The sequence below is a fragment of the Erythranthe guttata genome, chromosome 4 (genome assembly GCF_056151865.1).
Source record: "Erythranthe guttata isolate IM_541 chromosome 4, IM_541, whole genome shotgun sequence".
Taxonomy (NCBI): Eukaryota; Viridiplantae; Streptophyta; class Magnoliopsida; order Lamiales; family Phrymaceae; genus Erythranthe; species Erythranthe guttata.
In genome coordinates, this window is record NC_142536.1 from 10,767,406 (window position 1) to 10,839,494 (window position 72,089).

Genomic DNA, 72,089 nt, shown 5'->3' on the forward strand with positions numbered 1-72,089 from the left:
ACAGCGTCAACAGCTAAAGGGGCTAAGAGAGTGGAATACTGGGAGACTACCTTGGAGTTGAGCGATGTGGATGCAGATTTGACGAGTGAGTCGCGATCTGACAACTCAACGGGTACAGCCATAGCAGTTAGAACCTCAACGGCTTTAATCGAAGCCTTGTGGAGTGAATCTGAAACGATAGTTGGGTGAATGCCTGATGTTAACAGGCCAAGTGAAGCCTTGAGAAGTGATCCTGCAATGACGACAACAGTGGTGGTGCCATCTCCGGCGACCACGTCCTGAGATTTGGAAAGCTCGACGAGGAACTTGGCGGCGGGCTGTAGGACTTCCATTTTGTTGAGGATGGTGGCGCCGTCGTTGGTGATTATGACCTCTCCTGAAGAGGTGGAGATCATCTTGTCCATACCCTTAGGCCCAAGGCTCGTTCGCACGGTGTTCGCCACTGACTGCGCCGCCTCTATGTTCGCATTACGGATATCATCTTTCCGCTTGTTGTCCACAAACGTCTCTGTCGACCTCGTCTTCGCCGCGGCCGCCATTGATCGGAAATGAAGAAAGAGAGAGAGAGAGAGAGATTTGAAATGTAAAACCCTAGAGAGAGAAAAGAGGGTGGGAGTGCGAGCGAGAGAGGAGAAACAGTAATAGGGTTTTCTACATATGGTTGGAAATTAATAATTATTATACTTCACTTGCTTCTAATCACATTGCACTTTGTTAAATTTAGATGTAAATATAATTGCTCTTAATTAAAACCAAGGTTGTAAAAAGCGGTAATCGGGTCCGAGTCGGTCAGGCACCGACTCACGATTAATCGGTGCGCTGGTGATTAATCGGTGCGCTGGTGATTAATCGGAAATAAATCGGTTTTTAAAATTTAATATAATATATTTCTAAATATTATTTATAAATACTCCAAACATATATAAAAAGATATTTAAACATAGTTATATCTCCATCATGTATGTATCCTAATAACATAATAAAAGTTTAATAATTATAAGATCATAATACATAAATATCCTTATAAAATATAAATAAAAAAAACAATTTTTTTTGAATTTACATTTATTCTTGAACATTTTTGGCATACATCATTAGTTCTTTAACAATAACAATTAACATAAACAAAATAAGGCATAAACTCATATTTTCTTTTATTAAATTTTGCCACCGAGTTTGACCTGTCTTAAAGGTTTGACCGCCTCAGACCGCCTAAAACCGCGTCACAGGCAAAAAACCGATTTTTCAAATATTTACATTAAAATCGTAAAGGTTTCAGACCGCCTCCGCCTCGGAGACCGATTAATCGGCCGCCTCGGCCGATTTTTAGAACGCTGGTTAAAACTATTAAAATGTTATTAATTAAAACACGATCGAGTAAAAAAAATACTAACATAAAACTAATATAATTTGTGATATCGGAAGAAAAAAACATTGGACCAAAATTCACTTGACAATAGTGCAAATTAAAAAAACTAGGGATCTTAAATATAAGTTCCAGTTACTCATAAAAGAACAAAATGATTAAAAAAAAATAATATGAGTCTCTCGTGACAAACCTTATTAGAATTAAATGACAAGTCTAACTAAAATTTGCTTCACATCATTTTATTAAATTCATTCCAAAAATGTCAATTCACTCACAAATTCAAAATTACAGCAGATTGTAAATATACTATGATGAACTATGGTATTATTTAACATTTTTAAGTTTCAATCTAGCATTTTTTTTTTAATTTTTAAGTGGAACATGTTTAATTTTTTTTCTTTTTTTTTTTTCATTTTTTGTATTTTTTCATTATATAAAAATCTATTTTTTTTCCCTTCTTTTCTACATAAATTGAAATTATGATTTTTTTTTTTTTAAATTTGGTCGTAGACATCTACAGAAAACCGTCGGAACCGTAGTAATCCGTAGTCACCCACCGACATCGTGAAACCCTAACTCCTCCTTTGAACCCTAGCCGTCAGACACTCACAGCCATCTGTAGACATCCAAATCAAAAAATCTTATTTTTTTTCCACCAAACCCTAGATCCGCTCCACCACCACCACCATAGCGTCGCCGTCAGCCAACGTCATCATCCATGCACCGCCATCCTCCATGCCAGCACCACCCCTACACCGCCCCTACACAGCCCCTACACCGAGCGCCGTAGTCAGCCTACGCCATCCTCCATATATGGCCAGCACCGTTGCCGCGCATTCCACCATAGATCTGACATTTCACCACCATAGTCGTCGCCTCCTTGCCTCAATAACCATCCTCTTATTGTCGCCTTCTCCACCGCCATAACCACCGCCCCCCTTAATAATGGGTTGGATTGGTGGAGAACGAAAGAGATAGAGAGAGAGTGAGAGATAGAGATGGCGAGAGATAGAGATATCGAGAGAGAGAGAGAGAGAGAGAGAGAGAGAGAGAGAGAGAGAGAGAGAGAGAGAGAGAGAGAGAGAGAGAGAGAGATCGCGAGAGACAGAGAGAGCAAGAGACAAAAAAAAGATAAATCTGAGAGAAACGTGACTTTAGAATTTATGAATTTAAGTTAAGGGCAAATTAGGAATAAAATAAAATTTGAGGATGTCAATCATATTTATTTTTCTAAAAAGGATTTAGTTTATTAAAAAATATTATGGTTGTATTCCACATCTAATTATATTTCCAGCTAGGGACATCTAGCATATTACCCCAAAAAACTAATATAATGCGTTTGAGGTGTATTCCATATTAAAATGCTACAGATAACTAAAATTAACGGAATTGAATCCCGGGGCCATCCTATCCATCCAACTCGATATAGTAGATGATAACATTGCAGTAAAATCAAACATTATCGAATAGTTAACCTGTATTTTTTTAGTGTTCCGAGTCCAATCTGTGTAACTTATTAATCAAACAACAATCACATAAATGCGAGAAAAAAAAATTATATTAAAGTATCTTAAAATTCGATAATATCGAATACGCCAGAAAATAGAAACCCGTGCAAATATACTCCTGCATAGAAAGTATGTACACATATAAACAAGACAAAAAAGACACATCAAATAAATAAACAATATTATTTAAGATATATACCTTCATATTCGCTGAAACACTTCTTTGTACACGACATTGCTAGTAACACTTGACCATCCACCAGATTCAGACTTGATTAGGATTTTTATGTCAGATATACTCTTGACTCTTGAGAGTGCAACATACAATTGACCGTGGCTGAATTTAGGTCCGGCAAGATACAAACCAACTTTCGAAAGCATTTGACACAGATTCTTGTAATGGTCATTGCAAACAAAGCCATCAACGGAAACTGTCACCTTTGGAATGGGCGTAATCAGTTTAAATTGGAGGGATGTTATGTGACATACTTAAGGTGGATAAAGATGAAAAAACATGTAGTTGCAGGAGATGGAAACTAAGTGGCATCCTTTGTGCATGCCATATCATCAATGTATTACATGACCTACACACCTGAAGATTTTGTTGAAAATTGGTATAAGAAAGATACCTACTTGAAGTTGTATAGTCATCTGATAGATGCGATTGAGGGCAGCGGTGCTTGATCAAGATCTCAGGGGCAAAATTACTTCCTCCTAACATTGAAATATGCTAGGTAGACTAAAGTTGCACAAAAGAAGGTTACGGTCTGGTGAAGTTAATGGACCAATAGAGAGGCAGACTCAATATGAAAAACCATTACATAAATTGGAAAATTGGGAAGGCAAGGATTGATAATGACTTGTATCCTCTGTCATCAACAAAGACATTATGGTAAAGACTATTATTTGAAGAAGACTAGTGGGCAACAACACAATACAAGAAAGGTAAATTGATTTTGTCTCGTTTAGTCTTTTCAATTATATATGTTATTTTTTTTTATTGATCTGAAATATCTCCACTATGTTAATGCAGAGAAAGAGATCATAAACACATGGAGTTGTTCCAGTGGAAGCTCCAGTGCAAGTTCGAAATCCTACTTCTGCAGCAAGGCAAGAAAGCCAAAGTTCGAGACCCTGCTTTGACTTGAAATTCATTGAGTAAGTATTTGCTATACAAATCTCACAATAAATTAATTCACTATATTAACTTATTTTTTGTGGTATATTCAGCCAAGTCAAGGTACAGACGGTCCAAGTCAAGATACAGTTCAGACAAATTTCAGTAGAGTTAAAGCACCAATAAGAATTAAATTACAAGTCAAAAAAAGTAAGTGTTGTTTTATAATCAGTATTGCTTCACATATCTTAATCATAGTATCTCTTATAATTACATTGTTGCTTTTTATATCTTAGACTGCAACAACAACAACAATGAAAAACAAGGTTGTAGAGAAGCCAATGGAGAAGAAGAAACCAATGGTGAAGAATAAATAATTGTAGAAGTTAATCACTATAGGCAAACTTTTGTTCGTTTGAATTTTAATATCTTTTGTTGTTTTCGAAGTTTTAATTGCCATCTTTTGAAAACTTGGATCACTGTGTATTAAAAATTTGCTATTTTTGTTAGACTTGGATCAATTTGTAATCTGAAAATTGTTATCTTTTGTTAGACTTTGATCAATTTATATATGAACTTTCTATCTTTTTGTTAGATTTGGATCAATTTGTAATCTGAAAATTGCATCTTTTGTAACAATTTATTCAACAATCTATGAGAAATGCAAATCTATGAAGATGCACAGTTTTTGTAACATTTTTTTTCGTTAAATTACATGAAATGATTTCAATAACAAGGTCAATACACAATGTATGAAATATATTCGAAGTACAACAATTCAGAGTATATAGGATTTTACATCATTTTCCACTACAACAAAAATGATAAAACCACTACAACATTTTTCACGACAACAGAGTTCAGAGTGTGTGGCATTTTCCACTACAACAAAATTGACAAAACCACACACCAAAACTAGCAACATTAAGTTCATCGTTTTACCATCTCTATATGACGAGATATAACTTAAACCATGAGAAAAACAGTGTCATCCACAAGAACATCTGTTTTTTCTTCATCTCTTCTTCTTGTCTAGTAATCTTGCGAAGTAACTCATGTATAATTTGTCGGGATCTTTCGCACATTGGAGGATTAGTCCAAACAAAATAGTTACAACCTCCAAGTTTATGAAGATTTTTTTATAAGGAAATAAGGATCAGTTTACACAATAAACGTGCTTGAATAACAATCGCAACAAATAAAAGATACAAGATTGATTTTTTTACCCGATACTTGTCGCAAGTAGTGTATCTTCTTCCTAGATTCAGATCAGTTCATGAAGCTTTCATGACTAGTTTTCTCGAACAAAAACACGTTGCGTCCATGCGATTTTGAAAGCAAATCAAGATCACAATGGGAAGAAGAAACAGTGGCAAATCAAGAATGAAAATAGCGATAATAGAGAAGGGACATAAAAAGGGCTTATAACAATTATAAAGGGAGGAAAATTGGAGATCCTAACAGTAACATAGGGATAACGTGGAACCATGGTTAAAGTTAGGGGTGGCAATTTTTCAACTTGGACCGGATCTGATCCGAATCCATGTGGATTGGATACAAAAGGAACCGGATCCAAAATCAACCTATATGAATGGATTTAATGTGGATTGAATTTAGACCGTTCCGGATTGGATCCACATAGATTCATTGCATCTTTAATTCAACTTATGAGGTTGAATATCTCAACTTTTAGGGTTTAATATCTCAACCTATGTAGTAATATCTCAACTTTCAAATTATTTAAAAGTTCGATATTTAAAAAGTATATATAAAAAAAAAAAAAAAAAAAAAAAAAAAAAAAACCAAATTTTTTTGAAGCTCTCGTTCTGCGGATCACGAAAACTTGAAGATCTTCAAGGAATCCTGCTCCGCAGAACGGGGGCTTCAAAAAAATTTGAACTCCCCATTATGTAGATAACGAAACCCCAACAATTTAAAAAAATAAAATAAAATTGAACTTCCCTGTTCTCTAGGGCACGAACACTTGAAGTTCTTCAAGCAACCGTTCTGCAGAGCACGATTGCTACGATTGCTTGAAGAATCTTCAAGTTTTCGTGCCCTAGAGAACGGGAAGTTCAAAATATATATTTTTTTCGAAATTTACCTAGATCTAATCCTAAACATACGCTTTTATCGGAATCGAGCCTCGTTTGCTACGGACTGAAAGTCGAAATGTTTTCCAAAATTCGAATGTCTTGAGAGAGTTTGAGATTAGGAGAGAGAATTTCAAAAAAAAAATTAAATGAAAAAGACTCCGCTGTATTTAGTAAAAGTCCCTCTGCAAATATCAACACCCTTCTTCATAAGGATTGCTCCATTCTACTTATAATTTATTTTTTATTTTTAAATTACAAGTAATCATACAAGCAGAGATTAAACCCACCTTATTTATGGACAAAAACTTTCCAGAATTGTTAGTTTGTACAACATAACCACTAAAACAACCACCAAAATGAGGAATAAAAAAACTAGTCCAAAATCTACTTCAAAATCAAGATGACAACAAACACGTGTTCTATTCTAATCTAAAAATAAAAGATATTGTGTAAGTCATGAAATGAAACATGAAAGTGATGGAAAATTAGACAGCCAAAGAGAGATCGAGACCACTCAGTTGATCAAGTTTAAGAAAAAAAAGAAAACCAACAAAAAATAGTATAAAAACATAGGCATCATTCAAACACAAAATGAGGTAAAATCACCTAAATCAGATCACAAACTCCTCGATTTTGAACCTTTGATAAGAGAAAATGTGGAGATGGGGATCGAAAATTGAACAAGGGTGAGAGATGCAGAGAATGTGTGAGAAAGTATAATGGGAGTAGTGAGTAGGGAGTAGGGAGGGGAGGGTAAAATTTATAAGTGGGAAACTTCGCCAGTAAATCTGGTATAAGGTTAGCATTGATTATATCGATCTCTAATAAATTGCTTCATATCCAATGACAATGCCAACTAATTTTACATATTAACAGTTGCACCAATCGTAGCTGGCAGCAAAATGACATTTGGCGAGATATAAAATGTACACCATAAATTCTATTGTGAACTTCCTTGAGCCATTAATTTAGTATACCTAGGTATGAAAAAAGAAAAAAATCAAGGACTGACCAACCCAAGACCATCGCTAAAAAGCTCTTTCGCGATTACTTTATCTTCTAAATGATCCGACCTGGTTTCATTTTATCAAAATTAGTACTGTGTTAAAATAGTAAAAAAAATAAAAAAATCCGGACTAGAAAGTAAGACAAATATTATTGAATAGCGGCTTCTAAAGATGATGGTGCACTCACACGCTTTCGAATTGTTTGTACTTCTTTAAAAAAAATTAGAAGCGTTTTCTTCATTTCCTTGATCTATACAAACACTGGGATATAGTTGTGAGGTAGGGCAATGCCCAGAAAAAAAACCTGTAAGCAAAACATATTCATAGATAACGGGATGACTAAAATCTGTTTTTCCATACTTGTAATGAAGTTACTCATTCAACCAACTACGTACATAGATAACTTGTAATGGCATTTAGAATTATTTTTCGAATTTTAGCACCAATTTATGCAAGATCTACAGATTCTCTGATATTGGTAAATATGATCAAACAACTTTATCACCTGCCTTTATGTAAGATGTAATATTTACTGATATTTTCTTTAGCATGCAAATGAAAGAGTTTAGTAGTCAGCATCGTTCATGTGAAGGACCAACACCGAATTATTCGAAGACATTTCGAACCAATCGAAATCATTTCAGTTCCCGATTAAATTCGACCAAAGTACTCGAAATTTTGTTAAACATAAATGAAGTATATAAAACTAGTGAAACTACTAACGATTCTTCATGGTTTCCAAGTGCGATTAACATACATCAATAAAAAAATGCATAAAGAAAGGCAATTGCATTCTCATATAATTCATCAAAACAGTAAATTTCATGGCTTACAATCTGGAAATAGCCATCCTATAAAGAATTTCCACATTCAATTTACTCCATATTTCACATCCATTTTGGGCGTGGATATACAAAAAACGGATTGTTTAAGCCTAAAAATTAAAACCGCATTCGTAAAAATGGAACCGCATTTATCATGTCCCATTTATAAATCATGGTTACTTAAGTTAAAATATATGCTAGTTGAGAATAATACATAATTATCTAATTTGCAAGTTTATATTTGCTACAATTAACACAACATATTGCTACTAGCCGAAATTAAAGATATATTTAAGAAAAGAAAAAAAAAACAGTTCATGTCAAGCTGATTCGCCAAACTCACTAAAACTCACAAAATACGAAAAGAAAAAATATTGCTCAAAATTACAGTATGAAAAATGTGAACGCATCGGTAGATATGTTGTCGCTCGGACGTAGAAGAATCGGCGGCAGTGTTTATATTGTTAAGGAGGAGCAAAATCTCTTGTAAAAGATAGGCTTTCATATGAGGGTCAATAAGGTGGTCTTTTGTTTCGAGAATCAATTTCATCCTCTCAAACTCCCTCTTCATTTCTGCAAGACTAGGTATACGTATCTCCTCTAGAGTAAGAAATGATACGTAGCGGATAAAAAGGGTAGAACCGACATATATATTCATGAATTAAAATTGCAATAAAACCTTAAGAGAGCAGAAAAAGGGTAGAACCGGCATCTCAAAAATCATGAACGAAAAAACACTTTGAGCCAAATAGAGTGTCGACATTTTGAAGATTTTGGCCGGCCCACAAACAAATTTACAGGCTAACATTCTGAGTTAATCGAATGTGAAGCATGAATCGTGATCTAGAAACGATTACAAGAAATAAGACCATGATTGAGGAAAGAAGCTATACGAAGAACATTGTTATTTTTAGAAAATTAATTTGTAAATAATCCAACAAACAGAAGAATGTAAAACGAGCAAAGGTGTCATATCCAATCACATATTTCACATTTCAATTTTTTCGATTGACGGGACAAATCATAGTAGAGAAGTGCCATAATTGTAATTACGAAATTTACCTTCAAATTAGGCCCCTTCGTCAGAATTTTTCTTTATTGGTAACTTCACAATCCAAAAAAAAAAATATGATCAGAAAGATGAGCAAAATAGCCGGGACACAAAAGTTAGTCCTAGAAAACTTAAAGTGTACTGGAAAAGACGAACTAACCCTTGAATTCGCATGCTCAAACCGCATGTGTGACAATAGGGTCATTGTTTTGCCGAAACGTTGATAAGGGGCGCCACGCCCAACAACCGACTAAGTTCAGGTATAAATGTGGAAGTTTTGTAAGTTTTGCAAAATACCCCAAAGTCCAGGGGGCAAAAATGGTTTTTTACCCATAGAAGTTAGAAGTATTAAAAGAGGAAAAGACGAAGTTAGAGTGAGAGGAGAAAGAAACCGAACCACCACCTGTTTCCGTCGTCGTTAAACCCTAACCACAATTCTAAAACCAGCAAACAGTATTCATGAATTATTATTAACCATGACATTCTCTTCCATTTTTATTCAAGATTATTTGAAGCTGAAGCTCAGAGCCATGTCTCTGGCTCATCTCGCACACCCACCTAAATCTTTGTCATCTATAGCAACTACATACCGCAGGCTCCACAGTTTGTACCCTCAAACCCATGGCAACACACTTCTAAGGGGGTTTGCTTTTACTTGCTCTGCTTCCTTTTCTCCATCTTCTTCTTCTTCTTCCGTTGTTCAGAGGCGCAATAGAAATAATTCTTCCAAGTTTTCTTCGCCGCATTTTTATCAGCAGAATTTGGGGTATTATGCTTACAACGATTATGTATCCGACGATGAATCTGATACTGAGTCCCACTCTTCTTCTAAGCAATTGGTAACCATTTTTCCTTCTCGATTGTTGTCAATTGTCGCCTCGTGTTGGGGAATTCATATTTCAATTGTCGGGTTCGGGGATTCAGAAGTGTAAAAATATTGTATTTTTCTTTGGTTATATTTCCATTTTCTCTTTCTTGTTTTGTTATTTTTCATTAAGTTTACTTTGTCAATATCGATATATAGAACACATTAAACATAGTTTTGGAACCCAAAAATGCTTCCTAAAGTAGGACCTAGTAAATATGATTTGGTAAGATTGAATTATGCATATTTCGACTTATTTATAATTCTGACTTTATTATTAGTAAGGTTAAGGTTGCATTTGGATGGTGATATTTTGTTTTGAGGGGTGAGTTCGAGCTTAAGTACTTGAAATAACTGAGATATTTGGTGGATTTGAAGTCCACACAAAAATGATTGATGAAGAAAATGAGTTAAAGCGGTTCTAAAGGATTTCAAATGTATGGTATCTTGTACTTCTCCAAATGAGCTTAGTTTTTTGTCAGATTTCAAATCCTTCACTCTGAAATCCTTACATGGGAATTTCATTTAGCCTTCATAACGGAGCTCTTTCTTGGTAGAATTTTGATAATCTTGATTGTGCTTTGTACCCAGTAGTTTGAAAACTATTTATTTCTGATTTTCAGGGTTCTTCAACCCTTGATAATGTTGAAGACTGGAGGTCAAAGTTGACCACACTTGTGCGCTGCAAAAATGAGGAAGAAATTGTATCGAGGGAGAAAAAAGACCGACGTGATTTTGAGCAGCTTTCAGCACTTGCTGCAAGAATGGGATTGCACAGGTAGTTGAAGGGTATTTAGTGTATATCTCTTACTTATTTGGAATTATACCTAAAGGTTTCTTTCTATTGCAGTCGTCAGTATGATAAAGTAGTTGTGTTCAGTAAAGCCCCTCTCCCAAATTATAGATCAGATTTGGATACCAAGCGTCCTCAGAGGGAGGTATTTACCAAATTCTATTTTACTGAATTTTTTAATTTTATTTTGCCTTTTATGTTAGTAATTAAAAAAAAAAGTTATCCAAAGCATTTCTTTGTAACCGTTCGAGAACATTTTGTGGCAAGGAAAGAATAATGTGATTTTGAAATGCTTCCCTTTTGATACTTTACTAAGTGTTTTTTTTTTCCTTTCAGGTTAGAAACATAATTTTTTTTACTTTTTCAAAAGCACTTGTTTTGTAAACAAGATGTGGCCATAAAATACTTCCACTTCATCCCACTCAATTTCTTAGCTTGGGTTTTAATTTGAATATATTATTGATAACATGGACCATTTTTATTGTATTTGCAGGTGGTGTTACCATTCGGGTTGCATAGGATGGTAAATTCTCATCTCAGAGCGCATCTTTCTAGGAAGGCTGTGAACAAGGAAGATTTTGTGAATGGTTCGTTCCCAAAGTCCAATACGGGTCAGAGTCCATTAAATGGTGAAGGATTTGATGAGCAAGAGGAGCCCTCAACCCAAAGTGTCATAGCTGAGAGAATTATTAAGCGGAGGAGCTTGCATATGCGCAATAAACAACAAGATTGGAAAGTTAGTACTATCCATATTCTATTGACTCGTAATATTACGTGCTCTATTTTGTCATTATTTCGTACTTGTTCTGCGGATTGATTTTGTGATAGTTGGAACGAAACACAATTTTGTTTAAAGATAATTTTTTGCCTTTTTCAATGTTGAGATTGCTAGAAGTATTCAAGAATACTTTTGATCAATTGTGACATGAATTCACTGCTGAAAACAATAGGACGCTGGTCTGTTGCATTATGTTTCGTTGGAGCATTTAAGTAATAAATGATTTTTATTTCGACCGCTTCTTATTTACAGGAATCTCCAGAAGGCCAGAAGATGCTAGAATTTCGAAAAAGTCTTCCCTCATATAAAGAGAGAGACGCATTATTGCATGCCGTTTCCCAAAATCAGGTTCCTCATTTTTCAATTAATTGTTCTCAAAGAGGTTCATTTGTGCTTGATTGTTTGATTTTTTTAATTATTTTGTGCACTGTGTCTTTTAGCCAAAAGGAATTTAGCGTGTTGATCATAATTTTTTTTACCATTTGCATCATATGGACACCCACACCCTGTTAATCTTATTATTTGACTAACTTTTATATAGGTAATTTTGTCTAAAACTGAATGTCGTGAAATGACATGGATATATTTGCAGGATAGAGTGAATGGCAGTATGATTTTCTAGTATTTTCATGCAAGAAAATAAAATATTCCTATAATCACAAAAGTTGGTTGACGACTGAAATAATGAAAAATGACAAAAAATTAGTCCTTTGTGCTACTTTTCATCCCTCCACCCTTGAAACCAAAGCAATATTGCCGGGTCGTCACCTGCGATATTACATTAGTAACCACAGCTGCTAGGACAAATCTCTCATCATTAACAAAATTGCGGTCATCACTTGCAATATTGACTAGAGGAAGTTACAATATTTGGTGGTTTGCTCCCTTTTAACCTACTGTTGTTGGCTCCCATATCGAGAGTGTGTTATAGGTGGTTTTGGTCTCTGACTGGGCGATAGGCAGAAGGAATTGGGTGTAATTATGAATTCTATACACATATGGACTGAAGTAACAGAAAACTCTTATACCTCGTTCTTTTTCATATTTCAGTTTTCGATGTTCGTTATTTTCCCTGTTTTCTGTTACTATTTCAGCAAGATTTTAAAATAAAATGTCATCCAAGGTATTGTAATCTGCATGAGTGACAACTGATGTTTTACAGGGGTATCTGTAAAATGATGTTCTGTATACATGACAATATATGTTCTTTCACATGATTCTGTTAGTTTTCTCTAAATTCAAGTCGAAAAGCTAGAAGATAATTCTCCATAGTGCTTCATATCATCTATGTAAATAATGTAATTGTCGCTGATAAGTTAGGTATGTTGTTTGCCGATTATCCCCAAACATAGATTCAAATTATCATAAATTCACACCACTTAACCAAGATAAATTGCGAGCCTTTTGAATTTCAATTGTTCTTCCATATCCTTTTTCCCCACTAATTGATAACTTGCTGTCTTATATTGTAACTTTATGGCACACCCCCAAATTTATAAAACATCGTGCATCAAAACTTATCGAGCATATGTGCAATGCTGGCTGTGAGGCAAGTGGACTTGTGGAATGCTTCTCTCAGTGATTTTGCCTCTAAAACACTGATTTGAGCTGTTTTGGAAACTGTACCCAACCATTGCGGGATAGCTATATCTCTGAAATGAAAGGAAATATAAGTGATGGTACATTATCTGATGCATGTAATCAGATAAACCTTCAGTCAATGAAGTGTTTCAAGTATGTTTAGCCTCTATTGGAACAACACAGTGATTTTTTTTTTTTAACCTGGGTCTACATATTCGTAGGTTAATTGGTTTTCCAAGGGGAATGAAGTCCAATTGGGTCTGGGACTTTGAAGACCTTACTCCTCTGTTATAGTGCTTTGTATTATTGTTTTTGCCCTAGATTCCAATTAATTCGGAATATTCTTTTCCCCTCTTTTGTTATTGCTCTTACTGGAGTCTTGAAGGACTGAAGCTCTTTTAAAGGGTGATGAATTCCATAGTGGAGTCCTGTGGCCTCTAACCTAAACAGAGGGAAGACGAGCAAATCCCGTTTAATCTTATCACTGGGATATAACTAAACCCAGCCTTTTCTGTATCAAATAGTGTGGGTCTTGAAACGAATAAACTCACTAATGTGGATTGAAAACAGTACAAAAGAACCTAGGTTTGGTGGTACTGACAGGATGTTTACATGGACTCTAAAGTCTTGACCCCCCTATACGGCCTTCACTTTACTGTACCTGCATTGAAAACAGTTCATAATGAAGTTTTTTATATCATTTTGATATTATTTAATCAGCTTTAAGGAAAATTATACAGAGGATTCTAAGGCAAGTCTCGAGTTATCTGCTATCTAATGTGTTAAATTTGTTTTATAGGTGGTGGTTGTCTCTGGTGAAACTGGTTGTGGAAAAACTACACAACTGCCACAATATATCTTAGAGTCAGAAATTGAAGCCGCACAAGGAGCTGAATGTAGTATTATCTGTACCCAACCGAGACGAATATCTGCTATATCAGTTGCTGAGAGAGTTGCTGCTGAGCGTGGTGAAAAAATAGGAGAATCAGTAAGCCTCTTTTCTCTCTCTGATTCAAACCAATAAATTCATTCTCTGATGCTTATATGATTAGTAAATCACTTTCTCTGAAGGTCGGTTATAAAGTTCGCCTTGAGGGAATGAGAGGGAGAGATACTCGTCTCCTTTTTTGTACTACTGGTATCCTTTTAAGGAGATTATTGGTTGACAGAGAATTAAAAGGCACAACTCATGTTATTGTAGATGAGATTCACGAGCGTGGAATGAATGAAGGTACTTTTAAATTTATATGGTCTTCTTTCTTTACATATTTTCTCTGTTCTTAGTGTAATCTGAATTTTATGGCAGACTTTCTTCTGATTGTACTGAAGGATCTTCTTCGTCGCCGACCAGAACTGAGATTGATTTTGATGAGTGCAACTTTAAATGCCGACCTTTTTTCTTCCTATTTTGGTGGTGCTCCAACAATCCACATTCCTGTAAGTTAGAAATGTAAATTTTCGACATCGCGTGATTGTGTTCTGCATACTTGTTTTTAATCCCTCCCCACCCCACCCCCTGTTTTTTTTTTAGAAAAAAAAAAAAAAATCTGATCCAATTGCTAATTCTATGATATTGTTATCATCAGGGTTTTACATACCCTGTCCGGAGTCACTATCTAGAAAATATATTGGAAATAACTGGGTATAGGTTGACACCATATAATCAAATTGATAATTATGGGCAAGACAAGCAGTGGAAAATGCAGAAGCAGGGTCTCAAAAGAAGGAAGACTCAGATAGCTTCAGCTGTTGAGGTATTTGTTCTTTGTATGATCAAATCATGTTCTCTCGACTCTCTTCTTTCAGAAATTTATACTTTTTTCTCGATTTGAAACAACAGGAAGCTCTTATGGCTGCTGATTTTAGGGAGTATAATCCTAGAGCTAGGGAGTCACTTTCGTGTTGGAATCCAGACTCAATTGGGTTTAATCTTATTGAGCATGTCCTCTGTCATATTTATCACAAAGAAAGGCCGGGCGCTGTGTTAGTATTTATGACTGGTTGGGATGACATCAATTCTTTGAAAGATCAACTTCAAGCTCATCCACTATTGGGTGATCCAACCAGAGTTCTTTTGCTTGCATGCCATGGTTCCATGCCCAGTGCAGAGCAGGTAATTTAGATGCCTTCTGATTGCCCAATTGCTTTTTGTTAGCTAGTAATTGTTAAATGATTTGAAACGACCATTGCCTATGTAAGTGGAGGCATTTTACCAGAGTGTAAACTAGGAATGAGTAACTCAGGTTTTATGTGTGTCTGTGTTTGGGGGGGGGGGGGGGGGGGGGTGGTTGTGTTTGGAAGAGGGTGGGTGGTAAGGATTAGGACACATAGACAATGTTAAACTGGTTTGGGTAATGTAAACGGGTTTGGGTTACTAGGACTGAGAAACTCGGGTCGGCGGGATTCGAACACAGTACCTCTCATTCAGCCTGGCTCTCTGCTCCATGTTCAACGGTTTTGGGTAGAACTCATCCACAAAAGCTAACTCAAGGATAAAGGGTGCCAATTCCACATATATAACTTTCAAATTTCCTTGTTTGGTAGACATGTTCTATCATTTTATATATTTTAACGATGAATATATAGACGTGTTCTATTTTTTCATATTTTTTAAAAATGAATATATTGATGCTTTTGTTTGATTGGCACTATATCAATTAGGGCACACAATGTTAAACAGGAAGATGCTGAAATTCTTAATATAAATATATTTATCTTCTTATGATACGAGACATACAATGTGACAGCATGCATAGTAAATTAAACTTATTATGCATTTACCTACTTCATTTCTCTATCTTTGCTTCAGCCTTCTTCCTGTTCCACCTAATTTTATCTAATTTTGTGTCTATCTTTACCATTATGTTTTTGGGAATGCAGAAACTTATTTTTGATAAACCAGAAGATGGAGTGCGGAAGATTGTTCTGGCAACAAATATGGCTGAAACAAGTATCACCATAAATGATGTAGTTTTTGTGGTTGATTGTGGGAAAGCAAAAGAGACTTCTTATGATGCTCTAAATAACACTCCTTGTTTGCTTCCTTCCTGGATCTCCAAGGCTTCGGCTCGCCAAGTAAATTTTTCTTAGTTTCTTACTTGGCAATTTTTCAAGAAACTATTTGTGGGGTGTATATATATATATATATATATATATATATATATATATATATATATATATATATATATATATATATATATATATATATATATATATTAGTAAATGCCGTACTTGACGGATGCTATTTTGTTTATCAGAGGAAAGGCAGAGCAGGCCGTGTTCAATCAGGCGAATGTTATCATCTCTACCCGAGGTGTGTGCATGATGCCTTTGCAGATTATCAATTGCCGGAGCTTTTGAGAACACCTTTACAGTCTTTATGTTTGCAAATCAAGAGTCTACAACTTGGGAGCATTTCAGACTTCTTGTCGAAAGCACTACAACCACCCGAACCTCTATCTGTAAGTTAAATGGAGTCCCCAGTATATATGTACAACTTACCCATTTTCCTTTTCCTTGCATTTACCAGCATCATTGCTGTGTTTGGAAGTTTTATCTTCATATCTATTCATTTATCTGCTTCCCAGGTTCAAAATGCGATCGAGTATTTAAAGATGATTGGGGCTTTAGATGAGAGTGAAAATCTTACAGTGCTGGGTAGCTACAGAATCCTTAACTTTTCTTATTTACAGTATATTCGTATTTTTGTGTGTGTGTGTGTGTGTGTGTGTGTGTGTGTGTGTGTGTGTGTGTGTGGCCTTGGTAAGTTCCACAACCATAGTTATTGCAAAATCCGAGGTGTACTAATGATATGTTCGTTTGCTGACAGGGCGCAACTTATCCACGCTTCCAGTTGAGCCAAAGCTTGGTAAAATGCTTATATATGGTGCTATGTTTAACTGCTTAGATCCGATGTTGACTATTGTTGCTGGCCTAAGTGTCAGAGATCCATTCTTGATGCCATTTGATAAGAAGGATGTAAGTAGTATCAGACCTTGAGATGTATATTTATATTTTTTTTTCATTTCGATTTCTGTTTATTTAGTACATAATGAAAACTAAACATAATTGGAGCAAAAGAAAGAAAATGAAACAAGTGAACTTCTATTGCTTTTCCATGAAAATGTGCAGTTATATTACAATCTCCCGAGCACCCCTTTACAGTTTCATGAATAGCTTCTGGATATTTCTTCGTGTCTTCGCTATTGGAATATGGATTTCATCATCTGAAGTTCCTTGATGGCTATAATTATGTCTGATTTCACATGTTCGTAATATCTCATTGCCATTGTTATTAACTTGACTTGGATTTTTTTTGGGTAATGTTATAAATTGGATGCTTTGATCTGTTTGATTTGTCTACCCCTAGACATAAAGTTTATCATTTAAAAAAGTTCCTCCCTTTTGCTGATTAATTGAGTTGTTCACAAATGCTTAGACTGTGCATAGTGTATATCACTTGATTATGAGGAGGTTATAGGTTCCTGGTATGGAACTCGTCTCTTTCTGGAGAATGTTCCAAGTTTTTTTGACATTGCAAAATGCTGTGTCCATTTTTTATTTTTATTGTTTACTAATTGAGCATACACTTTTAAGTAACGAGTTAGATATAGTCTCATGCATTAACGCGCAAGCCTCCAACACTAGCGGTGAATGTGCACACGTATCCATAATTTCAGCTTGTAAGCATCCTGTAATAATAGAACTTGTGGGTGCATGCTTTGGCTTCTAAAATATAGACATGTTGTATTATTGTTCTAGTTCATTAGGTTTCTCTTTTTCACGTGTTGCAGCTAGCTGAGTCTGCAAAGGCCCAATTTTCAGGACGTGAGTTCAGCGACCATGTTGCTCTTTATCGGGCTTTTGAGGGCTGGAGAGAAGCTGAAAGGAAGCAGTCTGGTTATGAATACTGTTGGAGAAATTTCCTTTCTACACAAACTCTGAGAGCCATTGATTCCTTAAAGAAGCAGTTCCTTTATCTGCTCAAAGACATTGGTTTGGTTGAAACTGTTGATAATTGCAACAAATGGAGTCATGATGAACATCTCATCCGTGCTCTTATATGCGCTGGTCTCTTCCCTGGGATATGCTCTGTTGTGGTCAGTTCATATTCGTGCTCATATTCCCTCAATCAGTCCAATATTATTTGTTGATAATGTTTGGCCGGCATTTCTATCAGCATATTAAGTACTAATAGTTGTATATTTATACAGAACAAGGAGAGGTCAATATCATTAAAAACCATGGAGGACGGACCAGTGCTTTTGCATTCGGTACGATTATTCAGTTAACGCACCTTTTGATACTTATATATCTCTATGTCGAGCTTGGATTAATATCCCTTAATTGTTTTTGTGTCAGAATTCTGTGAATGCTCAGGAAGCCAAGATTCGATTTCCTTGGCTTGTTTTCAATGAAAAAGTGAAAGTCAATTCAGTATTTCTCCGCGATTCAACTGGTGTATCTGATTCCGTGGTACTTTTATTTGGAGGACATATTTCTAGAGGCGGAATCGTAAGTCTTATGTTTGGAGGACATTACATTGCGAATTCCTTTAGTTTAAAGTCCACTTGCTTGTAGTTAATGCAGTTTTGTTTTTCTTTTCTTTTCTTTATAGGATGGCCACATGAAAATGTTGGGGGGATATTTGGAATTTTTTATGAAGCCCGAGTTGGCTGCTACATACCTGAGTTTAAAGAGTGAGCTTGATGAACTCCTTCAGAAGAAGGTATATATATGAAATGAAATGTTTGTTATGTAGTCATTTTCCATTAAATTGTTCAACAATTCAAATCTTAGATGTCTCATATTTTGTTGCACTGCAGCTTTTAAATCCAAAGATGAACATAGAGGAATGTCATGATGAACTTCTAACAGCAGTGAGATTGTTGGTATCAGAGGACCAATGCGAAGGCAGATTTGTGTACGGGCGTCAGATTCCAACACCTTCTAGAAAACCCGAAAAAGATATTCAATCAGGTATACGAAAAGGCGGCAATGACAATGCAAAATCTCTTCTACAGACCTTACTTGGAAGGGCAGGTCACGAACCACCTTCATACAAGACAAAACCACTAAAAAACAACAAGTTCAGATCAACGGTTACATTCAACGGTCTAGATTTTGCTGGAGGACCTTGGGGAAGTAAGAAAGATGCTGAAAAGGATGCAGCTGCAGAGGCTCTCAGGTGGTTGACTGGTGATAACCAGTCATCCGAAGAAACTGTCGACTACATGTCTACCCTTCTCAAGAAAAGCAAGAAAAAACAGTCTAATTCTCCTGCTAGGTGGAGGTAATACTTTCTATTACTTAATTTGTTGGTAAATGATTGAAAAAGTCAACCCGAAAAGATAAATGGTTCGAGGCAACAGAACGATATTTTTTGGGGGCAGAAGCTTTGTGAAGCTTTGTTCGGTAATATGGTATAACTATAGCAGAGGCTCGCTCATCATCATCTGTATATATATTATCTGCTAATTGGTGTTAAGAGTTATGTAAAAGTTTTGATTTGGAATGTCGTAAGCAGATTCGTCCTGATTTGAATTTGCTGTAAATTGAAACAGCATCTGTATGATCTTTAAATACATTAAGCCTAGTAAAAGCATTTTTTCGACCTTTTGTAAGGTGGATTTAGGCCGATACAATTTTTTTCTCTGTAGGAAAACGAGTAAAGTGAAATATTGCAAAACTGATGATATTTTTTGTCGATTTATCAGTATGCACCTTCAAAGCAGCTGCAGTTATGCTGTTATACTGAAATTATTCTAGATTCTTTGATATCAGAGTATGATTTCTGGTGATTTTGTCAAACTTGACCTTCGACTGGTTATATATATATATATATATATATATATATATATATATATATATATATATATATATATATATATATATGAAATGCCTTTTTAGGAAATTATTTGGTTAAGACTGTTGTCTGAATCTGACACCGAGTAGCTGTATGTATTTTAGGTGTGTATGCATGTATTGCAGTTAATTGCTCACCCCCTTATAATGTCTGACTATATAAAAAAGTACTCATGTTAAAAATATTAGTAAGGATCCTCTATGTTGTGTTTCATATAGCTTGCTGCCCCTTACATGAAATTAGGATCGGCAATTGAGCCGGGTCTAACCGAAGCCCGATGGCTCGGCCCGATTATATTTGTGCCGAACCTACTTTTTAGTGAGTCGGGCCGAGTTTGAGCAATTTTACTAAACCCGATTTATTTATGAGTCGAGTTTGAGTCTACAATGGCTCAATCCGAATAAGGTCTGACTTATTAGGTTAATAATAAAATATATATTATATTTATGATTTTAATGTTATGACTCAACATACAAGTTACGATCGTATAATATAATTTTATTTGCAAAATAAAATGAATTAAGTGGTGGTGGTGACATTAAGTAAAATAGGAATCAAATGCAAAATACCCATTGAAATCCAGCTGCTGAAATTTATCACCGATATTTGAGAATATAAAATGTTTCCAATAATAAGAGTTACTAGTCTTATTTTTACTTCTTTCAGTCTTATTTTTAAGTTTTTCCAATAACTTGCGAAGATCGTTTAGTGTTTTTTTGGATTGGCTTCAAATGGAGGTAAATCTTGTTTATCACTTGTTTTTATAATTTTTTTTTACTCATCACAATTGTATAATAATGAGGCCCGATATAAACTCGAAACCCGAAAAATACATGAGTCGAGCTTGAGCCTATACTAATGAGGCCCGATGATATGTGAGCTTGAGCCTATAGTAACGAGGCGACCCAAGCTCGGCTCACATGACCCGATTGCCAGCCGTACATGAAATTAGCATGTAAACTTAGTTAAATGACAAAACTACCCTTATTAGTTAAAAATTTGTGAAAAATATTTGGTATTGCGTAAAATAAAGAGAATAATTTCATTTAGATTAAAGTCCTTTACTTAAATTTTAGTATCGTTTATATTTCATGGAACATTTCTCATTCTATTTTAGGGTCTGTTTGAATCATGGATTTGAAAATAAAGAAACGAGAAATGTAAATGGAAATGAAATATGTTTGGTTTCGAAGAAAAATAAAAATGGAAATCTTGGTTTAATGACGTTCGACCGCGACCGATGTCCGATTGTGCGAGGAAGATGTAAAATCGCAACATTCGATGTTCAATGGCGATGTTTTCCTTCACTTTACTCAAAATATTTGAGGAAATAAATTTTTCTTTGTTTTAGTCTAATTGTTTTCCATGTTTTCCTCTAAATTACTTTGCAGCGTGTTTTACATTCTAACCAAACAACAAAATTATTCACCTACTTTTTTCATTTTTTAAACACTATTTTTTATAAACTAAACAAAGCCTTAAAGTCCTCTAATTAGGTTATGTGGACACTGAAAATTCAATTTTGCGCCTCATGCAACAATACATAAACATATTCACTCAACAACATATAGAGAGTTTAGCCACTAAGGACTTAATACATGAACATATTACCCAATAACACATAGAGAGCTGTGACTTTAGACTGATCTACATGAAACAGATGCATTCAACAACTTAGAGAGTTGAGGAAGAGGACTATTCAATACATGAATATATACAACACACTACATGAATATATGTATTCAACAACACATAGAGAGCTTATACAAAGAACTTAGATTGAGTTTTATTACTACATGAATAGATGTATTCCACAACACATAGAGAACTAAGGAAGAGAGCTGAGTAAGAGAATTTAGGACCCGTTTAACAAAAACATCCTACATCTAATAAGATGTTTTAGGAACGGTAAGTTATTAGATCTTATTTTAAAGATCAAATTTTGAAGTGTTTGAACATGGAACATATAAGTTACTAGAGTGCAATTTTGTATTTTAAGTGTTTTAATTAGTACAAAAATGTGGGGTATAACTATTATTTTAAAAATAATTTATAAGCTCCTAATAGCTTACTTTTAAAACTTTGAGATCTTTCTAAAAAAAAAAAATACTAAAACATTTTATAAGTTTGCCAAACATGCTCTTAGAAATTTACGAAAAAAATGAAAAGTACATAAAGAATCAACTGGAAACAATACATACACTGAGCGTAAACATAATGCTTAGATCGATGACTTAGTACTATATGAACAAATGCTTACGGGTGGGGGCACACGTCCACCAAGCTCCTTAATTTGCCATTTCACTATCAATATATCTATCTGTTGTCTATTCATATCTATATCGTCTATAATTACTTTTTTTATTATATATATATGTATATATATATATATATATATATATATTATAGAAGTACTTGTGTGGCTGGGGTTTCTTTCACTTCTGTATGTACCAAAATGCCCCTAAATAATTAGGTTAGTAAAATAATTTTATACACACAGATTAGTTCAATCTGTAGAGGTGCATCTAAAATTAATAGTACATGCAAATTAATTAGTTCATGCATATGATGAGGTTCATCCAACTGATACGATTCGCCGTAGCTCTCGCAAGCCAAAACCCAATCCATGCTATTTAACAGATGGCTAGAATGATATGCACGAGAAAAGTTTAATTAAATATTATTATTTATTTACTTATATTTTGTTTAAAAGTTATTATTAGATTATGGGTAGTTATTGTAGAGAAGTTAATGTATTAATGGGGAACTATTGTAGGAGTTGTTTTTCTTTATATGCAAAAACGGAATTTGAAGTTTCATCTATAGCAATATATTGCTTCTTTTACCAGGAGATTGTATCAATTGGTATACAGAGCCACATTGAGATAACATCAATACCGGCTTGAACGATGGCAACTAACAGAGAAAGATTGGAATTGTTGGAGAATTCCATCCAAGAAATAAAGACATCGATGCAACAGTTAATGGAGAAATGGCGAGAACAATGCAATCTGCGTAATCCTTGGGGCAGACGGAACAGTCGTTCGCAAACGAACACGTTGACCGAAGGGGAAGATAGCGAGGGGACTCACGCTTCCAACGGCTCAGTGAGAAGACGAGCGTCGGGACAGAGGGGTCACGAATTTAGGGACAGACGGAGGAATCAAATACGAATGGATTTTCCAAGGTTTGTTGGGGAGGAATCGAGGGTTTGGCTTAGTCGGGCAAAACAATTTTTTTTTGGCTAACGAAATCCACGGTACACGAAAGGTTACATTAGCGTCATTTAATCAAGAAGGGGATGCCAATCAATGGTTGCAGTGGTTCGAGCGAGCAAATCGAGATCGCCGAATTTCGTGGAAACACTTCGAAAAGGGACTTCTTCTCCGTTTTGGACACGGAGACTATGAAGATCCAAATGAGTCAATATGTCATCTTCGTCAAAGAGGACGATTTTGTGAATTCTTAGGAGAATTCGAACGCCTCATGAATTGTTTGCCGGAGTGGGGAGAAGAGGCACTCATGGGAGCCTTTATGGCTGGCCTCCGAGAAGAAATAGCAAGTGATGTTCGGCTATTTAAACCAAAGGATTTGCAAAATGCTATCAAATTAGCCAAGAGAAAGGATGAACAATTACATTCAACACGAAAATGGAATTTGGATAATCGCCTAACAGGGAGAGGGGCGCCAACGACAAGTAATTGTAGTCGACCACTGCTGACCGGGGAGACACGACGAATATCGTGGGATGAGTTGCAACAACGGAGAGAAAAAAATTAATGCTACAACTGCGACGAGAAATATGTTCCGAGGCATCGATGTAAACGCGCACAAGCATTATTGATTGAAATGGAGAAAAATGAAGAAGAGGACTTTGAAGATGAACCCCATATTTCATTAAACGCATTGGGGAAGAAACCGGGGCCCCTAAGATGCGCCTCGCGGGTTTGTTAAGGAAGGCAAGGGTAGAGATGTTGATCGATAGTGGGTCCAGTTTGAATTTCATTAATCCACGACTTGCTGAGGAACTACGAATTCCGGTGACTCGAATTCGACCGTTTCTTGTCAAGGTTGCCAATGGGGAGAAGTTAGAATGGTGTGAGAAGTTTGTAAAGGTACCTATGGAGCTGCAAGGATATGCGTTTGAAACGACTATCTTTTCTTTTCCGATTATTGGCTTGGATGTCGTACTCGGCTTGCCTTGGCTAGAATCCCTCGGGCCTGTTCTAACAGATTATCATGCTAGGTCGATGTGGGTCTACAAAGGGGATCGAGAACACCACATTAAGGGACGTCGAGGAAAGAAATTGAGCAGAGTGACGTGAATTCAATTTTGGCAGATTGGGAAGAAGGTGGAGAACTATTTGGGCTTACATCGATTCACCAATATGAACCAAAATCAATTAAACCTGCAGAAAACAAAGCCATACAACAAATTCTGGAGGAATTTGCTGATGTACATGAGGAACCAAAAACATTACCACCACCGAGAGAGTTCGACCACCGTATCCCTCTTACCGACGAATCAAAAGTGGGGAACGTTCCACCGTATAGATACGCTCACTTTCAAAAAAATGAAATAGAGAAGCAGGTAGCGGAATTACTCGAGTCGGGGCTGATTCGGCATAGTAATAGTGCGTTCTTGTCGCCAGTTTTATTAATTAGTACGAAAGAAGGATGGATCTTGGCGTTTTTGTACAGATTACAGAAAATTAAATGAAGTCACTGTCAAAGACAAATTTCCAATTCCAACGGTTGACGATATGTTGATGAACTTCATGGTGCGGATTTTTTTAGCAAATTAGATCTTCGTGCTGGATATCATCAAATACGCGTTCACCCAGACGATATCCACGAGACCGCATTTCGGGCACACGATGGGCACTATGAATATTGGGTGATGCCATTCGGATTGTGTAATGCACCATCTACATTCCAAGCCGCCATGAATGAAATCTTTCGACCATACTTGCAGCGATTTATACTCGTTTTTTTTGACGATATATTGATCTACAGTAGCAATTGGGACGACCACTTGAAACATTTGCATACGACCTTTGGATCATTGAGGAAGGGACAATTTTACATCAAACCGAGTAAGTGTTGCTTTGGGCAGCGACAAGTTGAGTATCTGGGCCAATGGATATCTCGAGATGGAGTTCGTGTGGACCAACAAAAAGTGCAAGCCATGGTGGAGTGGCCGAAACCAGCTACAGTAAGAGAGTTGCGTGGATTTTTGGGGTTAACGGGTTATTACTGTAAATTAGTGCAGAACTATGGAACCATAGCGCGACCGCTGACTAATCTCCTTAAAAAAGGGCAATTCATGTGGAATGAGGAAGCAGAGAAGGCTTTCGATGTGCTGAAACTTGCAATGACGACCACACCTGTATTGGCTTTATCGAATTTCGCCGAAAAATTCGTTATAGAGACAGATGCATCGGGGAATGGTATTGGTGCAATCTTGAGTTAGAATGGACGTCCAATAGCATTCCTTAGCAAGGGAATCAACGAGAGAAAACGAGCATGGTCGACTTATGAGAAAGAAATGTTAGCAATCCTAGAAGTGGTCCGGAGCTGGCGACTTTATTTACTTGGGCGATGGTTTCAAATATGCACCGACCATAAAAGCTTACTTTGTTTGCTCGAGCAAAGAATCACAACCCCGGAACAACAGAAATGCATAGCCAAGCTTTTGGGATTTTATTTCGAGATAGTATACAAGCCCGGAAAAGAGAACGGGGCAGCCGATGCTCTATCTCGCCGTGAACAACTAGACAAGGAGAACCTCAACATGTCCGAGGTTGATCAAGAGACGGAGGGTAAATTGCGGGCAATCACACTACCAAATTGGGATATTTGGAACGAAATCGCTCGATCAACTCGTTGAGATCTGCAACTTAAAGAGTTGAAACAAAAATTGAAGGCAGATCCACTCAGTTCCAAGGGGCATGAGTGGCGCAATGGATGTGTGTGGTTCAAAGGGCGAGTAGTGGTGCTTGAAGTGTTGCCCCTTCGCGAGAAATTATTGCGGAAGTTCCATTGTTCTCCCTCAGCAGGCCACGCGGGTGCTCTTAAAACCATTAAGCGGATTTCACAAATATTTTATTGGCAAGGGTTGCACAGCGATGTCAAGAGGTTTATTCGAGAGTGTGACATGTGCCAACGGAACAAGGCGGATTTGCGTAAACCAGCTGGGTTACTGGAACCTTTACCCATTCCCGAGTTAATTTGGTCAGATATTAGCATATGGATTTCATCGAGGGTTTGCCGAGATCGGGTGGAAAATATACAATTTTGGTCGTTGTGGATCGATTGTCAAAATATGCTTATTTCTTATCCTTGGCTCACCCTTTCACGGCTAAAGATGTGGCCAACATATTTATTTGTGGGGTGGTAAAGTTACGTGGCTTGACAATGTCCATTGTTTCCGACTGGGACAAGGTTTTTTTGAGCCAATTTTGGAAGGAATTGTTTCTCTTGCAAGGCAGGGAGCTGAAGATAAGCTCGCGTATCACCCCGAGACAGACGGGAAAACAGAAGTGGTGAATCGATGTCTCGAGCGATACTTACGATGCTTCGTGTGTCTTAAACCGCGACTTTGGGAAGACTTCTTAGCATGGAATGCATTCTGGTATAATTCTTCATTTCACCAATCTACTGGGATGTCGCCTTTTGAAGCCGTTTATGGGAGACCTCCGCCGCCGTTAATCCAATATATACCAGGGATGGCGGTGGTGCAGGAGGTAGATTATGCACTTCGTTCGAGAGATGAGTTGTTGAAAGAGCTTAAGGAGAACTTGGCAGCTGCAAGGAATAGAATGAAACAGGTTGCTGATAAACATCGCCGCGAGGAAAACTTTGAAGTGGGAGACTGGGTGTATTTGCGACTCCAGCCTTATCGGCAACACTCTGTATTTAAACGAATTTATCAAAAGCTTGCTAGTCGTTTCTATGGTCCGTTCAAAGTGATCAAGCGGGTGGGATGTCTGGCGTATCGACTAGAGTTACCGGTCGATTCTCGAATACATCCGGTGTTCCATGTGTCATTATTGCGGCGTAAGATTGGAAACCAAGCTGCAGCAGTACCCACATTGCCGCCATACAGCCCAGATGGTTCTCCACATGTCGAACCGGATAAAATCTTAGACACTCGAACAGTGGTGGGCAAGGGTGGTCGGGAGCGGCAGGTGTTGGTACATTGGAAATTCTTGCCTAGTGAAGAAGCTACTTGGGAGCCATTCGTAGTTCTAGCCAAGCAATTTCCCAATCTCAACCTTGGGGACAAGTTTCGTTTCGAAGAGGAGGAGAATGATACGATTCGGCGTAGCTCTCGCAAGCCAAAACCCAATCCACGCTATTTAACAGATGGCTAGAATGATATGCACGAGAAAAGTTTAATTAAATATTATTATTTATTTACTTATATTTTGTTTAGTAGTTATTATTAGATTATGGGTAGTTATTGTAGGGAAGTTAATGTATTAATGGAGAACTATTGTAGGAGTTGTTTTTCTTTTAATGCAAAAAACGGAACTTGAAGTTTCATCTACATCAGTATATTGCTTCTTTTACCAGGAGATTGTATCACCAACTTTAATTGGTACACAATGTATTGGATAGCCAACGTTATTCACCTGATTTTAGAATTGATAATAAAATTTTGAGAGTGAGCGATAGTAAAGGAAAGATGATAAGCCCACGACTCTTTGAATACATCTCCTTTACTACCGCAACTTATTAACAAAAACATATTATATATACTCCTAAGGGCCCTTTTGCTTTAATTGATCCAGTGAGATAGATTAAATACTCCCAATGTATCGATTGTTTGGTTGTATTTTATAGTGTGTGGATTATTTGTGGGTCCCACAAGAAAATCCCACAAGTCTTTGATTCCATAATCTCACCTCGAAGGTGAGATTGCCCAATCCCTTGCCTTTCTGCCATGGCCCACCCAATTACCATAGTATTTGCGTTGATATCTTTTATGAAAAACTCCAAAAAGCCCCGAGTAGTGGCCAAAATTTCACATGAACCACATATAAATACATAATTTTTCCCATTCCAACTTTGGCAACCCTAGTTGGTGATTTTTCGGTGAAGCATCTCGCGTCAATTGAATTTCTTCTTCACTCTTTTGTATTGTATTTATTTTTTTTCTATCAATACATTTAACACAAAAATCCAATTTTAATTTGTGCGGTGTTTTTTTTTCCGTATTTGTTCAGTGGTGGCCGAAGATCGACTAAAGTGAAGGTGGAATTCTGGTTTTCCCAATTTAGAATCAGCCCAGGTTCGTGTTTTTGCAATTTTGCTACAATAATGTTCGTGGATGTCTGTTAATGAATTTTTTTGGTATTTTGGCTTTGCCTCTTAAGGATCTTGAAACTGACAGTGTGAGAAATTGATTGTAGTATGGTCAGTGTTAATTATTTGTTAGTGGTTTTTCCGAAAATTATGTTCTTGTATTTTCCCACAATTTTAAACGAATGAATATCAACAATTTTCCATTTGTGAGTCATTATTCTTGCTGAATCCCTCTTGTTTCTAAATGAATTTTTTGAAAACAGCCTTGTCATTGGGATCGATGGATATTTACCAACAAAGAAGAGGTTACGGTTGTACTCAATCAAGTAATAGATGACATTATGCTTGATATAGTAACTTTTGTTCAGTTCTATTTGTCTCTGAGGCGTCGTCGTATTACCAGTTCAGCCCATGTTCCGAGATTATATAGTTTGATTGCTAAAGCACCATCTCAAATGAATAATTTGAATGACCTTCTGAGTTTTAATAATGTGAAATGTCATGATAATCTTAGAATGAACTTGGACACCTTTAAACGTTTTTGTTACCTCCTTGAACATCTTGGTTGTCTTCTTCCCACAAGATATTTCCAAATACCCGAACAAGTAGCTATGTTCTTACAAATCTTGGGTCATCACACGAAAAATGTTGTTGTTCGATCTTCTTTCAAAAGATATGGGTTCACCGTTAGCAAACATTTCTATGGGGTGTTAGAAGCTGTTCTTAAATTACACTCTGTCCTCCTGGTTAACCCTCAACCTATAGATCAAAATTGTGATAATGAGAGGTGGCACTTCTTTACGGTACACTGATATTATTGGTGACTATTTTGCTTCAAATTATCATTTGTTTCATAATATAAGTTTTATAACATCCATGGCAATATTTTTCCCACGTGATTAGGGTTGTCTCGGTGCTCTAGATGGCACTTATGTTGATGTCAGAGTTTCCTTACTTGACAAACCAAGGTATAGGAATCGGAAGGGTGACATATCTGTTAATGTACTTGCTGTTTGTGATGTTAACCTCAATTTCGTATATGTGTTGACGAGGTGGGAATGATCTGCCGCGGATAGTAGAGTCCTTCATGATGCTGTCACCAGGGCTAACGGGCTAAGGGTGCCTAAGGGTAAGAACCTTAAAAATTCTTCTTTTAGAATCTCAAATAAAATACTACGTAATAACAGTGTCATGTCAACCTATAGGTCACTACTATCTCGTTGATAACGGCTACACTAATGGGGAAGGTTTTCTGTCACCTTACCGACATGTTAGGTACCATCTTAAAGACTACGCTGTAGGCACACTTGCACCTCAAGACTACCAAGAATATTTCAACGAGAAACATGCTAAAGCCCGTAACGTGATAGAGCGTGCATTTGGAATTTTAAAGTCCAGATTTGGTATTCTTCGGAGTGCCGCATATTACCCAATCAAAGTTCAAAACCGCATTATAATGGCTTGTATTACTTTAATTCACAACTTTATAAGGACTACGAATGACTACGACCCCGTGGAGGCCCTTGTTCCTCAATTTATTACAACCAACGGAAATACTCCAAACTGTGTCGAAGTCATACGAAATGTCGAGTCATCCCAACAATGGACAGATTGGAGAGACAATCTCGCGCATAACATGTGTAACGAGTGGCGTAGCAGTAATTAGTAAAACCATCTTCTATTTTGAACAGTTAATTGTTATGGTTTGGACTATTTTATGAATTGTAATTTTATTTAAATTTATTTTCCCATGACTTTGTAATGTTCAACTGTTTGTGTGTTATTTATTTTATTAAATGGTACTTTTATTTTTATGTGCATTAAAAATGTGTGATTTTTTCATTCGCATTAGTTATGGAGGGAACTAGCATGTCCCAAAGAAACTCCAATTTGAAAGGGAAATCGGGAATCACACGAAGGACTTGGACTTTAATAGAAGAACAAATGTTGATTTCTGCTTTGAAAGACATTGTTGCACGTGGGTGGAAATGTGATAACGGGTTCAAAACAGGTTATCTTGCTACACTAGAGGGTGCGATGTCTGTTTCGTTTCCTGGGACAGACTTGAAGGCTGAGCCCCACATCCATTCCAAAATTCATGTTTGGAAGAAGACTTATGTAACACCCCACATTTTCATAAGCATATTATAGGGATTTATTGAATAAATTATCGTTTATGCACATTTCTATACATACATTACCTTTCATGAATTAATTAGTAAATGCTATGCACCTTAATTTCTTACATGCATTATATGAGATCATGATGAATATACATTCATGGATTAATTTGTAATTTCAATGCATTCTAAGTGCACGTTTAAGTGATTTTTATAAATTATGATATTTATGAATTAGGTGTACTTGTTTGATTAAATGATTTAATAACTTCGATTTCGTGATTAATTTATTCTTATGATTTTGTGACTCTACTCCTACGAATTTTGTGAATTAGAATTTATTATGCAACTTAATTGAATTAGTTAATTCATGAATTTTCATAGTTTAATTAATGGATTTATGATTAGTAATTAGTTAATCCCATTTATCTAAGTGTTTATATGACTTATAATATATTTTATAATTTGGTTAATAGTTCCACTCAATTTCTCTTTTATTCTGTAGTTAAATATTTATATGTGCTTAAGTGTGTGCATGAGCCGTGTAATTTCTTATGCATATGTGTGAATTATATGAATGTGTCATGTGTATGTGTATGGTGTGTTTATATGACATATTATATGAATATGTATACTATCATATGTTATATATTCTTGATTATATATGTGAGGATTTAATTATGTGTATACATGTATGTATGTTCTAAGTGCATGTTTATTTTATGTACATGTATGTGACATACATGCACATAACTCTCTCTCTCACTCTCGGTAAATACATGGGGAATTTCTTCCCAAATTCTTCTTTCTATTATTTTAATATTATATATAGATACATATATATATAGATGTTTTGTGTGTGCATGTGCTTTGTGATTTATGAAATTGCCGTGTGTATGGGTTGTGTGTGTTGGGTTTGTGGTGTCTTTACAAGTGTCCTAATTCCCCTAATTGCAATCTACACCCACTTGCCTTCTTTATTACAAGTAAGTCCCTTCACTCCCCTATAAATTGGCCCTTCCTCTTCACTATTTTCAGCATAAACACATCAGCCAAAAATCACTCCTTTTCTCCTCTATTTCTCGTCCAAATACAGCCCCAAAAGGAAGAATTCATCTTCCACTTCCAAACCTTCAAGATTCTTCATAAAAGTCTCTATTTTCCTCTTCTAAAATCCTCTCAAAATGACTCTCTCTCCTTAAATTCGAGATTCCCCAAATACACTCAAAGAAATAACCATATAATCTCTCAAAACTCAGCCCTAAAGCTCTCCAATACCACCAATGTCAAGCCCAAAGACTTCCAAGCCAAAACTCCATGGATCCTTGGTTTCTTCTCCTTCTTAGCCTTTGATTTTCATGGGTAAGGACCTCTTGGTCTTTACTGAAATAATAACCTAATTAATATGAATTATATGTGTCTTAATGAATTATATGTTTGTGGTTTTAATTTTGGGCTTTAGAAGATAAAGGTCTTGATGAACACTAATTGAATTTCAGTTTCCTAGCCTCTGTTTGTATTGCATGTCTCATCGGGTAATACTTAAGATAAAATTATGAAATTTTACAGTATTGTAGATATTTGTGTTAGCTTAATTTTGATATAAATTATGCATAAATCGGATTTATATTGAGTAAGTTATGAACCGTTTTCTGAAACTGCACAGTTTCTGAGTCATTTATGAATTATTTGTTAAACATGACTTTGTACTAATTTTATTTGGTGATTTACTTGGATATGATTATAGACTTGTTAAACGTATTCTCTGCAAAATTTCACAGTGTTTGGTTAAAGGTATGAATTATGTGGTAATTTTAAAGTTGATTGCTCTGTTCTGGAAATTTGACTATGTGACTGCACTAAATTAAATATTTATCTTAAACGGTTAAGTCTATTGCTAAACTGTTTTAACTAGATAGAATATACTTATAGATGAACATTGTGTGAAATTTTCAGGTGTTTTGGATATAGTATCTAAGAGATATGAATTTTCAAAGTTGAAATACCAAAACTGTCCGATTTTCTAAAATAAACTATTTTGAACTAGAAAGTATGTTTAGAAGTATGGTTTTAAATTCTTGATCCTTAGTCAATAAAAGAATAAAAATTATATTGAGATAATAAGATATAATAAGTTGAATTTAATTATAGTTATGAATTATTCATTTAAGTCATTATGTGTGTTTCGATTGATTCGGTATGTTGGTTTGAGATTCATTATGTGTGTGCCGTATGTGTGTAAGTATTGAAGATTGTTGAGATTACTTGTGAGATTATTGGTCAATTAAACTCGTTAATGTTATATAGTATATCCTATATTTCATACTTTATATATATGTTAAATAAACGACTATATATTTATATATCCTAGCCTGCGTGGTCGTAGGAATAATTCCCGATCCATGGCTTATATATGTATACTATCTCTATAGCAACCTACGTGGTCGTCGAGTGAAACTCCGATCCATGGTTTATGTAAATATCAAAATATACTATTATAAATATATGTGGGGGTTGTGTACAACTATATGTGTATGTGTGTGGATGAACTATTCTTTATGTGATTTGTGTTTATTGTGCTACACTTGATTGGATATCATTGCCGTGTGTGTGTGTACGGTCGTGTAACACCCCACGTGTTCAAAACACGATAATAAAAACTCTAGTCACGTAAATACTAAATTTTACCAAAAATAGGGCTATACGTGAATTATTGATATCCGAATTATTAGATATCAAATTTATTACGTGACCTTATGTGCCTATGTGTTTCGGTAATTATGCATGCATATTAGGAATTATCATAATATATAATATATGAATATATGTATGTGTGTGCCGTGTATGTGTGTGTAATTAGGGGTGGATTATTAATTAATTAGAAAATAAATAAATGATTATCCTAAAGCCTAGCCTAACCCCTATTAACCCAATCCTACACTCCATCTCTAGCATGCTTAACTAGAAGGTCAAGAGTCCCTCTCTCCCCCTCATTTCGGCTGCACCCAAACCCCCTCCTTCTTCATTGTTCTTTCCTCTTTCAAACCACCGAAACCACCATTGATAGCAGCTCCACCAAAGCTCGAACCACCCCAAAAATCAGCAAGATACTTCTCAAACCAACCATGAGAATTCCCTATCTCACCCTTGCCCTTGAATTCTCCAAGAACACTATAAATACATGGTGCCCCTTCACGAATGAGAACACTTCTCACCTTGAAATCTACACCGTGTCATTCCACATTAAGGTAGCTTGGCTAAATCTGCAAGCTTGAAGAAGGTAAGAAGCTGCCATCCCAAGTTCTTCCACCTCTTCTTTCTTCTTCGTTCTTCCCTTCTAACTTTCGGTTTTTCTTTGAAGGTTCCCAAGAACCTTTCCCCTCTTCATCTAGCTTTCTTTCCCTTTGTTTTTTCAAGGTAAGGAATCGAAATCCTTGCTGCAAATGGAGGTATCAAGTACAAAAGATAAAAATTTCGAAATTAATTAAAAGACACCCCTAATTCTTGTTTTGTGTTAATTCTTGTATTTACTTGTTCCTTTTCGTTAGTTCATATGATTTATTTTATTGCATGTATGATCAGAGGTCTTAAATGGTAGATTTGAGTCGATTACCTTCATAGATGTTTCGGTTCTTTCGAAAAATTGTGAAAAAAATTGAATTTGGAAAAGTTTTGGGGTTGCATGTGTAAATCGGCATATTTTCGGGTCAGATCTGCAAGTTGTGAGAAGTCAGATTCATATAAGTTTCAAAAATGATTTTTAGCATTTATTGAACTGAAATTTCAGATTTAGGGAAATTTTTAAGAAAAGAGTAATTTTTGAACTTCTAGTGGCCTTGCATGTATGGATCTAAAAGTTTTGGGGTGGAAAATGGAATTTTCAAAGTTGTTGCATAAACTAAAATCTTAATTTCGTTTTCTGCATATTTTTGAATAATGATTTCGGATTTTTGGGGAATTTTCTTGAAAAAGTGGATTTTGAAATCATAGTATTGTTGCATGTGTTATTTGAAAGAGTTTTGGGGTAAATCTGTAATTTTTGGAGAATTGGTTCCAATTAGAATTCCAGGTTTGTTTTCCAGCATTTGGTAAAGGGTAATATTCAGTTTAAAAGGGGTTTACTAAAAAAAAAAAAAAAAAAAAGGGAGTTTGTGCATTTTAGAGGTCTTGCATGTCTAGATCTAGAGAAGCTAGGGTGAATTATGTAATTTCCGGAAATTTTGCATCAAATCAATTTTAACTGAGTTTTCTGCATTAATCTGAATTTAAGTTAAGTTAAGGGTCGATTTTCATGAAAGTATGAATTTTTGAACTTTAGGGTATATTGCATGTATGAGTCTTGAACTTTGGGGGCATAACTGTAATTTTCAGAAGTTCAGGGGTGTTGTGCTGAAAACCCGAAACCTCCAAAACTAATATGGTTCCTTGATCTTGGAATTTAATTGAAATTAGGTAGCTTAAGGAAAGATAGAAGATAGGTTGATCCTTAATAAGTGGGTGTTATATTCTTGGATGAATATGTGTGAATACACAATTTGATCATGGTTAGTCTTTTGTGAAATATGTGTTTAATTGTCACTTGATTGATATTTGTGATGTTTTGTGACTTTTATATTTCTTATGGGCTATTGTGGAATATTGATAACCTTATGTACTCAACCGAAATTCTTAATACTTCTGCCGTGCCATTTTGTAATTAAATGAAATAAATTGGGGAATTAATGAAATACTTAGAAAAGATGAGAAAGGATACGGGGGGCCGGTATTCCAACCATAGATACTATAGTTGGGTGGTTTGATTCCACCAAAACGGGCTCAGAATAATCTTCTCGTGTTCTAAGTAAAGAAGTTGATTTCTCATCGGATCCGATAAAAATGAAGATTTCTTATGTTTCTATAGTTAATGAACTATATGTACTAGAAATGTAAATTGTGTTAATTGTTGTTGCGCTTGTGCTATTATTATATAGTATATGTAGTACGACTATATTTTTAAATTCTTGGTATCTTTCGATAACCTTACTGAGCTTTGTTAGCTCATATAGATATTCTCCGTTTGCAGGTACTAGTACTACTCACTCCACCGGATTGGACTAGTCGACGCTTCGAGAGGACGATTCCGGGTTTTTGGTTCGTATGGAGGATCTACTTATAATGCTTGTAGTGTTATCTTTTGTGTACATTGTCCTTAGGACAATTACGATTTCTATAGTAGCTCATGTGTATTATTATCCGTGGTAAAGGAGACTAAGTTCTCCGAATGTGGGCCCCTTTTTGTTAAACTATGGTCCACCTATTAATATGTAGTTTTAATGATGGACTTTAACTCTTTTCCTATGTTTTATCAAGGTGACACCACATAGAAGTCTATATTACGAAATTATTGGGTAATTAGACGTATACTCTACCATCCCACTAAATCACTTCGCCGAAACGCTTTTCCGAAGCCGTCTCCATCTCCAAATTCCAAACCTCAAAGGAAATAATAATAGTATGAAATCGGTCTCCTAAACCCCGTACCCACATACCCATATACTTAAATAATACCTTAAAAGCTTCCGTGCATGGCAAACTCTCTCGGTTTGCTATACGTATACTAGGGGGTGTCACAGACATGGTATCAGAGCAAAATTTGTAGAAACTTTATACGAGCATCGAACCGGAATTCGGAAGCCTCGAAGCGAGAAGACTCAGTCAGTCCGGTAATTATGTGCATACTTGTGTTATATATTATTTTCTGTTGTTCTAAAAATATTTTGCAACACACATACTAAGATATGGCAGGAAGACCATCTCGGAACACCGCCGCCACAAATAATCTCCCAGACACCGCTAACGTTATTCTCGGTCTTTCCAACCTTATCCGCGAGAAAGCGCAGAATCATCACGATCAGATTCAACAACTCCTTCAAAGCCGACAAACCCCACCTACACCTCAACCAAATCCCCAAAGTCTATACGAACGTTTCCTCCGTATGAAGCCCTCTGAGTTCCACGGTGATCCCGACCCGGTCATAGCCGAGGAGTGGATCAAATCCTTGGAGGTGATCTTTGATTACATGCAAATGGATGACCGTGAACGAGTGCACTGTGCCCTCTTTCTACTTCGCAACGAAGCCCGGAACTGGTGGGAAGGAGCTAAGGAAGGTGTTGAACTCGAGAACTTGTCATGGGAAGCATTCAAAGTCCAGTTCTTCGAGAAATACTTTTCCAAGGACGTCCGGGCCAACAAACTCAAGGAATTCTTGGAACTCCGCCAAGGGAATCTTACCATGACCGAATACGTTCGGTTATTCGAGCGAGGGTGCTTGTACGCCCCATTCATCGCCAAGGACGCCGAAGAAAAGAAAAATCACTTCACAAGGGGGCTACAACCTGAAATCCGAAGGGATATCCGCATGTCCGACGCCACTACCTTTCGCCAAATGGTGGACAAGGCACTAACCGCCGCTCAAGACGAAAGTGAAATTCAACAAGGGAAGCGACCCCAACCACCCACGCCACGACCTTGGAAGAAGGCCAACTTTGGAAATCACAAATTCAAGGGAAAGAAGGTCCAGGATTCGAGCCTTAAACCAGTAGCATCAACAACCAAGCCAACCTGCTCGAACTGCGGAAAGGCTCACTTTGGGATCTGCGTAAGGGATACCGAGCTGTGCTTTCGATGCAAAAAGCCCGGCCATAAGGCGAGAGACTGCCCCAACGCCCAAACTCGAGTCCCAGGCCGCACATTTGCCATGACCCGAGAGCAAGCGCGTCAAGATCCGACGATGATCGCAGGTACCGTTCTTATTCTTGGAAGACCCGTGTATGCTTTGATTGATTCTGGCTCTACACATTCCTTTATTTCCTCCGATGCGTGCGTACGTCTCGGCCTACTACCGACTCAAGTAAGCCATGAATATCGCATCTCTATGCCCTCGGGCGGAGAAATGATCACTAACGGAGTAGTGAAGAATTGCCCCATTCAAATTAAATCTCAACCCATGAGGTTCGATCTCATCGTACTAACAATCGAAAACTTCGACCTCATAATGGGAATGGATTGGTTGACCAAATTCAAGGCCCAAATCAACTGCGCCCTAAAGACCGTAAGCTTTTCTCTTCCAAATCACACCCTATTAGAATTTCAAAGCGACGCCGAGACTCTAATTCCCATAATATCCGCAATCAAAGCCACCAAACTCATCAACAAGGGACATATCGGCTACCTAGTCGACCTTCTGGAGACTAGCTCAGACCCTCAACCAGTGATGTCCGAACTTCCCATTGTCCAAGAATTTTCCGACGTCTTCCCCGATGACCTACCCGGGCTACCGCCTGATCGCGAAATCGAATTCGAAATTCATCTTATTCCGGGAACAGAACCAATCTCAAAGGCTCCGTACCGCATGGCTCCTGTGGAACTCAAAGAATTGAAGAATCAAGTTCAAGAGTTACTCGATAAGGGTTACATCCGCCCCAGTCACTCTCCATGGGGAGCCCCGGTACTATTCGTTAAGAAGAAAGACGGATCTTTCCGCCTTTGCATCGACTATCGAGAGCTGAATAAGGTGACCATAAAGAATAAATATCCGCTACCCCGCATCGACGATCTATTTGACCAACTTCAAGGGTCGTCCGTCTTCTCCAAGATCGACCTCCGGTCAGGTTACCACCAGCTGAAAGTCAAAGAAACAGACATTCCGAAGACTGCTTTCCGAACTCGGTACGGCCATTATGAATTCGTAGTAATGCCGTTCGGGTTAACCAACGCACCCGCCGCTTTCATGGACCTTATGAATCGAGTTTTTCATCAGTACCTCGACAAGTTTGTCATCGTCTTTATCGATGATATTCTTATATACTCCAAGACCCAAGAAGAACATGCCTCCCATTTACGAATAGTACTTCAAACACTCCGAGATCATCAACTCTACGCCAAGTTCAGTAAATGTGAATTTTGGCTATCCTGAGTCACTTTTCTTGGCCACATCATCTCCGCCGAAGGACTTTCCGTCGACCCCAGCAAAATAGAAGCAATCTCAACCTGGCCAACTCCAAAGAATGTAAGGGAGATACGAAGTTTCCTTGGCTTAGCCGGATACTATCGCAAATTCGTTCAAGATTTTTCAAAAATCGCATCACCCCTCACTCAACTCACGAAGAAAGGAGTCACTTACCAATGGACCCCAGACCGAGAGGCTAGTTTCCAAGAACTAAAGAAGCGTTTGACCACCGCTCCAATTCTGTCACTACCAACGGGATCTGGAGGATTTGTGATTTACAGCGACGCATCCAAACTCGGACTAGGTGCCGTACTCATGCAAAACGGAAAAGTGATAGCTTACGCGTCCCGCCAGCTGAAGGAATACGAGAAAAATTACCCAACTCACGATCTGGAGCTCGCAGCAGTAGTCTTTGCACTTAAAATCTGGCGTCACTACCTATACGGCGATAAGTGCACCGTTTACACCGACCACAAAAGCCTGAAGTATTTCTTCACACAGAAGGAATTAAACATGAGGCCGCGAAGATGGCTCGATCTGGTTAAAGACTATGACTGCGAATTCCTATATCACCCCGGGAAGGCGAATGTCGTAGCAGATGCTCTTAGCCGGAAATCAATGAACGCCCTAGTAGTTGAATCAGATTTCCGAGACCGCGTGAGGACAGCTCAAGATCAGGACCCCCAATTTCAGAAAATTCGCACAAATCTCGAAGCAAACCCTAATTTCCGAATTTCCAAAGACGGATTCCTCCTATTCCAAAACCGCACTTGCATTCCCGACGATGCCGAAATGAAACGACTCATATTAGCCGAGGCACATCAGACCACATATACATGTCACCCCGGGTCAACCAAAATGTACCAAGACCTGAAGAAACTATATTGGTGGCCGAGAATGAAGAATGATATAGCTCGATTCGTTGCTCAATGCCTCACCTGCCAACAAATCAAGACTGAACACCAACGACCCGGAGGATTACTTCAACCGAACCAAATTCCCGAATGGAAATGGGAAGTGATAACGATGGACTTTGTTCAAGGATTCCCAAAGACCCAGCGCGGATCCGACTCGATCTGGGTAATCATCGATCGGCTAACCAAATCAGCCCATTTTCTTCCAATCCGCAAGACGTTTAGCCTAGATAAACTCGCAGAACTCTATATGCGAGAAATCGTCCGACTCCATGGAATTCCGACGGCTATTATTTCGGATCGAGACCCACGGTTCACTTCAAGGTTCTGGAAAAGTTTACACGGAACTCTTGGAACCAAGTTATCATTCAGCACAGCCTTTCATCCCCAAACTGATGGCCAGTCGGAACGCACGATTAAAACCCTTGAGGACCTACTTCGAGCCTGTATACTCGACTTTGGAGGCAACTGGGAATCTCGACTACCGTTGATCGAATTTGCATATAATAATAGCTTCCAATCATCAATCGGAATGGCGCCCTACGAAGCACTTTATGGACGCAAGTGCCGATCTCCCCTTTACTGGGATGAAGTTGGGGAGAGAAAACTTCTCGGACCCGACTTAGTTCAACAAACGGTGAATCTAGTTCGAGACATCCGAGAAAATATGCGAGTTGCCCAAAACCGACAACAAAGCTACGCTAATAATAGGAGGCGAGATTTGGAATTCGAAGTCGGAAGTTTAGTATTCCTAAAAGTAGCCCCTTTTAAAGGAATTTTGCGATTCGAAAACCGAGGCAAACTATCTCCGCGATATATCGGACCGTTCGAAATACTCGAAAGAATAGGCAGTCGCGCTTACCGTCTAGCACTTCCACCTAACCTATCCCGAATCCACAACGTATTCCACGTCTCCATGCTTCGCAAATACATTCCCAGCCCCGAACACGTTCTCAAGGCCGAACCTATTGAGCTAAATCCGAACCTTTCCTACGAAGAAAAACCCCTCCGAATTCTCGACTCCAAAACCAAGACACTCCGAAACCGCGAGATTCACCTAGTCAAAGTGCAGTGGCACAACCACACACCCGAAGAAGCCACATGGGAACGCGAATCAGAAATGAGAAGTCTCTATCCCGAATTATTCGGGACAGGTAACAAATTTTGGGGACAAAATTTTTAAGGGGGGAAGATTGTAACACCCCACGTGTTCAAAACACGATAATAAAAACTCTAGTCACGTAAATACTAAATTTTACCAAAAATAGGGCTATACGTGAATTATTGATATCCGAATTATTAGATATCAAATTTATTACGTGACCTTATGTGCCTATGTGTTTCGGTAATTATGCATGCATATTAGGAATTATCATAATATATAATATATGAATATATGTATGTGTGTGCCGTGTATGTGTGTGTAATTAGGGGTGGATTATTAATTAATTAGAAAATAAATAAATGATTATCCTAAAGCCTAGCCTAACCCCTATTAACCCAATCCTACACTCCATCTCTAGCATGCTTAACTAGAAGGTCAAGAGTCCCTCTCTCCCCCTCATTTCGGCTGCACCCAAACCCCCTCCTTCTTCATTGTTCTTTCCTCTTTCAAACCACCGAAACCACCATTGATAGCAGCTCCACCAAAGCTCGAACCACCCCCAAAATCAGCAAGATACTTCTCAAACCAACCATGAGAATTCCCTATCTCACCCTTGCCCTTGAATTCTCCAAGAACACTATAAATACATGGTGCCCCTTCACGAATGAGAACACTTCTCACCTTGAAATCTACACCGTGTCATTCCACATTAAGGTAGCTTGGCTAAATCTGCAAGCTTGAAGAAGGTAAGAAGCTGCCATCCCAAGTTCTTCCACCTCTTCTTTCTTCTTCGTTCTTCCCTTCTAACTTTCGGTTTTTCTTTGAAGGTTCCCAAGAACCTTTCCCCTCTTCATCTAGCTTTCTTTCCCTTTGTTTTTTCAAGGTAAGGAATCGAAATCCTTGCTGCAAATGGAGGTATCAAGTACAAAAGATAAAAATTTCGAAATTAATTAAAAGACACCCCTAATTCTTGTTTTGTGTTAATTCTTGTATTTACTTGTTCCTTTTCGTTAGTTCATATGATTTATTTTATTGCATGTATGATCAGAGGTCTTAAATGGTAGATTTGAGTCGATTACCTTCATAGATGTTTCGGTTCTTTCGAAAAATTGTGAAAAAAATTGAATTTGGAAAAGTTTTGGGGTTGCATGTGTAAATCGGCATATTTTCGGGTCAGATCTGCAAGTTGTGAGAAGTCAGATTCATATAAGTTTCAAAAATGATTTTTAGCATTTATTGAACTGAAATTTCAGATTTAGGGAAATTTTTAAGAAAAGAGTAATTTTTGAACTTCTAGTGGCCTTGCATGTATGGATCTAAAAGTTTTGGGGTGGAAAATGGAATTTTCAAAGTTGTTGCATAAACTAAAATCTTAATTTCGTTTTCTGCATATTTTTGAATAATGATTTCGGATTTTTGGGGAATTTTCTTGAAAAAGTGGATTTTGAAATCATAGTATTGTTGCATGTGTTATTTGAAAGAGTTTTGGGGTAAATCTGTAATTTTTGGAGAATTGGTTCCAATTAGAATTCCAGGTTTGTTTTCCAGCATTTGGTAAAGGGTAATATTCAGTTTAAAAGGGGTTTACTAAAAAAAAAAAAAAAAAAAAGGGAGTTTGTGCATTTTAGAGGTCTTGCATGTCTAGATCTAGAGAAGCTAGGGTGAATTATGTAATTTCCGGAAATTTTGCATCAAATCAATTTTAACTGAGTTTTCTGCATTAATCTGAATTTAAGTTAAGTTAAGGGTCGATTTTCATGAAAGTATGAATTTTTGAACTTTAGGGTATATTGCATGTATGAGTCTTGAACTTTGGGGGCATAACTGTAATTTTCAGAAGTTCAGGGGTGTTGTGCTGAAAACCCGAAACCTCCAAAACTAATATGGTTCCTTGATCTTGGAATTTAATTGAAATTAGGTAGCTTAAGGAAAGATAGAAGATAGGTTGATCCTTAATAAGTGGGTGTTATATTCTTGGATGAATATGTGTGAATACACAATTTGATCATGGTTAGTCTTTTGTGAAATATGTGTTTAATTGTCACTTGATTGATATTTGTGATGTTTTGTGACTTTTATATTTCTTATGGGCTATTGTGGAATATTGATAACCTTATGTACTCAACCGAAATTCTTAATACTTCTGCCGTGCCATTTTGTAATTAAATGAAATAAATTGGGGAATTAATGAAATACTTAGAAAAGATGAGAAAGGATACGGGGGGCCGGTATTCCAACCATAGATACTATAGTTGGGTGGTTTGATTCCACCAAAACGGGCTCAGAATAATCTTCTCGTGTTCTAAGTAAAGAAGTTGATTTCTCATCGGATCCGATAAAAATGAAGATTTCTTATGTTTCTATAGTTAATGAACTATATGTACTAGAAATGTAAATTGTGTTAATTGTTGTTGCGCTTGTGCTATTATTATATAGTATATGTAGTACGACTATATTTTTAAATTCTTGGTATCTTTCGATAACCTTACTGAGCTTTGTTAGCTCATATAGATATTCTCCGTTTGCAGGTACTAGTACTACTCACTCCACCGGATTGGACTAGTCGACGCTTCGAGAGGACGATTCCGGGTTTTTGGTTCGTATGGAGGATCTACTTATAATGCTTGTAGTGTTATCTTTTGTGTACATTGTCCTTAGGACAATTACGATTTCTATAGTAGCTCATGTGTATTATTATCCGTGGTAAAGGAGACTAAGTTCTCCGAATGTGGGCCCCTTTTTGTTAAACTATGGTCCACCTATTAATATGTAGTTTTAATGATGGACTTTAACTCTTTTCCTATGTTTTATCAAGGTGACACCACATAGAAGTCTATATTACGAAATTATTGGGTAATTAGACGTATACTCTACCATCCCACTAAATCACTTCGCCGAAACGCTTTTTCGAAGCCGTCTCCATCTCCAAATTCCAAACCTCAAAGGAAATAATAATAGTATGAAATCGGTCTCCTAAACCCCGTACCCACATACCCATATACTTAAATAATACCTTAAAAGCTTCCGTGCATGGCAAACTCTCTCGGTTTGCTATACGTATACTAGGGGGTGTCACAGGCCGTGTATGTATTTGTGTCATATGTGTGATTTAATTAGTCTATGTGATAATATGTGGTTAGTAAATCTTGGTGTTATTTTATTCTGACATATTTGTGGTGTTTGAACTGTAATAGGATTATGGTCTAAGTGTTCATGTCCATGCATAACACGTGTTTTGAAAATTGGAAGATTAATGGAATGTTTGGGTAATAAACGAATCGGATACGGTGGGCCGGTATCCAACTAGGGTTGAGAGGAGTGATACGAGTGATATGAGTGATATTGGATCCATAGACGGGCTCGAAACGGTTTATTATCCGAATATAGAAATTAATCTTTCACGGATCCGACAAAATGAAAAATGAATTTTAACATGCATTGCATTCACATGCATTTTGGTTATTTTGCAGAATAAAGTGAATTATGTGGGTATAGTGTGCTTTTATGACTTATGTGTAATAATGTGCTTTTGTGACTCGTGTGTTGTCATATATTATCTCGTGTTTAGATTGTCACGTTGGGATTCCGATAAGGATCCTGTTGCATTGCATTTATATGCGTGAAGTGTTAAATTGATACTAAAGAGACTTTATGTCCGCAAGTAATATGAGGATTTTATATTCGTATAATATGAAAGAGGACTGTGTGTCCAATATACCAAGATTGAGGTAAACAGTATTATATGTTTATATGTAGAGCTATATGTTCGACTATGTTTTATGATAATATTCATGCTTCGTGGTTCTTAATTTTGAAGAATATAAGTACTGTATTTGTATGTGATGTTATGTGCTTTCACTTATGTGATCTAATGTCTTGGTCTAAACGAATAAATTGAATATAGAGGACATAGTTGAAGCTTTAGGATTATCCCTACACGAAAGAACATAGAGACGAGGACTTTAGGGATCCTATAGGACGTGAGTGACACGTTGAGAGAGGCGTGAGTATCGTCAGGCCAATGTTCTTACTGAGCCAGTGGTTGGGCTCACGCTTTATGCGAATTTCCCCTTTTCAGGTTCTCGAAGTAATCAGAGTGCGCAGCGGAGCGGAGTTCGAGGAATCACGAACCTTGATGCCTTGCATGTCTTACCCGGATTTCGTAAAAGATCATGTTTTCACTTTCACATGTAAACAAAAGGTCTTATGTACAAAAATTGGAGATTTTCATGATTATATTTTACTCTGATTTAGGAATCTAGTCTATTAAACGGGGGTATTTAAATCAAGTTTATTTTCCTTCCGCTGTCTTACAAGTGTTTTCTAAACCCCGATGATGTTTAGGTAGCACTCTTTATGAAAATCGTAACTTTGAGTTGTGGGTATATTTAAAGTAAAGAAAAATGATTTGATAAGGTTTTCTCAAAGTTCAAATTGAATTCGAAATTTTTAATGAAGTCTACTCAAATATTTCTTCTTTAACTAAAATTCATGGAGGGTGTTACAACTTATGGTTCATTAAGCTCAATGCTGTCACGTAGTGGTATCGGCTGGAATGACTCATCATCTACGATTGATGTGCAAGATGATGAGGCATGGAATGACTACGTCAAGGTATAATTTATGTTATTATAAGTTATAAAAAGTATGCATTTAATGACATTTGCTAAGTTATAAAATACGTTAACATTTTTAGACCGACCCAGCTGCCCGTACTATGCGCTACAAGGCATGGCCTTACTACAAGGGCTGGCTTGTCATATTTGGCAAAGACCGGGCCACTGGGGAGCATGCCGAGGCCTTCGTTGAAGCTGTGAATGACTTAATTGGTTCTTCGAAGGGAAAAGAACCGACAAGTGTTGGTGGTGGAAATGTTTCTTTAGGAGACGCATCGATTGATGGTGACGGTACTTCATTTGTGTCTACCGGAGGAGAGAGTGCAATTAGCCCTAAAACCACTCGTAAAACGAAGAAGAAAAGGGCCCGCGCTAATGACGTAGACCTTCAATTGGTTGAGATGATGGCGAAGTTCTTCGAAAAAGCCGACGAAAAATTGGGACACCTTGTGAAAAGGGTTGGTTTTGAGTTCAATGTGTCGGAATCGAGGAAAAAGGTTTTCGATGCCCTTAACTCATTCGAATACTTGTCTGGCGAGGACAAACTGCATGTGACGAAGGTCCTATGTGAAACGACCAAGGACATGGACATCTTCTTCGGTGTCAACGACGAACACAAGGAGCTAATGGTGGCGATGATTCTTCAAGGGCGTTATTAAATTAAAATAATGAAAAATTGTTCGAACTACTAGTAATCGTAAAAATATTATTCCAACGTGTCTATCGCCATTTTTTGATGTAGTATAGGCGACGCGCAACCTCAAAAACCTTATTATTCGCTCACTTTTGTGGTAATGTTTGGTGAAGTATGTAATGATATATGGACGTAGTGTGTTTGTACTAAATACTTTTTGTAGGATTAACGGTTCAAATTTTTTGATGTAGTAGTTGTGAAATGTATTATTCCAGCTATTTTTTTTTTCATATACACCATCAATAGAACAAATAAACAAGGTAGATCAATAAAAATATGTAGGAGCAACAAAATAAGATTAATAGACCAATGAACACACAATGGCCAAAATAAACTGGACTCTCGTATTAATACAATTTAGAAAGAGAAGTGTTTACAATCATTGACATATTTTTAATTCGAAAAAAAGGACACAACAACACACACCCGAAACATTCTAGAATTATATAAATAATGCCGATTGGAAAATTAGATTTTGGTTTTATCAAATAGTCCTCTCATATCTCCGGGTTATTCGAACAAATTAAGGTAGCTGTCTTAGCTTTTTTTGGATAAGTTCGATTGTTACCAGATTTCGGACTCGGAGTTGGGTGGGTCTGTATCCCGGCAGCACCACAGTTGAAAGAGTTCGCGTCACTATAAATTTTTTTTGATGAACCCTCGGAGTCAGAGTAGTAATTCAAATAGTCGGAAATGTTGAATTCCTTACTCTTTTCCGAAGTAGACGAAATATTGACGACAAAAATTATACCTTTTTCAGCTTGTGCAACAGGGCCTTGTGGGACAGCCACCACGTTTTCTTCATTCGGTTCACCCTCGCTATCGGACGATAGTACAACAACGTCGGGGCAAGGTTGAGCGTACACCACAATATCTTGGAAAAGAACCGATAACTCTTGCCATTTTGATTCACCGGATATACGGTATTGGTATGCAGAATACTTCTCCTACAACAATGGATATAAAAAAAAATTCCATTACACACATATTAAATAGCGATGGTGATTATATATAGTTCTTCTTTACCTTCATTATATAATCCCATATTACACCGGCAACAGTTACAATGTTGGTTTTCGGATTATAGTACACACCATCTAACTTCAATAACCATTGGAAGTTTCCAAAACGATCACGAAGGAGGCCGAGTTTTTTTAGCAAGAAATCTTCGGAGAAAAACAGTCCGTGCTTCGTTCTTCGTTGTGAACATGTCTTGTGCTAGGAACAAAGAGCCATCTGTTTTGTCGGGCCAAACAAAGCTACCAAGTTGCACTTCAACGACCATGAAGTCAATGAAAATATTTTCAATGTCTTCAACCCAATTTATTTGCATTAACAACTCTCCTCTTTGAAATATTGGTTGTTTTTTTCGGTGCCATAATATTTTGAAGACTTGAATAGCCAATGAACATTAGCACAGACTTTATACATTTTATTTCCTTTTTTTATTAATAAAATAATTCACATAATGTGCATTTATATTCTCAACAATCTATACAAATGGGTTGGTAAATGTCTTTTCTTATATTTTACGTCAAGCCTTTTCCAAATAATAAATCCCAACTACTTAATTTATTCCAACAATTAAAAACATGCTATCATTAATTATTGAAACTTCTTTGCTTAGCAGAAAGAATAACGAATACGGACAGTTAGCATTAATTCATGCATTGGACAACAAGTTCTCGGCTGATGTGAAAATAAGGAAAATGCAGTCATTTAGTTCTACGAAACGTAAAGAAGAGTGCATTGCAATAAATATTTGAATGACCTCTCATCTATTACCATTTCTAGAGTAAATGTATGCTCCCCTTTCTACCTATATAAACATATAACCATCTACGTTTAGGGCAGGTTGTAAAAATAGTTAAAAAACAAATAAAAACCAAGCCAAATGCCAAAAACACGAAATCAAATAATCAATGGGTTTTTCAACTCCGATGAATGGCCGTTAAGTTACGACTTGGTGATGATGCATGCAATTCATGAGAATTGCATTGAACTAGAAAACCTAGATACAGTTGAGGTTTTCAACGGCGTGCTCCTCCGCGCTACAGAGGAGATTTGTGACTACATTTCACAAGAAATCACTTTTGAAGATGTGAAACTAAGTGTTCATATCATTCGAAAGCGATTTTATGCGTTCTTGAAGTACATTTCGAAGCCTGGAGTCAAGTTCAACCCTTGCACGAAAAAGGTTGCAGTCGACATGGTTATATTCTCCAAGGAGAATAAGGTATTTATTTCGGGAAAGTATTTATAAATTATATTTTAGGGTGAGTGTTCTTCTAACAGTGGTTAATGAATTTTTTATGCAGGAGACATGGGAGGAACGTTGGTTTCGTGTCAACGGTTTTCTGTGTACGACACATGCGTGATCATATTTCATATTAGAAATGCCGCTCCAATAGACTTCACCGGCATGACAGGGTATTCTGAAAATGAACCACTATTTATTGAAGACGGGGAAGACAATGAAGGGTTAGAAAAGGGCGTGGGGGAAGCTGTTGATGGAAAAGAACCTGTGAATGAAAATATGGAAGGCATATCTGGTCATGAAGGAAAAGGACCTGGGAATGGAAATATGGAAGGCATATCTGGTCAAGCTGGGGAAGATGTTGGTGAAGCTGGGGAAGATATGGTTGCTGAGTCGAAAGAGATGTAAAATTAGGTGGGGTCTAATATAATATCTACTATGTGTTAAAAGATGTTTTTTTTTTCTGTTATCCTACTATATATATGATGTTTTTTTTTTTTTTTTTTTTTTTTTAAGTTTGATGTAGTAATGGAGTATACCATTACAACTACAAGCCTAGGATCGCAAAATTTTCTAATGTGAAATATCTAATTAGCCATCAAATTTGTGCCAGTTTCAAATCCGACATTTATCCATTCTTCCTATTAAAAACGAATGAACAACATAAATTCAAACAATATTTATAACAGACACGACGAACAATCATACATACAATACATGCACCCTATTTTAAAAAAACTAAATTAAATTATACTGTGATTTATAAGCTATCATAAACCACAACAAACAGCGATAGACACAAAACTCACCACACCAGTGTCATAGAACAAAATATTTCACAAAAAACACATATTAAAGTTACGAAGTACACAACACTACATACACATGTAATAAACAAATATAATTATAGACCCAACAAGTATTGTCTCCCTTATTCTAGGTAAGTAAGAGTGCTTACTTGTTGGAACCACTTTCTTCAATTGTGCATCTACTAGTTGTTGTTTTACCAGTTGTAATTCAGTTTCGAGTCTATTGATTTTTCCCAGCAAACCGGGAATAATCAGTTTTGATCGGTCACACATTGGAGGATCGTACCATGTGAATAGGTCACAACTTTGCACCTACAAAACGATCCACATTTAAAAGAACCATCAATGAATTAAAATACCAAATTACACTACCACCAAAATGAACAACAACTTCATTTGAATTATAACAGTTATATGTCAAAAGATCCCCAATATAGTTAGATGTGTAATTCCGTAAACAAAAAAAGAACCCAATCGAAACCCTAATACTTTGCAACCCCAAAATGAAAAAAATTGAACAACAACAACAGAAATTCGTAATACTTACACCTCTTCGAGGACACGAGATAAATCGATGCCCAGGATTTTTATCTGACCAAGAAGTTTGCAAACCCATCTTCAAATTGCAACCACATAACCCAAAATCGTTTGGGGTAAAACTGTCTTCACGTAATGTTTTGTGAGATGCGCTTCCACCGACGCCGTTGCTAGACCCAGAGCTCATCTCAAATGTATTAGGTAGGAGCAGAATCAAATGAGAAAAAAATGAAAGAAATCGACCAACTTCGTGAAGCTCTCTTCAGTAGAGAAATCGAGTTTTTATTTTTATGTTATGAAAATATTATATTGCAATTTATTATTATTCTTATAAAAAAGGGAATTTTAGTATATTTGTCAATTATCATATCATCTCACACAAAACAAACGTGTGAGTAATTTATCAACACAAATATACTCATAAAAAGCAAAAAAGAGGATATCAAAATTACATAATCATCTTCACCACAAATCTATCTAGTCTATACTAACATACTAATCCTTACCACAAAAGCAAAAGAGCCCTAAGTAATTAGGTTACTATTTGGCCAACAATAATTAATTATTACATATGTTGCATTAATAATGCCTAATTGATCCAATCGGTCAAAGAATTTTGAGTGTTGGCAATAACAAAGCTAAATTTATTAATCGGACTCTTGGAATACCACTCCTTTATGCTACACAATTTCAAAGGAAAATATGAATACGAAATAAAAATATTCATTTTCCTAGGGGTGTAAACGAGCCGAGCTCGAGCCGAGCTCGCCTTATTTCGTGAGCTCGAGCTCGAGCTCGAGCTCGAGGAGCCTATAAGTTTTAGCTCAAGCTCGAGCTCCTTGTGTTTCTAAGGAGCTCGAGCTCGCGCTCGAGCTCGTATACGAAACGAGCCCGAGCTCGAGCTCGAGCTCGAGCTCGGCACAACCAAAAATGCATCCATCAAATTTATTTTTTCAATTAAAAAAATAATATTATTCTTTTATTTATTTATTATTAATAATATCCATTATTATATATTATTAATATGTATTAAAAAAATATATAGAGAAATGGTAAAGCTCGCGAGCCTACTCGCGAGCTGTCGAACAACTGAAATGAAGCTCGAGCTCGACTCGTCGAAAAGCTCGGGATCGTGAGCTCGAGCTCGAGCTCGATTTTTCGAGCTCGAGTACGAGCTTTTTTCGAGCAAGCTTCGAAAGCTCGCGAGCCGGCTCGTCTCATTTACACCCCTACATTTTCCTACCAAGTATTGAAATATTTCAACTCATACAATTTTCAAGGTTGCTTAAGTACTTTACAACTAGATTATAGTAGAAAGACTCCAGTTTTTATCTCGGTGAACTGTAGTTTGCCCTATTAAGTCACAAGAAAATCTTACTCATGATCCTCTACCTTCAGGGGCGTACCTAGGAGTATACTGGCGGTTGGCCCCCGCCCCCCAATCTTCCCTTTTTTTTTCTTTTGTTATTTATGTATTAGTTAATGCAGTCTTCTCTTAAATCAACCCCATATTCTAGCCCCCAAGAAAAATCCCCTCGGTCCGCCCATGTCCAGTTTTGTTTGTTTAAAAGATGGATAATCTCTCCATGGTGAGGCGCATGTATTAGGAGACATTTGAAGTATGTGATTAAACCTTCTGAGTATACGAACTTATCAGGTATCTCAAATGATTCATTAATAACTTTTCAACGTTCGTTTTAATTATGTCAATACAATGCAGTTATTTACTTGTAGTTGTGGACTTCTCCTTTTAATTAACAGAGTTATGTGGATGGGGATGGGAAACAAGATGAAATTGTTGATCAGGGTTGAGGAGAACGTGATGGAGAGGAAGATAGATACTAAGGCCATGGCTTGTCGATATTGAAGGCAGATCGATAGAGAAGAGTGGTGTTAGGAATGTGACCTGAAAATTGAGGGCACAAGAGATGGCAGTGATTCAGAAAAGAGAGGAGGAATACAAACGAGTTTAGAGCTAAGAAGAGATTGTGTTTTCTATAAATAAGATATTTATGTTTTGTAATTCATAACAGATTCTTAGCACTAGATACTACTAGCCAAATGATGCTCTGAAAGATTGGAAACGATATGATTTTGTTTTAATATATTTATGCTTTGTGATTTTGTTTTAATATATTTATGCTTTGTGATTTTTTGTTGATTGTTTATCAAAAAAAAATGTAGTAAAATAAAGAGAACAAAACAATTATGGTGCTATTGTGACGAGAAAAGTGACTGATATTTGTGACAACCAGTGTGACGGATTGCTTGTGACTGAATTTTGACGGAACATTTGTTACAGAAGCATGTGACGGACTATTTGTGATGATATTTATGACAGATGAATGACGGAACCTTGTGACAGATTAATGACATACAAAAATTATTTATGACGGGATCCGTCACTAAATTTAGGGGAGTTCGATAAGGTATTTGTGACAGAATGTTCCGTCACCAAAGTGTGACGGATTGAAACAAACCGTCACTATTTTAATTAGTGACGAGGCGTTATCTCACGGACGAATTCCGTCACACCTCCGTCACCAAAGCCTATTTGTGACGGATTTTCCTCAATTCAGTGACAAAAATCTCCGTCACAAAAGCCCATATTTTTGGTAGTGATTGTACACCGAATAGGGAAAGGATTACTTGGGATGTAATTATTTCCATAACGTAATATGTAATTACGTAATGAAAATCCTTGTATAAAGCTTAACTTTAATGGTTATTACATTAATGATCTCTTTTTGATTTTGTCCTTTCTAAAGAAAAGAGAAATTTTATATTTATTCACAAAAGAGTTTCGTTCTAATTTTCTTTTGAAATTTTTATTGTAGATTTTCTGAATTCGTTAACTATTACATCAAAACTTATGCTATAGAAAGTGGACAACCACCCAAAACAAAAGTCCGAATTGCAAAGTATCCCACGACAATGGCACTTTATTAAAAGAGGGACATATTTTCTACTTTTTTGTCTTGTGAATATTTCTGTTAACCTCAAATTTAAATGTCTGCAAAATAAATTACAAGACAAGAAAAAATAGGAACAAATAAATATATTTTAATCAAAACGAAATGGGTTTCAATCTTTGTTGATTCCTCTGATTTTTCTCCTAGATTTAATCCAAGGGCCGAAAGCTTGTTCTTGAATTGAGAGCTTGATTCCTCCGTTGATTTGCGGAAGTAGATATGAATATCTAGAAATCGATTTGGGGATTTCTAGGTCTTGTGGATATGGTGCCTTGATGAAGATGCAGAACCTCCGCGGTTGTTGTTCTTCGTCGTGGCAAGTGCTCGAGACTTGAGAGCTTTTGAATGCTTGATGTGCGCCTTGCTTGATGCTTGTGTACCTTGTATGTGTTTGAGACCAACTTTTATAGGCTCGGTTTTAGGGTTTCTTGACTTGAAACTTGGGCCGGTGGACTCGGACACCTGCGACTTATTTATTGTGGGCCATATTTTGTGAGCCTAAATAGCTAACCCAAGAATAAGAATTTAGTATTCATTCTGGGTTAACCCATATGATATATTTGCGAAGCCCAAATTTAGCGTGGACTTCAATATAAAGCCCAAATTTTATTATGGACTGTTAATCGAGATCCAAATTAATAACCAAATTATTTAGGCCATTAATTTGTAATTTAATCCCAATTTCGACGTCAACAAATGCCCCCACTTTAAGACTCGACGGAGAACATGTTGAATGCTTGTAGAAGACGAGACTTGAAGTATTTGAATTTTTGTTTTTTTTTTTGTGAACTCAGTACTGTGTTTATGCTTTCATTGAAGAAACGGTTCGTACCTCATAGAATAGAAGCCCGAGGGTGGAAGTCCATAACTTTGCATGACCATACCAAATAAATTTGGGCTTGTAGTAAATGCTACTTGACCACCAAATTAATAAACGGGGCCCACCTCAATCATTTCTTGAGAAAAAAATTGGCTAGCAGCACACCCCAAACACACGTGAAGATTGGATGCGCTCTTTTCTTTTTTTATTTTTTTTATTTAATTTATTTATTTATTTATTATTATTTTAATGGGACCCACAACTCATGGTCTTTTTATTAAACCACAAACATGAGACGAGACCCAACTTTAGGCAAGTAGCAGCACAAGGAAAGAATCTCTATGAATTTTCCACTTTGGCAATCAATAATATCTTCTCCCCCTTTTATTTTTTTACTGCTGAGCATTATTTAGAAAATTCCTTCTAAACATTTATCCCCTTCCTCAAGTAATAAGATATAATTTCCAAATCTTTTCGTCGCAGCATGCATATAATGGGTAGCTCTGCTATTTCGTCTTCAGAGAAAATATTGTGCCTTGGAAATCCCCTTTTGTTTTCACAGCCATCGAGACCCCCTCTTTTCTTCTTTCGTTCTGTTCTTTTCTTTATCTGTTGTACGACTGGTAAGTTTGTTTTCTTGATCGAAACGTAAATTTTATTCTTCATTGACATAAACAATCACTTTGCGCAGCCACGCCCATAACGACGCCGCTAAACCTCTATCCTTCTGCATATTGCCGGGAACGATTTTTTTTTGTATATTTTTTTTTTATATTTTTTTTTTGTATTTTTTTTTTTAATTGGAACCCATGATCATTTTTTTTTATAATCTTTAGGGAATTCGTGGAGATGTACATCGAAGATCGAGACGAACCTTTCCCATGCATCGTTATTCGCAATGATAAGGACAACTTCAAAATCAAAGGTACAACCTTGCGCGTTCATGAACCGGCTTCAAACTGCTCATCTTCCCAGTCATGATCTATCGAAAAATCCATGCACCTCTCCAATTGGTCCGAGAAGGCTACTAGGGAAACAATTGACTCTCGTTCCGGCTCTTCTTCCCGCTCCCGAGTTTTGCTGCTCAGGTCCTCGCTTCACGACGAAAAGGCTAAACCCGTGGATTTTATACTCCCACATCGTCCTTTCTCATTCAAGGGTGGCTCGTGGAAGATCCCACCATCCAACTTCGGAGAGGTGTCCTTTCACGTCGGCTGTTGGGAGTGGACGGAAGACGTGCTAGGCCATTATGCGGACACCCTTCGCCAAGCCAAGATATATGCAGCCATTCATGCCTCACTATTCACGTACGTCTGCAACAAAAAGATTCTTCGAGCTTTCCTTGAACTATGGTGCCCTTCTACGAACACGTTGCATACGGCTGATGGAGAATTATCGATCTCCCTATGGGACATACGCGGACTATGCGGGCTGCCCTGTTCACGGAGATTTCTACGACGAAGTGGTTCCTTCACCGAAAGAGTTCCTCAATAATGACTCCCGTGGAACTTCATTACCTCGTAGTTGCAAATACTTATTCATGGCGTACCACAGACTTTCAAAGGATTCCAGTGGCGTACTACTCTCTAATTGGATTGACTTTTGGTTCAAAGGACCAACCAGATATAACGAGCCTCCTTTAAGGTTATCAAGAAAGAGGACTTTTAAGCCAAAACTTTCTCGTAATCCTTGTGGAAAGGTCAACGCGTCAAAGTTATCTCGCCCCAAGGAATACGACATACCGTTTGCAACGCTCAAAATCGAGGAAGATATTAAAGAAGAAACTTACTTGGCCGCGTTTATTGCATGTTGGCTTTGTAGTTTTGCTCTCCCTCATGGATCAATTGATAAGATACGCGCCTCTGTTTGTTAGGTTTCAAGTCGAATGGCTAGAGGAGAATAGTTTTCGTTGGCAGTTCCTGTACTAGCAAGCATCTACCGCGGCTTAAGGGGAATATCTACATCGGAGAATTTAGGCGAGTCTCCTATTATCTTTCCCATTCACTATCTCTATGCATGGATAGGACATACTCTCGAGACTCACTTTCATTCAAAACTCGAGATAATCGGCGCTCATATGGTGAAATATGTGGGAGAGAACATGGCTAAACATTTTGATCTCGATGAGGCACGCGACTTGTTTCATAATATCAATATGTCAAAGCTTCGAGACTTGTGGTATTCCAAGGAAGAAACTTTAGTCATAGACGATGCCAAACTCTCCAGCAAATGCAAAGATATTATTGTGGCTTTGTGATCCAGCTATTTGACATTCCGTTGTGAAGCAGAACACATCATTGAAGCGTACAGTCCTCATAGATTCAGCCGCCAACATGGTTTTTGCCAAAGCATTCCGGGTGACTTAAAGAAAGAGATATTGACTTGTGAGTTGCACGAACTCATCCGATTTTGGAAATCTTGCACTTTATTGGGCACATCCTCCAAGCTTATTATGCCAAGTGACACATCTTCCTTTCCTTTGGTTACAAAAGAATTTACAGAATGGTGGGCCAAAAGTTGGAAAAATTCTTTAGAAGCAAACACTAAGTTATCACTCAAACTTGGTCGCACTATTCAAAGAGCTTCAGCGAAAGACCCCAAAGAACCTTATGTTTCTTCATCTATCGGAAAGGGAAACATCGCGCAAGTTGCAGAGACTTCCACTAGGAAGCGGCGTATTCCTCTTGATAACGTGGCCTCTGATCCCGCATTCGAAGCTGCTCGTGGTGAAGGGAATGAGATCATTTCCGCGCTTTTACCTTCGAAGGACGAGTCTAGCAACCAATGTCCATCGAAAGAGACATCCAAGGTTTTTGACTTAGCCATTGCAAATTCCTCATTTTTTGAGGGCGTGCCCAGTTCTTCATTGCCTTTAGATGGATGAGTAAAATAAATCATCGTATTTTTCTTTATTCATTTTTTTATTATTATATATATTTTTTTTTTCTCATTTTTTTTTTTTTTTAGCTTCCCGATTTCGAAGAGGGTGTCCGTCTTACTTTTCAGGTTAGTTTGGGGTCAGTAAACGAGGCCAACTTTTTGGGTTTACATGAAACGGGTGCCACCTCGCGTCCTCAAAACAAACGACAAAAAATAACTTCTCTTGCAGTGGAGAGGATTTTTACTGAACAACAAAAGACAGTTTCGCATGTTCCCGCAATCGAGAAGGCATATGTTGAGGTCTCCGAGTTTTCTCCTCAGATCATCAAAAGTGAAGTCGAAAGATTACTTTTGAATTTCTATTGGCAAAGGATTTCCCAAATGATCATGAATACTTCATTTCAACAACATTCTGAGGCAAAGCCAGCGATCGAGAAAGTGCTCAAAGACATGCAAGCTTACATGAAAGACATATCACCATTGGAGAAGCGCTTGAAGTCATATTTTGAAGATGTTTCGCAGTACACAAAGGTCAAATCGGATTTAATGCAGAGAGAGACACAAGAGATGCACGAGAAGTCTCTTTTGCTTGCACAACGAGATCTTTCCGAGGCTGAACTGCAAGTGAGTGAGCTCGTCGAGACGGTGAACAACGTGAAGGCTGAAAGTCTTGAAATCACCAACCAACTAGAAGAGCTGAGCAACAAGAAAGAATCAACAAGTTCATCCCTTGGCAAGGTCGAAGAAGATTTGGCCAAGATGCAGCAGGTTGTGGCTATGAAAAGAGAGAATATTTCTCGTCTTGGGAATACACCATTCTTATCTAACCATGAGGTGGAAGCTTTGGAGAAGATGGAAGCACTACTTGAAGAATCTCGACGGGAGTTAGAAACTTTTAATTTGTTCGCTTAAGTTTTTTTTTTTTTTTTGCTCATGTCGTTTTACTATCTTTCGACGTAAAAGAACATCCCATCTTTTTTTATGCAATAGAATTTTCTCCTGCTTCTCATAAGGCCTTATTATCGTCTTGGCATCCCTCTTTCATCATTATGTAGCAAATGATAACTTTGGATGATTACATCGTGTACAGTTTTGGATCCGTCCGATCTTACAAATTGGTTAACTTAAAAAAAAAATAACCAAACTTGCTTAGAATAAACGCAGTTACAACGAACATTTTTTTTTTGGTTTGACTGAACTTAAAATATGGGTCTAAGCCGCCTACGTACCCTCCTCAAAGGGATCAAGTCATAACGTAGTTCAAGCAAACAACTTAAAATAACTTTTTTTTTTGTTTGACTGAACTTAGAATATGGGTCTAAGCTGCCTACGTACCCTCCTCAAAGGGATCAAGTCATGACGTAGTTCAAGCAAACAACTTAAAACTTCTTTTTTTTTTTGGTTTGACTGAACTTAGAATATGGGTCTAAGCTGCCTACGTACCCTCCTCAAAGGGATCAAGTCATGACGTAGTTCAAGCGAACAACTTAGAACAATTTTTTTTTTTTGGTTTGATTGAACTTAGAACATGGGTCTAAGCTGCCTACGTACCCTCCTCAAAGGGATCAAGTCATGACGTAGTTCAAGCGAACAACTTAGAACAATTTTTTTTTTTTTTTTGGTTTGACTGAACTTAGAATATGGCTCTAAGCTGCTACGTACCCTCCTCAAAGGGATCAAGTCATGACGTAGTTCAAGCGAACATGCAACATCAATTCACCATGTTCTTTTCCTCGAAGGTAGATGTTTCTTCAAGGGTAGTAACGCTTCAAGAATTTGCCATTTATGGGGCCAATTCGTAATCCATCATTGTCCACCAACTTGTAAGCGCCGCTTGTGTAAGCCTGCTTCACTACATAGGGGCTGTCCCATTTCGACGCGATTTTTTTCCCCATTCGATGGGTGAGGGTAATTGGCCTTCTTACTGCCAGAACCAAATCTCCAACTTGAAATGATCGAGGGCGGACCTTTTTATTGAATGCTTTAGACATGCGGGCTTGATAGCATTCCAGTTGTTACTGAGCTTCTAATCTCTTCTCATAGAGCGCCTGTAGCTCCTAAAGTCTAAGACGAGCATTATCTTCGGCGGTTAGTCCTTCTTGTATAGCAATACGAAGCGAAGGTATTTGACTTTCAAGTTGGAGGATAGCTTCTACCCCATATACCAAAGAATACGGAGTGGCTTGAGTGGCAGTCCGATACGTCGTCCTATATGCCCATAAAGCTTCCCCGACCCTCTCGTGCCAATCTTTCTTTGACTTTGAGACCACTTTCTTCAAAAGATTGCACAAAGTTTTGTTGAACGCCTCTGCTAGACCATTCGCAGCCGCATTATACATTGAGGAGTTGTGTTGCTTAAACCCAAATTGCACACATAACTTATCCATCAACTTGTTGTAAAATGGTTTTCCATTATCGGTAATGATGTATCGAGGTATTCCATGCCTAAAGATAAGATGGGAACGAATAAACTCGACCACTGTTTCCTTCTTCACTTTCTTCAAAGAAACAGCCTCCGCCCATTTGGAGAAGTAGTTAGTAGCTGTCAGTATATAAGCGTGACCTCCGGACGACTTAGGAGAAATAGGTCCCACGACGTCAAGACCCACGAATCAAATGGCCATGAGGCGACTGTAGGATGTAAGGCCTCCGGAGGTTGGTGTATGAAGTTCGCGTGTAGTTAACAAGCCTCACATCTCCTTGCATAATCCAAACAATCTTTGACCATCGTAGGCCAATAATAGCCCATTCTTTTAATTTGAAAGTGTAGCTTCGGACCGGACTGATGAGCACCACAAACCCGGAATGTGCTTCCTTCATTGCTTCAGCTGTCTCTTCACCGTACAAATAACGCTGGTAATTGCCTTCAAAAGACCGACGATAAAGCGTATCCTTGTAAAGGATGAAACGAGGCGCCCTTTTTCTTACTTCCATCTTATGACGAACTTCGCTGGGTAATTCTCCATTTCTCAAGTAATTGATCAATGGTATTCTCCAATCTTGATCATCATTGATTGAAATTGATGTAGCGTTAGCGTCTTCATGACTAACTTCAACGAATGATGGGACAATCCAACGATTACACACGGGAACACTTATTGTCTCTCCTTCCGACAAAGCTAAAATGGTTGCTAGATTAGCTAGCGCATCGGCCATCCTATTTTTTCTTTCCTCGGAATGTGATTTAACACGACCTTTTCAAACTTCGCTATCAAGTCCGAAGCGTGTTGACAGAAAGGAATAAGGTCTTCTTTCCTAACCTCGTATACTTTCAAAAGTTGGTTGATAACCAATTTTGAGTCACCATAAACTTCAATCTCTGTAATATTCATTTCTAAAGCCATTTCAAGACCAATGATCAAAGCTTGATATTCGGCCACATTATTGGAGCAGAGCTCGCCCAGTACCACCGAGTATGTCAAAACTTGTTTCTCGGGTGACACAAAAACAACTCATGCCCCCGATCCATTAGACCGTGCGGCCCCATCAAAGAACATTTCCCATGCCGGAAGAACTTCGGTAAAGAAAATATCTTCATCAGGAAGGTCATCGGATAACTCCCACTCTGCCGGAATAGGGTGGTCGACTAGAAAATTAGCTAGTGCCTGCCCTTTAACAGATTTTTGAGGCACATACGTGATATCGTATTGATTGAACATGATAGACCACTTTGCTAATCTTCCAGATAACACTGCTTTGACATCACAAATTTGACTGGATCGGCACATGAAATGAGTCATATGGAGTACGCTTCGAAGTAATGCCTCAATTTCTTAATCGCATAGAATAGTGCCAAGCAAATTTTCTCCACCGGGGAGTATCTCAATTCATTCTCCGTTAGAGTTCTACTCAAGTAGTACAAGGCACATTCTTTGCCACTTTCATTTTCTTGCGCCATAAGAGCATCGACGGACCTTTCTTGAGCTGCTATGTATAATATGAGTGGCTTTTCGGGTATAGGAGCCCCTAAGACGGGCGGATTTAATAAGTACTTCTTTATGTTTTCAAAAGCATTTTGACATCCTTCATCCCATTCGAAAGGTGTGTCTTTCTTCATGAGCTGATTGAATGGTTGACATCTCCCAGCGATATTTGATATAAACCTTCTTATGAATGCGAGATTCCCTTGTAAACTTCTCAACCCTTTCAAATTTCTAGGCGCAGACATCTTTTGAATAGCGTCTATCTTAGAGGGGTCAACCTCTATACCACGATGACGGACTATGAAGCCAAGAAACTTGCCGGAAGAGACACCAAAAGCACACTTGAGAGGATTCATCTTTAAGTTGTATTTTCTCAAGCGCTCGAATACAATCCGAAGGTCCCTCAAATGGTCATCTCTCTTCTTTGTTTTGACAACGAGGTCATCGACATAACACTCCACTCTTTTGTGCAGCATGTCGTCAAAGATGTTTTGTATGGCACGCTGGTAGGTAGCGCCTGCATTCTTTAGTCCAAAGGGCATTACTTTGTAGCAGTAAATTCCCTTTGGCGTGCGAAATGCCGTGTATTCTTCATCTTCCGGAGCCATTCTAATTTGATTGTAGCCGGAAGAGCCATCCATAAAATATAATGCTTCATGTCCGGTCGTCGCATCAACCATGAGCTCGATGATAGGTAAGGGGAAATCATCCTTAGGACAAGCCTTGTTCAAGTCCCGAAAATCAACGCAAATGTGTATTTTACCATTCTTCTTCTTGACTGGTACAATGCTAGAGATCCAAGTTGGATATTTGACCTCCCTGATGAATCCAACATCTATGAGCTTGTTGACTTCGGTTTCAATTCGAGGAATTAACTCGGAACGAAGTACACGTTGCGATTGTTTTACGGGGCGCGCTCCATTTCTTATACCAAAGTGATGGATTGCGATTTTGGGATCCAGCCCGGGCATTTCTTTCTACGTCCAAGCAAACACATCTTTGTATTCGCCTAATATCTCAAGATATTGTCCCTCCTCTTCAGGACTCAAAATTGCACTCACGAATATTGGGCGGGGGTCATCTAATGTGCCCAGGTTCAGTTCCTTTAACTCATCAACAGTAGTTTGCCCTCCATCCTCCAGTTGTACAGGGGCCTCTTGTATTTCATCTTCCGAAACTTCCTCTTGATCATCAACAATACTTGCATAATGACTGCTGACGACAATTTCGACTTCGTCTTCGCTTCGATTTCCGTTCTCTTTAGAGGCATGATGGCTGGTAACACGTTGTTTCACCTTCACTGATCCATTCATGGCAATAACTAAGAGTGGTTGGTCCCTTTGGCGTGATTGAAGCATTTGATGAGCTTGAGCTTCACCCGTTGATTCAAACACATCTATCTCATCCTCTCGCACTCTTTTCCCGTGTTGGTTCCTATTGTGATTTCCTAGTCGTGAGAACATTGAATGAGTATCTGTAGAAATTCTATCGTGAACACTCGAGACATTATTAGAAGGACCAAGCCTTTCAAAGACCAAGGGTCGCGCAACATGAGTGTCGAGTATTTTAAAGATAGAAGATTGGGTGGTAGGAGCCCCAATTCGATCAAAAGCGGAAATGCGACCGCTAGTTTTCTTTTGATTTCCAACACCCTTTATAGTGATATGATAGACGTTGGCGCACTCTCCTTTCCTTGAAACGCGTATTCTAACTGGCTCGATGGGTGTGAATCCCAAACCGAATCTGGGTTGATTAACACGAAAACCTTGTCTTCTTAATGTCCTTTGTGTTTCATTTAACCCATGAATCTTTTTGCCCGTCAACTCAGGTTTTAGTTCGCCGAGCCGAGATGGATTAGAGAAGTTGTAACCAGACTTAGCTAATAAATTATATGATTTTGGATCATACACATCCCTAGGCCATTGAGACTGGGGTACAACATCATGCGTCTGCTCATGCGCTAATGGACTTAAGCCGATAATAGGCATGATTAAATCTTCCCTAATGAGGTGGCAATGGCTTGGCTCTTGCTCCTTCGGTCGTTCTTGTCCATCCTCTAATAATGTGGTGCACTCACTGAACAAAATTTGGCTTCCTCGGCGTGACCGGGGAGCGCAACGAAACACTGGCAAACTCAACTTCCTCACAGCTCCGTCATCTTTGCTCATCGGAGCTTCAACTGAAGCGGCCACCTTCTCGTCCTCTGTACAACCGATCTTCGTCGGTACGAGTTCCAAATGACTCTCATTAATAGGCCGGCATATCGGCGTCTTTGAAATCACCGTTTCGCACTTCAGGATTGACTCTAGATACAATTTGGCATCCGCAAAGTGTGATTCCGCCTCGGTAAAGGGCTTTGCATTAGCATCGACCTTCATCATTTCTCCATTCCTCAGGTATTTGAAGCATTGATGAAGGGTAGACGGGACAATTCCATTTTCATGAAGCCATGGCCTTCCTAATAACAAGTGATAAGAGGTTCTTGCATCAATCACATGGAATAGTGTACTTGTCGCTAGCTCTTCAATTGTGAGGTCTATACGAACCATCCCAATAGCTCTTTGGCCTTCTTGGTTAAATCCTTGAATAGTAAGGCGGCTGCGAGACAAATCTTCGGTAGCAATCCCCAACTATCTCATGGTGGATTTTGGTAAGATATTGACAGCTGACCCTCCATCTACGAGTATACGGTTAATTTTTTGCTCGTGTATGAATCCCGAAACAAAGAGCGGACGATTGTGAGGTTTAGATCCCAACAACAAGTCATCGTCCGTCAAAGTCATAGCAGCACAACAAGGAATATAATGTTGATTGTCGCTCTCATCCGAATTAACGTATGCTCTTTCAACTTTTTGCAGGAAAAACTCTTTCGGAAAGAACTCTTTCAAAGTCACGTGCTTGGGAACCGAACTTCCGTAAGATTTTCTTGAAGCATCATCACTCACCTTTGAGTCTTTGTTAGATTTGGCACGGTGAATGTATTTTATTGACTGTGGGTTTCGTGATGGCATTACATAAAGTTTGTCAACACGCCTCCTCTGTCTCTACCGACGTGTCACTAGAATCCATTCTCCCTCATCTTCAATAACAGAAATGGGGTTTTCATCGTCTATGACTTCCTCCTCGTGAAATAAAGCCCTTACCAATTGTGGTTCCAAACTCCCAAATTGAAATGCAGACACTTTCTTCGCAGGTGCGGGCGGGCATTTTTTGGTGTTCCATGCAGGATATGTGTCGCTTGAGAGTGAAGTGACACTTGTAACATTCGAGTTGGCAACATCTTCAGTATCTAGCATTATTTTGCCATCTCTCGCGAGTCTCATTATCTTCTCTTTGACCACGAAGCATTTTTCTATGGGATGGCCAACAACTCGATGATATTTGCAATACTTTGGGTCATCCATCATTCCTACTTCTTCGGGCCGTTTTGGTTCCGGCAAGTAAATCAATTTCCTCGCCAACAGCTCATCAAAGATATGGGAGACGTCCGATTCCGGAAAAGGGTATTCTTTCTCTTGCATTTCCTTCAACGTGGGTCGACGTCTGTCGTTTGATATTCGATGTTCACCGGTTTTGTCATCTTCGTTCTTCGAAGGAATTTTCAAACCCACTACTTTTATGGCCATTGACTCATTGGTAGAAGTTTTAGAGAATTTTTTGTTTCTCTTAAAATCCTTTCTTTCCTTTTTTTGACCATCTAGCGGGAGTGCACTCTTATGGTTCGCGATACTCAACTCCATATCATGGGCACGCGTAGCCAATTCTTCAAAATTTCGAGGCTTAATCCCCTGTAAGATGTAGAGAAGCCCCCAATGCATCCCTTGGATACACATCTCAATTGCCGACACTTCTGATAGCTTATCCTTGCAATTTAGACTTAGTGCATGCCAACGGTTGATGTAATCCAAAACCGTTTCATCTTTCCACTGCTTCGCATTAGTAAGCTCGATCATACTCACAGTACGACGCGTGCTGTAGAAGCGATTCAAGAATTCATGTTCCATCTCCCAACTGTTGATGGATTCGGGTTCCAAATCGACGTACCAATCGAAAGCATTTCCCTTGAGTGATCTTACGAATTGTTTCACCAAGAGATCGGCGTTAGTCCCCGCATTGTTGCAAGTTTCGATGAAATGAGAAATATGTTGCTTGGGGTTCCCCTTTCCGTCGAATTGTTGAAGTTTTGGGGGTTGGTATCCCGCTGGCATCCTCAATGCATCGATCTGCTTAGTGTACGGCTTTGAGTACATGGGTGAGACTTGAGATGGTCCGCCATATTGCGCTTTGATGGTATTGGCAATCATCTCTTGCAATTGTTGAACAGATAGCGTGGCAACAGACATCGAAGAATGAGCGGCGCCTTGCACAAAGTCCGTCTTGGGCTGTGCTTCTTCCACTTGCTTTCTTTCTCGTCATGAAGCGGGTAAGATTCATGCTTCGGGCTAAACTCCCCAACCTCTAATTGTTCCAACTTATCCATTAATTGAGTGATTTTCATGTCTTTGTCTTCGACTATTTTTTGAAGATTAGCCACTGTTTGGGTCAAGTGCGCCAATTGCTAATCCACAGAAGTCGCATCAACCACCATAACCGGCAATGTGGTGAAGGCTTGAGATTTGGAGTCGATCTCTTCCCAGCCTGAGGAGCTTGATCCGTTTGTCGTAGTTGTATTATCCATCTTGCCCCTGGTGGATGATAAACCAACAACGGTGGCAATCTCGGCAGCCTTTTGGATCAAAGAGTTTAGGTTCTTCTTTGGAGCCATTGGATCGTTGAACACGAGGATATGCGCTTCAATACAGGAGAAGAGATGAGAGGCAAAGGGGTCCCACCGGGCATGCCAATTTGTTAACCTCAAATTTAAATGTCTGCAAAATAAATTACAAGACAAGAAAAAATAGGAACAAATAAATATATTTTAATCAAAATGAAATGGGTTACAATCTTTGTTGATTCCTCTGATTTTTCTCCTAGATTTAATCCAAGGGCCGAAAGCTTGTTCTTGAATTGAGAGCTTGATTCCTCCGTTGATTTGCGGAAGTAGATATGAATATCTAGAAATCGATTTTGGGTTAACCCATATGATATATTTGCGAAGCCCAAATTTAGTGTGGACTTCAATATAAAGTCCAAATTTTATTATGGACTGTTAATCGAGATCCAAATTAATAATCAAATTATTTAGGCCATTAATTTGTAATTTAATCCCAATTTCGACTTCAACAATATCCACCCCATTTAAACTTATTTCCTAATAAAGAAAATTCTTTTATATATACTAATATTATCCCTAACTCCTTGAAACCCCAATTCAACTCAAATTTCAGGATTTAAACCCTTATTTAACCCCAACATTGATCCCTAACCCATTTTTTACTGCCACCGCCGATGACTGTCGGTCTTCGATGTTGACTTTTTTTGTTTTGAACTTTTGTTTTGACTTAATTTTTTAAAAACTATTTTCATTAATATTACTGTCTTGGCCTACAAATATTACTGTCTTAGACAGTAATATTGTTCTCAAAGACAGTAATATTGATGTCAAATGCATAATATTACTATGTCAATATGAATATTAACACATGTCAATATGAATATTAACACTAAAACAAGTGAAAGAGGCGGTGAATCAGTGTCATATTTGCCAAATTAACAAACATGAAAACATCAAAAGTTCAGGGCTTCTACAACCTCTCTGCCAATTCCTGAGTAGGCTTGGAATAACATCACCATGGATTTCATTGTAAGGCTACCCAATTCCAACGTGAAAGAGGTGATTTGGGTGGTGGTTGATTGTTAGAGTATGTGACCACCAAGTCAACTTGTTGGTTGTGGTCTTATGTATTCTTTGTAAGAACAAATTAATTTGTATCAATGAAATTCACCTTTTTGGCATTCTATATTTGTTATCCCATGCAAGCACATAGATATAGTCCTAACGAGTTACTCTATTACTTGGAATTGATCTAATAAAATTAAGTGTATTGCGCATCATCTGTGATCGGTGTTGTGACATCGGCATACTTGAGTGGGTGCTCATATAGACGAGTTCACTGAACTCCCTCGCCCTAGAAATATCTAAGTGGTTCTCAATTATAGATTAAATATTTATATGTTATAATTGTACATCATTAATCCTTAAGACCCAGATATCACTATGGCTTCACTAGAGGACCAGTTGTGTCGTGACTTGTCCCCGAGTCTCATCGAAGACCGCTCAAAGGGCCAATGTTCGCACAATCTGAAATCTAATGTGAAGTATGTGCATTGTAGTAGGGGATTCGATTGCTTGATTAGTCATGGCGGTCATGTGTGTGATGATGGTTTATAATACAAGGAGTCTCTGGCCAGAGCTGATAGTGGGATAATTAGGAAAATGAGTTTCTCTAAGTCACACACGAACATATTATATTACCTAAAATGTTCTCACAATTATTGAACAAATTAGAGGTCTTGATGAACCAATGACTCTAGTTCAATCAGACATATTCATCGAAGGGATCTTACTGTACGCTAACTACATCACACGGTTCTTGCAGGCACGTCATTTTTATATAGGGAATCATGATGCGTAGTTGCTAGAACCTAATCTTGATTCGATGGGCATTCTCCGGTTTGATCAGCGATCAAGTTAAATTGAGTTTTAAACTTAACAGAGACTCTAGGAACGAGTCCGTATAAGAACAATGTGTTGTTTGAATCACAAATAGTCGTGAGCACACGACTAGCTTACAACTGAACCATTGAGGGTCACACTTCTCGTGTGCTAAAGATCCTTTAATACAACGAGCTAAGATTAGCATCTTTGCATAATTGGAAACCAATGTGATTAGATTCAAGGGTCGTAGTTTTTTATTACTGATTGGAATAAACAGAGAGAAAGATATCAAGAGAAATTTAGTGAGAAATTTAGTGAAATTTCTAAATTGGGAAAGTTTCCCAATTTAACAGGTGCACTGAATTGGATTTCCAAAGTTCGTAGTTGTTGATTACTGATTGGAATAACAGAGAGAAAGTTATCAAGAGAAATTTAGTGAAATTTCTAAATTGAGAAAGTTTCCCGATTAACAGGTGCATTGAATTGGATTTTCAATTCTGAAAAGTGGAAAATTTCAAGTGGCACTTTTATTGACTAGACTTTTATTTTCGTCACAAATAAATAATGTTATATTTTTATGAGCTATGTTTTGTTTAAAACGAAGCATACGAGGGAATGGGTCTAACAACTTAATGGACCCCATCCAATATCTATGCCTACCAGGGTTGAGAACCGTTGTATAGTTACAACATTAGGAGGAGTTGAATTATATTTCAACTCCCCAAAAACCCTGGCCGACCGCCTTCCTTCCCCTCGGTTGCTGCCTCGGCGTGCCAACCACCAAGCCTTTCTCGCCACTCTCCTCCATTTCTCTCGTTTTTCCTTTTGTTTTACTCTGACAATTCTTTATCTAGTGATGCGGAAGAGGTAGCCCGAATTGCACGAGGTGAAACCTGATTGGTAAGGAGGATGAACAACCCCACCGCCACCAACCACGCAGCGTCGTTGGTGGCTCGTGCCTCGTCGTCGGAAAAGATTCCCTCCCGAAATCTCATGCTTCGAATGTAAGAATCGAACCCCGTAGCCATAATCATTAATTTTTTTATGTCATTATATGTATGTAATTTAATGGTTGATTCAAAATCGATTCCGTGTGTTAATAGGTTTCGAATTCCCTAGCATGCTTGTTTGTTCAATTAATTTTGATGTGCTAATTCTTGAAGCATGCTCATATAATTTAAATATTTTTATTTAATTTAGAACTAAATATATATGTATTCTTGTTCGACTAGAAGCGATTATGGTATGCAATTAATTGGATATGCTTGTATGATTATCACATGGACTGTCTATTATGTGAATTATTTTTAGAATTATTTTTAGTTTCTGATGCATATACGTGTCAGAGCATTGGTTGTCAATTAATTGCCTACGTGTTTAATCGCTTTCAAAAGCATGATTTAATTTGTTGAATTGATTGATTTTGATGTTTTTTGAATTGGGTTCTTTAATTTTAATTAAAAACTCTGGTATTAGATTTGATCTAATTGGGAATCAGAAATTTAAAAGTTGATTTTTTTAGAATTTTTTAAAACTGTTTTTTCTGTTGCCTCGGCATGGCCCGTTTGGTCAAACTCATCTGACAGGGCTGATCGGTCCAGTCAAAACAAAAATTGTAATTAAATGGGATGATGATCGTATGTCTCTCTTAGGATCAATATGCATTATCCCATGTACCTTCAGAGAACATAGTTATAGAAATCACAATCGGTAATAACCAATCACAGTCGAGCATAGTTGTAAGAAGAACCAAATTGTCGTTATTTCTTCTTTCTTGACACCGATAATTAAGTTATGTGGAGCCCTTTATAATAATAATACAGTAAGACGTGTTAGCGGAGAGTGCTATTATGAGATATGCTGCAACTTAATTTACATTAAATGGAGATACGGTTATAAATAAAATTCTATCGAATGAACGTGGTCGACTAGATTAATTCAGGGCTGCTTTAGTTTGGTAGAGCTCGATCTATGACATCTCATATTGGTGGGTTGGACTTGGCACACAAATATTTTGATATTTGCGAGATTAACTTAGGTCATTGTCAAAATGTGAGGTAAATTATCTTCAGGGTCGCATAGTGATGTGATTGACAATGATCTACCTTTAGACGTATGTAATCGGACTAGATTAATGACAGGTTAAATTTGCGTGGATCTAAAACCCATTAAAGAAACTCGTTTGTCTGCTAGAGGGTAGTGGAATTCGATAAAATTAGTGCGATAACAATTAAATGAAGAAAGTTCATATATTCAATTAAAATCATTAATTGTGAATTTTATCTCTAATCAGTGTCTTGTTAAAACTTTTTCTCAGTAATTATGTCTAAGAATCATGTAACTTTGTTCCTCGACCAAAATAATAAATTCACTGGCACCAACTATCTGAATTGAATCCGTAATTTGAAACGTGTGCTCACAGTTGAAGACTGTTGATTAAAAACTATGAGAATACACAGGACATCCGTGACTATTCAACCAACCGAATCCCCTACTACAATGCACAAACTTCACACTAGATTTCAAACTGCATGAACATTGTCCCTTAGAGCGGTCCTAGGTGGTACCCAAGGACAATTCACTATATAGTTGGTCCTCTCGTGAAGTCACAGTGATGTCTGGGTCTTAAGGATTAATGGTGTACAACTATATCATAGAAATCTCTACTCGATTATTAGGAACCACTTAGAGATTTCTAGGATGAGGGAGTTCAGTGAACTCATCAATATGATCACCCACTTATGTAGGACGATATCACAATATCATTTACTGATGAGACGTAGTACACATACACTAATTGCTACTCTCAATTATATTGAGAAATGCCAGTATCCTCATTAATGGCGCAACCCATTGACGAGGAACTAGATTTAACAGTTATATTACTTAATTAAATATCTCATGATTCAACTAGATCAATTAATAGTAATTAGAATAACTGTAAGGACTATATGTATGCACATGCAAGGCACAAAGATATAGAATGCCAAAATTAGATTTTATCACTAATATGAAATAAATTATGTATTACAACAATAAAGGAAAGACCACAACTACAAGTTGACTTGTTGGTCACCTAAAACATAATAAATCCTAAAATAAAAACTTGCATAACTAAATTAAATAATTTGAGCTACAAGTCGACTTCCCGAACACCCTTCTAAACTCGTGTAAACATTTGCTTGATTGTGCACGTGCAGAAATTTGAAACTTGATTTCAACACTGTTACACTTTGAATATATCCCCGCTCAAAACATGAAAGTTGTAGATCTTTCAGTTGAATTTGCTCAGCAATTTGAATCACCTTCTGCCAGAGATACGCGAGAATCTCGGATGCATAGAATTCGGCTTGTTCAACGATTTCTTCTCTTTCTTTTCATCAAATCCCAGACCATGGACTCTTCAAAGGTCTGATTCGAACCTTTATTCTTTAAGGCCAACTCGAGTAACGTTTTTAAACTCATAAGCTTTCGCTTCTTCCAATTCTTGATATTGGAGTTTTGTCAGGATCGTATCATATGCACATATGATTTAAATATTGTTATATAATTTTGAAATATATATATATATATATATATATATATATATATATATATATATATATATATATATATATATATATATGTGTGTGTGTGTGTGTGTGTGTGTGTGTGTGTGTGCTTGTTCGACCGAAAGCGATTAAGGTCGCAATTTAATGAATATGCGCATATGATTATCACATAAACTGGTATTATGTGAAAACGAAAATTTGTTTTCGCTGGGTATACGTGCATCGATTTCCAACAGTGGTATCAGAGCCACAGTTATTAATTAATTGCTTATGTCTATAATCTCTTTCCAAAGCATGATTTAATTTGTTGAATTGATTGATTTTGGTGTTGTTTTAATTGGGTGTTTTAATTTTAATTAAACTTTTGGAATTGGATTTGATCTAATTGGAAATCAGAAATTTAATGCTTGAAATTTTTAGAATTAGTTTAAAACTATTTTTGTTGTTGTCTCGGGTTGTCTTAAACAATGAAAAATGATAATTTTTATGTTTGTGCGGTATTGATTTTTATTTAGGGTATTAATCATTACATATTCATGACTTATTTTTTATTTTGGTGGTATTGAAGAGAGAAAGAATCGATATTTCTTTTATCCGCCTGTTTCGCGAGTCATGGTCGTATTTTTTTACACATAGAGGCCAGGCGGCACCTTGATTGTCTTGATTTCGATTGAGAATGTCAATAACCCTAATTTGTACTATATTCTTATGGCACATTTTCTTTTTTGGATTCTTTTTATTTATTTCAACTGTGTTTTATGTGTACAAATGTCTAATCGATCTAGGATGAAAAGAAAGTAATGAATTTGAGGTTGGGGTTCATACCATATTGCCAAATTGCTGTGATAATAAAGAAAAGGGGCTCATAAAAGGATGATGAAGAAGATGATGTGCAAGTATATGATTGGTGGGAAAATAAAGGGATAATTGACTATAACACCCTCATTTGGAACTTATATAGATGGATCCATTTTGTTAGTTTCCCTTGACTAAAATTTTAATATAAATTAAATTAAATTGTTACTCTACTCACATATTTACACTTAATTAATATTTATATTTAAGATAATTAATTCTGGAAAATCTAAACAGAATCCAAGATTGCACTCTATCTCTCTTCCAATTCTCCTATCTCTCACCCTCTCTCTTCTCTAGCTTCCCACTATCTCTCATCTCCCCCACGTCTCTCTCTCTCTTTTACTCTTTTTTTTTTGTCTTTTTTCTTTCTTTTCATTTTTCTCTTTTAGCCTCACGGCTCTGTCCCCGTAAATTGTATCAACAAAATACTAGTTGTAATAGCGAAATGCAAAATACAATTTAGCAACATACAAACTGCAATTTGTTCAATAAAAATAAATAGCAAAATAAATTGAATGTGGAACCACCTAGCATATGTCGAAAATGTTTTTTTTACAAATTAAATGTCTTTCCACAACAACAAAATATGGAACTAATGATAATTTGCTCAAACATCAGTACTCCAAGTTTATTTTTCCTCGAACAATATAAAATAAGTTTAAAAGATAAAATACAAAATAAAATATGATATAACAAACCAACAAACTAATTTTTATTTAGGAATAAATAAGTACATTAAACACAAAATATTGTAACACAAAAAGTTTGCACACGATGTCACCCAATAAAAACCATGTACATCAATTGCATATAATAACATGAAAGGTGTATCTGGAAACAACAAGTGTAAATTGTAATAGCAAGTGCAAATTGTAATTTCAAACAGCAATATACATTTTCAAAATCACAACATAGCTAACAATACAATAGCAGGTTTACAAAATTGATATGCCACCAAAGTGTAATGAAATATACAATATACAATACAACAGCAAGTGCCAAATATACAACAAACAGCAAAATGAAAAACCAACAAAAAAAGACTTTGTAGAAAAAAAAAATTATTACCTGGGATCGTAGACTCCAAATCTCTATCTTTCACTTCATTCATAAAAAAACGCATTGCATTATGCCAATGAATTCTCGGTTATGTTTTCTTTTGTGGCGGTTTGCAGACCTATAGAATCTCCATCGATCTCAGCAATAAGGGGCTAAGGTTACAGAGTTAGGGTTGAACGAAATGGGGGAGAGGTTTTGCATGTTTCAATTTCACGAGATTAGAT

The 72,089-nt window shown here is 37.3% G+C and overlaps 3 protein-coding genes across 3 annotated transcripts in view; 2 read left to right on the forward strand and 1 right to left on the reverse strand.

Annotated features, from left to right (window-relative positions):
• Positions 1 to 710, reverse strand: part of LOC105976285 (TCP-1/cpn60 chaperonin family protein) — a 2,053-nt gene extending 1,343 nt beyond the window's left edge. The window contains exon 1 of the mRNA XM_088816845.1: positions 1 to 710. This exon is cut by the window's left edge and continues 1,343 nt beyond it. Within this exon, the coding sequence (XP_088672971.1) occupies positions 1 to 539 (539 nt within the window). The 5' untranslated portion in view covers positions 540 to 710.
• Positions 711 to 9,224: 8,514 nt separating this feature from the next.
• Positions 9,225 to 19,748, forward strand: LOC105976176 (DEA(D/H)-box RNA helicase family protein). Its single transcript, XM_013001469.2, has 19 exons — positions 9,225 to 9,811; positions 10,461 to 10,615; positions 10,688 to 10,775; positions 11,124 to 11,366; positions 11,661 to 11,756; positions 13,789 to 13,977; positions 14,061 to 14,220; positions 14,296 to 14,426; positions 14,576 to 14,743; positions 14,830 to 15,102; positions 15,870 to 16,064; positions 16,247 to 16,450; positions 16,577 to 16,646; positions 16,819 to 16,967; positions 17,783 to 18,088; positions 18,203 to 18,262; positions 18,351 to 18,503; positions 18,607 to 18,717; positions 18,815 to 19,748. The coding sequence occupies exons 1-19, from the start codon at positions 9,449 to 9,451 to the stop codon at positions 19,283 to 19,285; spliced, it is 3,585 nt and encodes a 1,194-aa protein (XP_012856923.2). The 5' UTR covers positions 9,225 to 9,448; the 3' UTR covers positions 19,286 to 19,748.
• Positions 19,749 to 44,978: 25,230 nt separating this feature from the next.
• On the forward strand, positions 44,979 to 45,975 carry LOC148771122 (uncharacterized). The gene has a single exon (XM_088816846.1). It carries the CDS (start codon positions 45,009 to 45,011, stop codon positions 45,564 to 45,566), a length of 558 nt encoding a protein of 185 aa, XP_088672972.1. The 5' UTR covers positions 44,979 to 45,008; the 3' UTR covers positions 45,567 to 45,975.
• Positions 45,976 to 72,089: the final 26,114 nt, after the last annotated feature.

Bases quoted from the DNA above. Each gene is read 5' to 3' on its own strand.
- LOC105976176 (XM_013001469.2), top strand. From the start codon at position 9,449: ATGACATTCTCTTCCATTTTTATTCAAGATTATTTGAAGCTGAAGCTC. The intron at 15,103-15,869 runs GTAATTTAGATG...TTGGGAATGCAG, and splicing joins CCATGCCCAGTGCAGAGCAG to AAACTTATTTTTGATAAACC. The intron at 18,263-18,350 runs GTACGATTATTC...TTTTTGTGTCAG, and splicing joins GACCAGTGCTTTTGCATTCG to AATTCTGTGAATGCTCAGGA.
- LOC148771122 (XM_088816846.1), top strand. From the start codon at position 45,009: ATGCGCTACAAGGCATGGCCTTACTACAAGGGCTGGCTTGTCATATTT.